Source organism: Rhinolophus hipposideros, assembly GCF_964194185.1.
Source record: "Rhinolophus hipposideros genome assembly, chromosome: 24".
In the NCBI taxonomy this organism is placed as follows: Eukaryota; Metazoa; Chordata; class Mammalia; order Chiroptera; family Rhinolophidae; genus Rhinolophus; species Rhinolophus hipposideros.
The window spans coordinates 8,342,619-8,414,707 of record NC_138070.1 but is presented as its reverse complement, the minus strand read 5'-3'; positions in this window follow the sequence as shown (position 1 = coordinate 8,414,707).

The following is a 72,089-nucleotide window of genomic DNA, read 5'->3' as shown; positions in this document are numbered from 1 at the left end:
ATTAAAACCCCATAATCCTGTGCAAGTTAATGAGGACAGATGGTCTGCACAATGGATAGGAGAATAAATCAGGGCCTTCCCTTACCTGTCAGCTCCATCTTGGGCTCCAGGCTAACCTGAGTCTCTCTGGCGGCTCTCTCCACCCCCTCGCTGCCTCTCCCCCACTTCTGAGAACAGCTGGAGAGGAAATGGAACAGTTCCCAAACTGAAAAGGAAGTTCACCTCCAAGTCCCAGCCCCAGGATAGAGGGAAAAGGTGGCGCAGGAGCAACTTGAAGGGATTCAGCACATTGCAAACAAGGTCTTGCCCTGAGCTTGAAGTTTGCGCCTAAAACCCAAGCGTAGTACTTACGGGTTGAAATAGGTGGCTCCTGAAAGCCCATCTTGTTGGCCATTTGTGGTTTAGATTGCCGTTAGCCTGGAGTTGCCTATCGACAGACATATGCTGGCTTTTGGAGAAGCAGGAAGAAAGGAATGGCCCCACGTTAGCCTCAATGTGTACTTCTCTGGAGCACCTGGGTAGTGTATGTATAGGGTTCCTAACCGGAACAAGGCACAGGAAGTAAATTCACAGGTGTAACCGTTTTCCTGTCTGGAAGACTGGGTCACCCTTTGCTTCTGGCTCTCATCTGATGTGGCATTAATGGGCAAGTGTTTCTTTCAGAGGTTCCTCTACCCACCCTTGCAACAAGGATAGTCTTTTTCCTTCCAGTGAAGGCCCTGGTGTGCCCTGTCTGAAATCACTTCTCAAACTCTCCTTCCTTCCTGTGGTGGGGAAAAGGCCAGCAAGCAAACCCACTGTGCCCTTTAACTGGTATTTCTGAGACTCAATCACCCTCTGAGACGACCACCCTCTGAGACAAAAGGACTCCTGAACTGGAGTTGAGTGTAGGGTGTCCTGCCCACATGGTTGAAGACCTCACGTAATAGAACATTCACTTTCAAGTTGGATCAGGTTGACTTCTGGTTCAGTAGAACATGGGTTTTGATGTGGGAGTGGGGAACTTGTGCTTCAATAGCATCCATCCTCTTTTTCAAAGACAGCAATGTTTATTTCATGGGAATGAAGTGTGGAGATTAAATGAATGCTGCCGCTTGCTGTGATGGAGGAGATGGGGAGCAGTGTTTGTTGGAGTAATCAAGATGAGTTTCTGATACTCTGAACCCCATTTGAAACTTACCCTTCCTCTGCCAAGGCACTAACAAACGGTATACACGGCTAAAACTTGGCTCTCCTGAACTGCGTGAAACAAACCATAGTCCACTGTGGTCAGAAGTGAAGACCTAGTATTAAGCCCATACTACGTGGGTGACGCTGGGCTTGTTATCTAAACCCTATCTCCCTCAACTCAGGTTAGAAAAGGAAAGGGTCTCATTTATCCCAGTGACCTACCAATCTTACCTGTATACATGACTGCCTCTAATTAGGCTGAATTCTGCAGGGATAGGGACTTTGATTGTTCAGTTCGTATTTCATGTGGACCCGTGCCTGGTACAGAGGTGGTGTCAGGCATTGTATAAAGTGAATTTAAGGTGTGTCCCTTCCCAGTTTTCCCTCTGAGGGGGAAATCTTAGATTTGAGTCATGCAAGGTCTTCTCTCTATTTTGAAAGTGCAACTTTGGGGAACGTGCTATTTTGGGGAACCCTCACCTGCAATAACCTCTGTTAGGTTGCTTCGTTTATGAGCACCAACTCAGCCTCATAACTACTCCTGGGGTATGGCCTCACATTTGCAAATGTTGGAGGTCATTGTCAAGAAGGGCATTTGTGGCTTGGGATACAATTTCTAACTACAGTATCATATATACTCATTAAAAAATGCATCTAGCGATTTAAATAGAAGTAAAGATGTACCCTGAAAAATCAAGTAATCAAGACTCGAGTTACAAAAACCACCTTTGAAGAGATGTGTAGAAAAGTTGAATAAATGTCTTAGTGCATAAAGAGGATTTTCTAAATATATTAGGACTTCAAAAGTGATAATAGGTACATATCAAATTCTGCATACCTCCAAGTCTTTTAAAGAGATTTTTATTAAAAACATAACTAACATACAACATTCTATTAGTTTTAGGGGTATACCATAGTTATTCAACTTTTATATACCTAAAGAAGTCATCACCATAAGTCCAGCCCATCTGACACCATATCACGCTATCACAATATTGACTATATTCCCTATGCTGTACATTACACCCCCATGACTTGTTTCATATCTGGAAATTTGGACCTCTTACTCCCCTCACCTTTTCTGCTCTTTAATTTTTCAATTACAGTTGATATTCAATATTTTATGTTAATTTCAGATATTCGATATTTTGTTAAACTTCAGGCATACAGCGTAGTGGCTAGACATTTATATAATTTAAGAAGTGATTGCCCTGGCTGGTTACATCCCTCCAAGTCTTGATAAGACTCTTCTCATTGGGGAAAGGGGGACGGATTCAGCCATCTGGTTGTCTTTGAAGTGTCACATCTCAAATGGCACTGTATTGACTCAGCAGAATAGCCTGCTGCCTGTAAAAAGGTCATTCTTCTAGCCTTAGCCCATCAAAGTCTCACTTTAAAGATGAAGCTGCATTGTTTAAGTCACACACCTTTGAAACCCCACAACTTCTGGGACCCAGAGCATTCTATAAACTGTATTTCAGGGATTTCAAACCCAAGTGCACTCATAAGGACCAGAAAAATAAGGGAAATGAAATGAGTGGGGTGGGGTGGGGCTTGGCCAGGAGTAAAACCTGTCTTATTTAGAGAGCCGAGCTCTAGTCTAACTATGGCCACACAGAAATGCAGACCCTGTGTTGCTGGCCCACCCCATTTTTGTTCAAGAGAAGCTAGAAATCTGAATTTTGTGGACTCCAACCTTAAGTGTTGGTAACTTAATTCAGGTCTCTGAAAAACCTGATGCGGACCTGACATTGTTTAGTTGCTAACACTGGCCAGAGTGTCAGGCAGAAGACTTTATATTCCCACCCGTGAAATGGGAAGTTCTACAATTATAATTATGTACATGAATGTCTGGTCCATACGATGGACTCACAGTGGAGCAATTAATAAAGTGCATGATACTTCCTTTGGACTCAGAATTTAAGATAATCTCAGAATTAGTCTTAACTCATTGTGTGCTGCCCCATGTACTTTCTGACTGCATTGATTCCTTGATTTTCTGGTGTTCTTAAGCCAGTAATCTCTCGACCTATGTGAGTTGGAAGACACATCCATGTCCTACAGACTCTGATCCTTGACTAATATATACTGAAGTTCTTACATGTGGGTCTCCGTCGCGGTCACTGGTGGGCATACTGAGCCAGATAGGATGCCCCTTATGCATGGGGAGCTATATCCTAGCATGGAACTGAGTAAGACAATGTGATCTTATAAATGGCCCCAAGGTTCTGTGGGAACTCATGTCACAAGCACATAAATGTCTTGAGCACTGTTAGGTACTTCATATGAATTCTGCCTCTCATGATAACCCTAGGGTCTGTACTACATGCTCATGTTAAAGATGAAGAACTAAGTCTCAGAAGCTACATAACGTCTCTTATAAATGACCATATACTCATTATAAAGCTAGTAAATGGCAGTGTCTGGATAAGGGAGACACTTAGTTTTGGGAGGTGCTCAAGTTTCTTTCCCATGTGGACTTCCAAATCACTGCAGAAATCCAACTTGTTTGCCCATCAATTACATGTGATCTTCATTTTATATATTGATTCTTTTCTTTACAATGAGCATCATGTTTTGTTCTGTGTCCTGGTCAAAGAGTGGAAGACAGCTGTGTATTCTATGCTCCTACCATGGTGGCTTTCTAGAATATGCTTCAGACCCCAGTCCTTGGTGGTTTCTGTGTAGCTGCTGAAGGAAATAAGTGTCTACTGACCTCAGAAATGGCTAGAGGAAGACTGAGTCCAGCTGTCAACACTAAGTGTATGAGCACAGAAATGTGCTAGTGTGCCCTTCCTGTGTAAAAATCTCTCCCTCAAGGGTTTCCAGGTAGAAGGGATCTTGTGCTGAAAAGGTACAGGTGGGGATTGAACTACGAAATGGAACAGCTTGAAGGTTTGGTTTCTTGGAGCTTTCTAGGCTTCGTTCAAGTCTCTTCTGACCTTAATTCATTATCAAAACCTTTCAGTGACTGTCCTTCTTGATGACTGGCATGTTCTTGATGACTGGCATGTTTCCTCTTATTTTCAGGTATTCCTCCAACTTGGCCCAGCCCCAGGTTCTCAGGAATCAGCCAGCCAATAGGCAATCAGCCAGGGTCAGGGGACTGCTTTGGTCCAATCATCTGGGCCCTAGATAGCAAAATCACATGGTATAAAAGCATGGTCTTCTGGTTGGTAGGGATTAGGGTCTGGATAGTGTCAATTCCCAGGGACTGTGGGTAGGCAGAGTGACTAATATCTAGTATCTTATAGGACAATGTATGTGGTCTAGAAAACTACTTAAGGCTACTTTGTCTTTCTAGTATCTGATTAAAGAGCAAGACTCCAGCCTTGTAACTGCCCCTCATTCCCCTCATTCAGGAGGCAGTGGCGTGGCTTTGTCCCCATCTCTCAGGCCCCTGACTTAGGTCTTTACCTATGGGGAACCCAAAAGTCTTGACACATGAGGAACCCGAAAGTGGAACACCTAACAGGTGTTCTACACGGGCATCCGATCGGATCTCTTCTTGGAGGGCTTTACTAGGAGAAGGTAGGCACTAACTTTTCCACGTCTGTGATCTATGCAACCAAATACACACCTGTGCAAGCATCCATTGGGGCTGGCTTTCCTGGGGCTGGCTTTCCCGGGGCTTAGCATGGGATCTATCTTGGTCAACATTCCATGTGAGCTTGGAGGAATGTGTATTATGCTGTCGTGTGAAGTACTTTATAAATGTTAGATTTACTTGATTGGTGCTGTTTTAGTTCAACTCTCTTTACTGAATTTCCCGCCTGTTTGGTCTGTCAATCCCTGATAGGGGGGTGTTGAAGTCTCCAACTCTAGAGGTGAAACAGACAAATCACTATCCATTTTTGCTGCACATGTGTTTGAAGCTGTCCTATGCCTAAATACGACGGATTGTTACGTTCTTAGGGTCGACCCCTTCATTATGCGCTACTCCTTTTATCCCTGATAACTTGCTCTGAATTTTGCTTTATTTGAAATAGCAACTCCAGCTTTCTTCTAATCAGTGTCTTAGTATGTCTTTTCCCATCCCATTACTTTTAATCTACCTGTCTTTAATTAAAGTAGGTTTCTTATAGACAACATATAGCTGGGTGGTTCTTCAAAATCAGCAAAAATTTGTGAAAAATCTAAGTAAACAGACTGTACCTGAGTCACTTCAGTTGTATATAATAGTGCATAACGAATTCACCCATCCCCCAAACTGGGGAAAATGCCACCTGTTTTTTGGGGCTTGGGCCACTACACAATGCAGAATAAACATTGTTACATGCATGTCTTTTATGAACCGGTGCTTTTATTCCTATGAGACAAGAATCCGAAGAGTGGGATTGCAAGTGTGAAAAGTGTTATAAGCAATTAATTCTTACTAGCTGTTGCCAAATTGCCTTTCAAAAAGGACAGTGTACACCCCCACTGCAACTAATAGCCTTTTCATTGGAGTCAAAGGCAGAATATAACTGGGCAATTGTCCAGGGAATTAGACTCCTCTTGATAAGGTATCTGGAACATTCAAACCCCAATCCTGTCTTCTGGTTGGCAAGCTTTTAAAATTTGTTACTTGTTCCAACACAATCCCTTCTGCCCTGCCTATTGCTGTAGCCTGAGCCAATTACTAAATACTTCCCTAAATACAACGATGCAAATATGCCAAGTCTATTTTCAAGCAGCATTCCTTGCAAGATATGTTGAAATGAGCGTTTTGTGTTAGAAGAAAAACCTGAATACGGTTGACTATTTAGACTCATTATTCTGAACAAGTTCGAGTCTTTAGCCATAACCTGAACTGTAAGAGGTCAGCAAGTGGTTAATCCTTGATTTCTCTCTATCCCATCCTCTTCCCCCTTTCAATAGGTGGACATTTTAACATCAGCAACCTACTAATAGGGAAGCTATTTGGATGGGCTATCACGAGGGTGTTAAACCAAATTGTTTGTGGCTTTGGAATGTGAGGCAGGATTTTGCACAAGGATTTATCTCTATCCCTACTTGCCACTAATAGGTCATTAACTTATCTGGGCTATGAGTGCATCCCCATTGCATATGTCCATCAAACCATAAACCCACAGCCACCCTGGCAGACTGCGTATGCAATGCTGCAGAGGCCTCTGTTTTGGAGCCAAGTGCTTTATATAACTCCACGGTGGTGGCCCCAACCAACTTGCTTTTCAACAGCTCTCGTGGCACCCTTGCCTGTCTCTCAGTGACAAGCCCAGACCTTCTTCAGGCATTTTCTCAGCGGGTTAATCAAATGGCATCAGTGGGAATGTTTACAGCTTGCTGCCACTTAGGGAGCTTTTATCAGAGCCCTTTTAATATCAGCCCCCAACCCAAGGCTGATAACAGAACAGGAAGGGGGAGGGGATGGATTGCTTTGGGAGAGCTGGTAAAGACCAGAATATAAGATGTCAATCTAATCTGAAAGACCTCCCGTAGGGTCTCTTCCTTGGGGTAGCTGTTCGGTCTGGACGTCCTTGAGATCCCTAGTGCCAGGCAGATGCTTGGCATCTAATGCTACTGGGCCATTCAGCACTAGAGCACCTACCACGTACCAGGCTCTGTTTCTATGGTGATAAGATGCTATTCTCTACCTGTTCATAAATGTGTCAGGCTAAGACATAAGCCTCAATCCTAGTCAAGCCTCTGTGTATGACTTTGAAAAACTTCTTTCTCAGCCGGTCTTGACCCCACTTTTGAGGGTATTTTCTGAAAGCCATGTGTGTCTTTATCATCTAATGAGATATAACGGGGTGAAGATCAGCTTTGAGCCTACCATCACTAGGAACTGTGATTGTTAATCCAGACTTAGACTATATCTGAGCTTTACGTAACACCTTTGGGAAGAATGAGATAAAGGCATTAAGGTAAGAAAGCTAAAGACAAACATACCTTGAGGGGCTCTGGTGAAAGATACCAAGAAGGGGCCCTCTTTGAAAGTCCAAATGCACTGCTTTTACTTTTGCTGGAAAATATACCACTGGTGTGACTTATCTTTCAAAGAGTAACAGTTTGAATCCCCTACTAACCTATTATAGATATGAGAGGCATTTTATGCTAAAATAGGCAGCATGCAATTATCTGATTATGGATTAACTACAATTTGAATCCCAGGCAGATTCCTTGCCTTCTTATCCAGACTTCCTCTCAATCAACAATGGTGGGCACCCCAGTGACAAGGGTTGTCTTGGTACCTTAAGCAAAATGAGTATTGTTGCCTTTGGCTCTTTAGAACTGGATTATGCATTGAAAGTCAGTGTCCTGAAATCTTGTTGAATCATCTATCACTGATTCTGGATCTGACACTGACTATAGGCTACATACACATGAGGGTGAAATAAAAATGGATCTTAGTCAGTCCAGTTGACAACTAAGTCACCTCGTGCACCTACGTACTTTTCCTGAAATGATGGTGGTTCGTTGAACTTCTGTGACTGGATCTCCAGGTGCTCACACAGTCAGCCAACCTGCCTCCATCCCAGGAAGTAGGTGGTAGAATATCCATTGCACAAATGAAGTTCGCAAGGTTAACCAGTGAGTTAAGGGGAAGAGCAAGTGAGATTCAAACTCAGGTTTAATGGTGGTTCTATGTGCGAGCTACCTCCAGCTCCCACAGACAGTGCCTGCAGTCAAAATGAAGTGTTGACAATTCGATCAAGGGAGTGGACTAATTAGAGATCAGAGCATGACATGGATTCTGGAGGGTTCGATAGGGAGAGGGATGAGCTCCTTCAGTTGAGGTTTACCTTCTTGTTTCAGCTTCCAGCTCTTCATGGTGTCCAGAGTTCTAGCATCTGGTAGAAACTCCACCTAGAGAATAGACTTGTAATCTTCAATAGATATGGGTCTGTGTTTGGGGTGGGGACTGAGTATATAACTGTTCTACTCAGACTCTGCCATTTTTCTTCACCTCACCACCCCCTTCCCAGGATCTGGGTCTGCATGCCCAAATGGGTGAATCTGTCCATTTTGTATGTGTCTCTTCTTTACAGACATTAATTTTGGCTTTCTCCACTTCTTTAGGCAGATAATGCCATTCCTTCATCTCCTTTGCTTCCAGAAACTTCACTCTCCACTGACTTGTTTGTCCTTATGAACTAATACCTTTTAATTCCTTTGAGTGGGATTTGGGAAAGGAAAAGAGAAGCATGTAATTCGTCTGCCATGTTTACCTGGAAGATCTAATGGCATCTTATTCAGTATTTGAATTTAAAAATGTTGAATGCCATATACAACTACACCAGTACTCTGGATGAGCCCTTATAATCATAGCATTTATATTAAGTGCTGTTCTTTGTTAGTTCATGAGGACCTTGCAAAGAGTGTATATACTCAAATTATCTAGTAAAAGTTTTTCTACAGTTTTATTAATCAAAAGTGGTTTAGGTAACCTATAAAAGGATTAAAACCTTAAGATGTTAAAAATATATATATATATTTTTCCATGTAAATGCTAGGAAAACTTTTTGTAGTTTAAGATTTGGTCTGTCTGTCAACCGACGGTTGTTGGTGCTAAGCCAACGCCCAGGGGAATGAATCCCCAATCCAGGGTGCAGTGGAGACCAGCACAGCTGTGGCACTCTCAAGAGTGTTACAGCTCAATGATGAAACAGCATGGCTGAGGTGGCCCTGGGGCCAGGCCTCTCTGGCTAGACAGCTCTGCTCTGTGCCGTTCGGCTTCATTCTTCTCTACTCTTGTCCGACGAGATGGCTCTCTGGCGTTTCGTCTTTGGAGTTTCAGCTCCCAGGGAAAGTCTTCAGTCTTTGGTGGAAAGGGAAAGTGAGCTCTCTGAGTCAAAGGGGAGCTGACTTATATGGACAGAAGTCCAGGCCCCTGTTTCCTGATTGTTCTGTCCTCGTGCAAATGAGGACTCCAAATCCTCAGTTTGATCCAAAAGGCACTGTCCTGATTGGTCAGAATGGAGCCTCTCTGTTTGGTTGGTGAAGATGCTGATGGAGATATAGCTGTGGAGCTCCAATTGGATGGGGAAAGCTTCAGTCCGATTGGTTGAAATACATTTCCAGGAACTCCTTTATGAGGGCTGGCTCAGATGGCAGGAATACAGTGCAGGTAGACAGTGTAATGCAGACTTCTCTCTGAAGTACTGTTTGCATGAGAGAAATGGTTTAGAAATGGCTGCTAGGCTCTGCTTTTAAATTGAGCCCACTTAGCCACCAGGAGCCCTTCTCAGTGGACAACTTTTTTCTGAGTCCACATATCCTTAAGTTACTCTTGGTGAAACTGTACGACTAACAGGCTAGAACGAGACTACAGTTGTCAATAAGTATTCTCAGCTTTAACTATACCATTATCAATTAGACCTAAGTCTACATGAGTCCTTGATAAAATATTGAACAGGGTATGTCAGTTCTGGTGTGCTCTACTAAAATTCTCTCCCAGTGGGTATGAATCCATTAGTCTATGCTCCGGTACTCACCTCATCCAAATATATTTTAACAACTTACTTCATCTGCAAAGATCCTTTTTTTGGGTGCATGTTTCCAGGAGGTAGTATGGCTGCATAGTGTTCTGCCTCAGGGTTTATTCTAGAATCTTGCTAGGACATTATGAAATGGATAACTTTAGTCTTCCACAAATCTATTTTTCCCCTTTCTAGCCTTGAAGGAACCCTAGAGAAGGTCTGAAGATGACACTGCAGGGTTGTAAGCCATTAATACCTGGAGGCTTAAATCATTAAAGCAAAATCGTTTCACAACCTTCTCTTTATCTTTGTCCACACTGGGACGTAATCAGTGTTGGATAACAAAATCCAAAGAACATAATCTTGTAGCTTAACATTGTACTGAGGTTAACATAGTTTTGAAGTATGGTTATGTTTGATGTTAAGGGAACACTTGGGTCAAGTGTATGCAGGAAGTTGGTACCATTCTTCTAACTCTTCCGTTGCTGCTAACATTCCCCTTTAGCTTCGAGCTAATTTAAGGACTCTGTGGAACAAAGAATTACCCTAACTTGAGTCACTGTGCTCAGAAGAACACTGTGCCTGTCCCAGAAACCTGGCTGGGTGTCCCCTCTGTCACACAGATCATAAGTGAGCAAAAATGTAAGCAGAAACAGAATATTTGATAGTACCAAAGTATCTCCCCCAAATATGTAGTACTAATTACAAAGGGGAAGTTTACAATAGAGTCCAGGAGCACAGCACTCTAACCAAGCACTGGTGGTGAACATCACGTGGTTAGCATACCTGCTGATGTCACGTGCGGCCTCATATGCACTGAGAAGGGTACATCACTTCTGTACCGTCTTTCCCCAATATGCATAACTTCAATCATGAGAACTCCAGACAAGCCCCTCTTTAGTGGCATTCTACAAAATAACTGACCAGAACTCTTTCAGAGAAGCAAGGTCACAAGACAAGTAAAGACTGAGAAACTATCAGATGAGCAGAGATGGAGGCTATGATGAGGAAATGCAACATGGCATCCAGAATTGTATGCCTGGAACCACAAGAACAAAAAGGGTCACGGAAGCATCATGACTGGAGATCATGAGCCAGAGAGTTAGCTTTGAAGATGAGAAATAAGATGTGCTTGAGCTAAAATGTGAAGGGCTTTCCATTGGTGAGGAAAAGTATGTGAGAATGTTTCCATTCTGATGGAAGCAACTTCTATAGAGTCCAAGCGAGGATGGCTCCAAACAACCTTCTCATTAAACACTCGGAATCCTATAACCGGGAAAAACTAGAATAGGAATCAAATGCTTGTCCAGGTCAGATGAACCCCCTCCTGAAGTCTTCCTTCTACAGATATGACCCCTTTTCTTCCTCTGTCAATTGTTACCCCTTGGTCGCCAGAATGATTCCACTGTTGGAAGATGTACCTTTTGAAATGTTAGTCTTCCTCAGGGCAAGCTTGCTCTCAGTTCTTTACTCAGCTCTCAGTCTCCTTCACAGATGTTCGTCTCATTCCCCCCAGTCCATCCACTTCTGGGGTATCAGACCTCCCTCCCTGGTAGACAGAAGCTGTGTGGGGATATTAAACCTCCCTGGCAAGATCTTAGGTTCCCTCTTTCCCACTGCAAGGACTTTGTATTAGCTCATTCTAGCTCTCAAAATTGAGATAACACCACAGACAGACTCTGAATATTAGTAACTATTATGGTCTGAAGCTAGTTTAAGGAAAATGCCATTCAGTGCACCAACTCAGTATTGGATTTATGTACTGAAGTTTTGACTAATGGCTCTTCTTTTATTGCTTTGCCACATGTCACCTGTTTGGGGCACCTAACTGAGCCCTTGTGGGAGGAGTGGGTCGGACATATGGCAATATTTGGTTATTCCTAAATTCTCTCTTGGTCTAATACATGAAATTATATGCTGACTTCTCATCAGACTTTTTATAAGATATCAAAGCCTAGCCATCAGAAACCTACCTGGAACCACACAGTTTTGTGTGTGTGTGTATTTATATGAATGAAGACACTCAATGCTATGATCCTGCAGGGGCTTGAATGGTTTAAAACAAACTTGTTAGTGACAGAGTTGAAACTAGAATGTGAGTCCTCTGACTTTTCTGTGATAATCACTTGCTCAATTTGTGTTCAGCTCAATGGGCACAGGTATTTGCCTTCTTGACACACACATACAGTGGGAAATATATGTCCCGGACAAATCCCAATCTATAACTTTGAAAACTACAAAAGACTAAGGACCTTAGGAGCAGGAGATCTGACCTACGTGAAAATTCATAAAATAATTATGGGGACCTACACACGAGCTGAAAAGGGAAGGACTGAGGTAGTGCTTAACTAGCAAATGACGGGGAGAGGGAGTGTTTTATGTCATTTGCAAATGAGTTTTACTACTTCCTTTCCAATCTGGATGCCTTCTATTTCTTGCCTAATTCTAGGGCTTCCCAAACTACATTGAATAAAAAATCATAACAGTGGGCATCCTTGCCTTGTTCCTGATCTTAGAGGAAAAACATTTTCACCGTGGAGTATATTAGCTGTGGGTTTGTCCCATATGGCCTTTAGTACCTTGAGGTACAATCCCTCTATACCCACTTTGAGATTTTCATATCATATGTCTTCATATCGCTTTACGTAATTCACAAGACAAGACGTGAGGCAAGTCTTGTATCTTCATTTTACAGTTGAGGAAACTAGCTCAAGCTTAAGTGCTCCTGAGAGCTCTCTGTGAGGAAGTGCCCAAATGACACTCAATTCCGGGTTTTGCTGGAGTCCAAGCCCATATTTGTTCAATGCTTCCTCCCTTGTGTTTGCTATGAGTTGTGTTCCCATAAGTGACAGATTTTCTTAATACAAGTCAAGACCAAGACTTTTAGAAAGAATGTCCTCCTGGGAACAGAAACCCACTGGTCTAGAGTGAGCAAGTTATAAAATTTCTCGAGCCACAGGTCTTGTGTCACAAGGCAAAATTTAAAGTTGTGAACCCAGGATTGAGCCCTGAGTTCATGGCTGAGACCTTAAAAGGGTGGGGTTATGCATGAGTCCCTTTTTAAAAAAATCATTTTCCTATTTATAACTAGTTCACTTGAGCTCAAGAAGTTACTTTGTCATGTTGGACTTCACCTATTCATGTAATGCATATAAATTCCAAACAGTTCAGCAATTTATAACATGAAAAGTTGGTCTCAGGGAATCCATTCTTTAGACATCCATGGCACAAATGAAGGTGCATAATGGTTTTCTACTCAGTGTTCTTAGGGTAAAGTAAAACATGAGATTCTACTTCATAGCGACTTGTGTTGCTGAATTTTTTTGTAATTTTGATACAGGTCAATCTTATAGAAAAGCTCTAAGAATATTACAAAGAATTCTCACGTACCCTTTACCCTGATTCATAAATAGCTTACATTCTGCCCTACTTCCTTCGTATTCTCTATAATGTTGTCTTTTCCTGAGCCATTAGAGTATGTTGGAACCTTTGTATCTATTTACTATTTACTCTAAATACCCTAGTGTGTATTTCCTAAGAATAGGTACAGTCTCTTATGCCACAATTTAATGACTACTATGTACTATCTTGTCATTCCATGTCCTAGAGGTCTAATTTGTTCTCAAATGCCATAGCCACGGGTGTACCATAATTGAAGGCTATTTAAAAAGGTGCTGACTTTATCCAAAGTATACTTCATTTATTAAACAGCCCCCTGCCCCCAATCATTGGGCTCATTCATGGCCATATATGGTGTTTATCTGAGATCCTGGGCTTCTTACTGGTGACTGAAAGAGGCTCTGACTCAAGAGTGACGCGAAGAACCTCGGTCATGTAGGTGTGTTATAGAGTCTATACATTCGAGCTTGCTTTCCTTTGTAGGTTACCTATCTTCTGACCTATGAAGTGTAAGTCTAATAATGGAACAGGCTATCAGAAAACGTCTACACTGAAAGTATCCTTTCCTCCATCTTTTTGCGGACCCCCTTTTCCCTTCTCTCCAATAGGGGGACGAGTCATCTCTGTCGGGACTTGCCAGTTTTCACATTGACAGTCTATGTCTTGGGCAAACAGAGATGGTTGGTCACCCTCATCACACTGTTGCTTCATCATGGGCTATAATTGCTGACAGCTTTTGTCACAAAAGCCATTTCTCCTTTCCTAAACTATCTACAGAGCACCAACAACCTACAAAATTAAAAACCAGCGTTGCTGTTCTTGCACAGCAACTGACCACTAGTATTCATGCCTAAAATGCCTAAAATGGCACAACAGATCAATGGATGCCAAAAGCTCAAACAAGAAGTCACCTGATGCAAGAATGCGTGAAACTTATGTCCCATCAGTTAATTATGAAGGGTCCAGTTAAGAGTGCGCAGTGGCTAGAGTGGCTAGGGAGGCAGTGGCTAGGGTAATTGCTGAAAGCATGGGCTACAGTTGACCCAGAGTTTAAATCTTAGCTCTGCTTTTACCAGCTGTATGATGTGGAGTGAACGTCATGTCCTTTGAGCCATGCCACAGTTCCCTTTTATCTCACGTTGAAAAGTAGGACTAATATACTCCCACAGAGCTATAAGGAATAAACAAGTCTGAATGCAAAGAAGCGAGTGTGTTGCCTGGACAAGTGGTAGCTATTGGAATAAAAATAGATGAGCCCTCCCAAGGACTTTTGGGAGTTTGAGAAGCACAAGCTTGTATGTTGCTAGGAAACAGTTCTCCATCTCAAGGAGCTTAGTTGCCAAGGAGCTTAGCTGGACCAATCTGACGCCTTGCTGATGGAGGGCAGAAGTAGCTGATTGAGGAAGGGGCTGGGAGGAAATGGGGGTGGGAGGCCCAGTGCCTGGTGCTGCAGCTGCGTGCCATTACCCACAGCAGTCCTGGGTAAGAACAGCCCTAACGCTAGCCATTTGTCCATAGTTTTATTGCTTTAATCCCTCCATACAGGCCAAGGGCAGGCCATGATAATATATTTAAGTAATGAGACATGACAGCCGGGGCCTGCCATGGTGATTAGAACACACCTAGCAGGGTGTGAGAAGGTCTAAAGGTGAGGGTCCTAATCCCTTAAACGCCTGCAATTGTGAGATGGCAAATGAACACAATGTTTAGACCCAGAGCAGCGCCAATGGCCAGTTGGAAACCCCCATCGGGCCCAGGTAAACACGTGCATCCAAAAGCATGAGTGAAGGGCTCTTCTAGGGTTAGGTGGCGGCGGTGGTGTTTGGTAGACTCTGGCCAGTTTTAGACACTCAGCAACCACGTGCTAGAAAATACTTGGAGGTTCAACTGCCCAAATACCTCCTAGTATTTATTAGAGAAGGATTAAATATAATTCCTTAATTCTGTCATAACGAATACACATGCCTAGTAAAAATTCCAAAAGCATTGTTACATAATGAAATTCTCCTCTTAGCCTGGACCACTGAAGTAGAAATATCCTGAACTCCTCCTGGTACAGAAAGTTCCCTCCCTGCGTGTAAATAGGAGCAAGCTACAAATTCCAGCTGCCCCTTGGTTTATTGACTTAGTCACTTCTGGCGATCATTCCACTTCAGTGCATGTAGCTATACCTGGCTTTCTTCTAATTGAAATCTTGTTTGGACTTTCCATCACTAAGGGGTTGGTTAAATGATGGGGATCCAGTCTGTGATTCTCGATAGGCAATAAGACATGTGATGCTTTTTTTTTTTGGCTATCTCATTCTTTCCAGCACACAAAGGGGGGAACCACTCAAGGGCTTTGAGCTAGAAAGATCTAGTATGGAGGGTCCAAGTTCAGGGTCACAACCTGACTTCAAAAGATCCACAGTTGCAGCCATGACCACATATGGAGGCAGAAGGCTGGGCTGCGCATTTTCTTTATGCACAAACTTGAGTCTATGCTAATGAAGGCCACGAAGCAGATTCTTAACAACAAAGAAGCATAGGCCTCATTGGGCAGGCTGGTTTATCACAACACACCTGAGAACCCAGAGGTCGGAAGGGTGACCTTTGCAGGAGATCCTTTGGATTTTCTCCCTTGGCCAACAAAGAATGGGAAAGCCTTAATTTCTAGCAGTTGACTGGCCAGCTTCCCCTTGCCCAGAAGATGGAGCAATCTTGACAGTTTTGGCAAGGAATTTTGCCTGGACATCATGGTTTGGGGACAAATTGGAATTGCTTTGTCTAGAGCAATTAAAACCACAGATTCTAGAGTCTGGAACTCGAGGTTTAACTATGTTTCCCCGGAAAAGAAGACCGGGTCTTATATTAAGGGTTGCTCCAAAAGGCTCATTAGGGCTTATGTTCAGGGGATGTCCTCCTGAAAAATCTTGCTAGGGCTTATTTTCCGGGTAGGTCTCATTTTCTGGGAAACACAGTATTGCATTTCTGTGTGACCTTGGGTAAGTGCCTAACCTCCCTGAGCCTTTTTCTCTACCTCTAAAATGGAGATAGATTCTTCGGTTGATCCAGCTCCTCTGAGAAGTGAGCTACAGCAAGATTAGATTTGCAAGACACTTGTTAAGAGAGATACATGTGAGGGAAAATGGGGAAGCAGCTGGGGGAGCCTCAGACCTCAATGCATGTCTGAACCCCGAGTGAAGAAGAGAGAAAGGAAGTGGAAGTCAAACTCGTGGGTACCCTAAGAAAGTTCAGCAAAGCTGTGGGGAGTCTTTGAGCAATAGTCACCTGTCAGAGGTATCCCAGAAAGGGCTTGCTTAGGAATCCCTGCATCGCTGGGAAAGAAAAGCCAAGGTGCAGCATGGCCTCGACGTGAATGCAGCGATCGCTCTGAGCTCAGAAGCTGGTGCCACCCGTCAGTTACGTTTCCCGTGGATGCAGATTTGAGAATCCTGGTGTCAAAGCTGTGACAATCTATTTTATATATATAATGTGATGTTTCGGTGTGGGGTCGGAGGGATGGTGGATGGGGGGAGGGGGGTTCACAGTGTGAGGGATATGGATGATGAACGTCTAAGTATTACCTTGTTTTGTACACCTGAAACTAATAAATAAATAAATTTATGAAAAAAAAAAAAAGCTGTGACAATCTTATGCGAGATGTGAAGATGGCACATAACTGCGGTCCAATACTCTTAAGGTTCAAAAGCTAGATTTCATTTACACTGCCTGTGTGAACTTCGGCCTCTCTGTGCCTGTTTTCCCATCATAAAATGGGGCTACCCGTTTAAGTGAAGTGACCTTGGAGTACGTGTAAGACACTCAGTGTCGTCTAGTGCAGACCAAATGTAGACCAAGAGCTCATGTCTTGGGTTGCTGTCACGTATTACTACCAAAGTCTTCATCTCCAGTGAATTTTGGAAACCTTTCTTTGGTTGTGGGAACACAGTAGGATCTGCATTTCCAATCCCTCTTGAGTGAGGAGAGCTGACTACCGGTCTTCTGTATACTTGGTGTCATAGTTGGGCAAGGACCAGCTTATGGTTGTCTCCCGTCTTAGGCCCGGAAGCACAATTGAATGTCTAGTTGATGATTTCTGCCAGAAAGCCATAGTGGAGCCCTTACCTGACCCTCTCAGGTAGCCCTGTGTAGCCTTGACCTGGTAGGAAAAGACCCCCGTGTTCACACGAGGACCAGCTTCATGCGTGTGTGACCTGAGGACCCCCAAAGGGCCGAATTCTCAGAACCCTGTGCTTGTTCTCATGCTTTGATGTTGGCAGGCTTGAAATTAAATTTTGAACGAGGGGACCCACGTTTTCCCTTTGTACCAGGCGTGGCAAAGTGAAGCCTGTGGCTGATCTCGAGTTGGGTGTATTCAGGATCGTGACAGAAGCAACTGGTACATCCAAAGGGTGTAACTGAAGATAACTTAATGACGGGACCACATGTGGAGGTGTGAGCGGAGTTAAGAAAACTCATAGGGAAGGGCCAAGCATGTGCAGACTACTGCAGGAGCCATTACCACCACTGGGTGTTACCTCCAGCAACAGTGGTTAAGTGTAGGAGAAGAGCTGACAGACAGGAGCAGGGAACTCGGGTAACAGATTTGGCGACTCTTAAAACAGGCCTAGAGAAAGGAATTGGGAGAATACGTGCCAGATTTAGTTGTCTTCTTCTGCTCATCTCCTTCTAATGCCTTTGAGTTGCTGCTAACACATACGGAAGACAAGGACCTCAAGTGACAGTCCGTGAAGGTTGTCATCCGTGGGGCACAGCATCGGAGGGTGGTCACTGTGTTTGCAGAAGGGTGTCGCGTCCAGCGCAACACGGGCAGTGAGGAGCAAGAAGGGGCGGCTTGGGTTAAGTTTTTAAGAAGGAAACAGAGACTTAATGTAGTTAAATCTCTCCGAAGGCCAGGGGTCTCTCAGTCTGAGGATTAAAGGACAGAGTAAGGCCGACTGGAGGTTTTTATTGATAGGTATACAAATACAAGAAAGTAACGTTGTTTCTTACACGGTCTGTGAGACTCATACATCATAGCAGAAAAACGTTTATTCCAATCACCCTTTGTCTGTCAACAGAAGCACAAGGTCCCATGATGTCTCACCTAAGGTATGTACCTTCTCAGGGTCAAGTCTCTCATATTGTAACAGCTCTGTTGAGATAAGTAGAGAGAACTGATCTTTATTGTCTTCATGACTTCTCTCACACACAGGTGCAAGGGAAAAGCCAGAGCCAGCAATGGATTTTCCCAGGCAGGGGAAAGCGGAGTCAAGGCTCTTTCCCATATTTTTCTAAGGCAGCTCATTGGAGGTCGCCACTCGGCTCTGCCTGGCTTAGGTTGTATCTCCCGTGAGATATCTTACCCGTCTTTGGCTGCAAACCATCTTTTGGGGACCAGACAGAGACATAAGGTGCAAACACAAGGATGGAACAGAGTCTCAGAAAGGCACAGTCTCACAGACTCTTCTTTCCCTAAGAAAAGACACGGGGGGCAGTTGGCTAGGCTGTTGTGCGACTACAGAAGGGAGGGAAACCAGGCAGGACAATGGGACAGTTCCTATTGTCTGTTTATGGGTCACTCATTTAAAGAAATTCAAGGCTTCAGTGCCCAAGAATCTAACCCCGCACTGAATCACCCCCAAATCTATAGTTCCCATGAGCAAGGTCAGCAGAGCCCTGAGAATTTCAGATTTGCTTTCCTGAAGCAGAGGAAAAGGCTTGTTTATTACATAAACGTTTGCGAGCTAAAAATACATACATATATATATATATAAAAAGAGGTAAAGCTGTCTTAAGTCTATGACGTGCCTGAATTTTCCAGACCAGTTTTATCTAAGCTTCATGCTTTAACATCCAATACAACTTTGCTGGAAAAACAAGAGAAGGGGGTAGGTAACATTATGAAAACAGATACATAAGTGCACTTTGATTCAACCCTGACTGTGTTCCTGAAAATATGACTATAGATGATATTTTTGTAAGGCTTCTTGTCAATGCCCTCGTGAAACCTGTTTTCAGGATGGCTCCTTTAGGACTTTAGGGATGGTGTCTTCACTACAAATGTGACTCATTTATCAATGGGAGTAAGTCTTGAAGGTAGTGCTTTTGTTGGAAAACTCCATGCAGCATTCCTAACATTGGAGGGACATTGTCTTGGAACAGCCTTCTAGCAGTTAGCTCCATGAAAAATCATTTAACGGTGAGGAATCTCAGTTCCTCCTAAACAAAACACGGTTGATGTCTGGAGCTGACCATCATCTCATGATCTAGGACTATATCTAATTCCATTCTGCCTTTTAGTATTTCTTTGCTTTGTGTGACTTGTTAACTTCTGGGCCTGTTTCATCTGTAAATGGAGAGAATAACCTATGTCTTAAGTTTGCCAGGATGAAATAAGAGTACGGGGAAGGAACAAACTTGACTCTCAAGATTCTTCTGGCTGGTCCAATAAAAAAGACAAGAGACATATAAGCAAGAGAAAATAATCAAATTTAATACATATGTATAGGAACCCCACATGCATAAGAGATTCAGAGACAGAAAGGGAACATAGGTATATAAGACATTGAGCTTGGAATGAGGTAAGGTGCCTTGGGAGCTTCAAAGGGTCATTGCAGGATGATCAGAAGAGCAGATGTTGAGTAAGGAGAAGTTTGTCCTGCCTTATAGATTTGTCCAAAGAGGTTTTCTCCAATAAACTCCCGTTATAAGCAAGGCCCCTAATTCAAGTTTTTCCAGGTAGCAAGGGAGGGGCAGAAGTTTCTCCTGAGCCAGAGCTAAAGTTGCCCTTAGCTCAAAACAATCCATATACCATAGAAGCATATCTTGGGGTGACTAGCTCTGAACCCCCACAAGGGCCTTCACCCAGTTCCTGGTATACCAGGACTCATGTAAGTGACTGACTAAGCAGCCACGAGGCTCTCAACACCACAAAGTTCAGTCTATTGGGGAGTCAGATCAACGTATTATAGTCTGATGAATGCTTTGGGGGTCAAGAACAGAATGTCATGGGAGCTCTGAGAAGAGATCCTTGAAACTACATGGCAGAATGTCAGCAATGTCTTCCTGGAACAAATAATGTCTAAGCAAGACTTGCAGAGTATAGGATTTGGACCAGGGGGATGAAAGAAGCATTGGAGAGGAGAGACATTGTCTGGGCCCATTGGAAGTTGACTAGGTCACTCCACTTGGAATTGCTTAAGCCTTTGGAAGTACCACTGTACAGGAATAAACTTGGGGATGAATGGTCTTGTACTCCCTCTACCCTGCAATACCCAACCCATGCAGGGTTCGAAGGAGGAGTAAAGGGAAGAAGCACATTTAGACAGGGTAGAAAGTCACAGCCAAGAGGTGTGCCATTATTTCAGCCCTTCGCACACTTTCAGGGCAAAGGGATAACTGAATCAGGTGGTCCTATCCCCTCCCCACCAGTGCACATGTCCAGGGTCCCAGCCCTTCCTGCCCTGGCTTATGAAGCAGCAGGGCTCAGCAGAGGTCAACCAGACTTCCATTTTCCATCCCCCCATTTCCCCTTTCATTGTCATCAGAAACCCTAGACAAGCCGATGGCAGACAATGTCTAGTGTCAGCCTGGTGACTACGGGCGCCCTGTGAAACAACAGGTGCCTGAGTGCAGGGAGAGCACACCTGTATCCTCCTTGAGAGCCATCCACAGGAAATGTATTCATTTCCAACCTGTTGGCAATGCACTGACAGTGAGAGGAGCCACAGCTGTGGGTGTGGAAAGGCTGCGGGGGAGAAACAATTTCCCAGCCCCAAGCTGCTGTGGAAGGAGAAATTGAACACTTACTTGTAATTTCTCCCCCGAGGTCTGTGCAGGACTAATCTAAGGAGGCACTTGGGCTAAAGGGCGAGAACACTGGAAGCCTTTTTCCAGTGGCCACCTTCAGTCCCAGCCCCCATGTCAGCACCACCATCACCCTATTTCTGAGGCTTCTAAAGGCTTGTTAATACCCCCTCAGAGTTGATCCCTCTTTTCCGTTAAAGAAAAAAAGCCACAGGCCCAAAATGGCATCACTCATGCTCAAAGCCCATGATACTAAACCTAAATCTAATACCTGATCTAATGGCAGTTTCAGCCTCTCCCAGAAAGATAATCAACCAGTCTAGAATCTTCTGGTCAAGGACCAGTAAGGTAATCTATCAAATGGCTCCCCTCAATCCCCCATAGAAAAGAGGCAATCAACATAATAAAACTCTTCCTTTTCTCTTCCCCCAAGAAAAATGTCCAGGCCCCAAAATAATCCCTTTCTTTCTCTTGCCCCCCCCCCCACTCTTCCTATAAAAATATTCCATTTTGTACAACTCCTTGGAGCATATTTCTAGGTACTAGATGGGATGCTGCCTGATTCGTGAATCTCTTAATAAAGTCAATTAGATCTTCAAATTTATTCGGGTGAATTTTGTTTCACGCTTCTATGGAGTGTTTTTTCTTTTTCCTTAAAAGAAAAAAAAAAAAAAAAAGCTTAACTGTGTTTGATCCTTGCTCTCTGACCCCGGACAAGGTCTTAACTGCTTTAAACTTCAGTCTCCTGTAAAACAAGACTATTGCAAAAATGAAATCAGGACGCGCATGTAAGCTACGGACCAAGTCTGGCATAGGTCATCTAATCACGTGTGTAGCTGCCTCTGCCTTTGTCATTTGGGGCTCACAATACCCCTTCCTCCTCCTGGGCAACCCCTAGAGATGGAATTAGAAGTAGGGTCTATGAGAGCTGGTCACTCAAATGCCTGACCCACAACAGCAGGGCATGCATGTGTTGTGGGGAGAGAAGTTGGGTGTTAGTAACCAACACCCAACAAAGATGTAAGTTGCCCTAAGTTTTGATAGAGGGCTGATGGTCGCAGGATGACTACGGAGAAAGCAGACTCGATGACAACATATTTGAGAGCACTCAGTGTGGTACCTGACATACCCGTGACCTTCTGAGCTTTTAGGACCTTTTTAGTTTTTCCTCGAGGTTCAGACCCCAGAGACTCGGAACCAGACACTCCAGGAGCTTACTCCTAATTTGACTTTGCTCCTTATAGCGCAGCTCTGTGCTCTACCTTGTTCCCCTAAGTGAAATCGTCCAGCCAGGAAACCTTCTGAGGCTGTTCCAACACTCTCTTCCCACAACCTTGTCCTCCTTGACAAAAGGTCTTCAGAAACAGTACCCCCCCCCACTGTTGTCCCCACATAGGACTCAGATGCTAGAAGGAAAAAACTTATCCACTGGAGACAAGAGGACTTTGTTTGGTAGCTGGGTGGGCGGGACGTAGCTCAAAGCATGGCTGAGAAGTCCAGGGTCATTGAAACCCCGACTCTACCATGAGCTGGGTGGTCTGAGGCAAGGGGGCAGCTCTCTGAGCCTCAAGTTTATCTGGTAAGAACATCTACCTCACAGGGCTTCTGTGAGTTTATAGAGAAGATAATATGTGTAACAGGTGGTGTGCTCCTTTGTATTAGCTTTGCCTAGTAACAATTGCTAAACCTAACAGACTAGTAGCTTAAGCAAATCATTTTTCTTCTGTTAAAATCTGGAGGCAGCTCCTCTAGGGCTGGCATGATGTTCCAAGATGCAGGGACCCAAGCTCCTTTCGTGTCGTTTCTCTGGTGTGCGAGGCACACGTTCCCAGAGTCGCCTCATGTTTCAGGATCGTTGCTGAAGCTTCAGCCATTGTCTGGATTCCAGCCCAGGAGGAAGGTGAAAGGGTGAGTTAGTGCCTCCTTAATTCGAAGAAGACTGCCGGGAACCTAAACTCACCGATTCTGCCTACATCTATTTGCAAGAACTTTTAGTGGCATAGCCAAACCCAGTTGGTCCACTTCTCGGCAATCATGGTTACTCAACTGCAAATGGGGAGTTCTATTACTGAGAAAAGGCAAGAACTGATATCTGGGGCTAACTAGATGGCTTTGGAGTTCTAAAACCAGTACTGTCATCTGCTGTGTGTCCTTTGGCAAATTATTTTGTAGTTAACTTTCATATCTCTATAATGGGCGTGCTATCAACTTCGTAGGCTTGTGAGAATCATGGGAGTGTTTTGTTCTAGTGCGAGCACCCAGCTGCTATTCAGATCCTTCCTTTCAGAGCTGTGCACGCTGGCTTGCACATCCGACTGCACATACCTTAGTGAAAAACCTACTTCTCCAGAAAGAGTCTTCACGGAGAAATGCGAGTTGAATGTAGACATCTGGGCCTGATTTAAGAAGCCTTTGAGAGATGGATGCCTTGCAAAGAACAATGCCTTTGTCAGAGGCTGCCAGCATCGCAGGGACACTTAACTGCTAAGTACAAACAGCTGTCCCACATCTGCAGGATCCATTTTCAACAACTGTATACAGTAGATACTGCTGCTAATGAACTTGGGTCCAGCAAGGCGCAATTTCATGCAGTATAGACTGGAGCGTGCTGCCAGGGTTGCAAGGTGCAAATGATACTTGCAGAGAGTGAGGAAGCTCTGGGAGGCTCTTCTGCCTTCAGACTCGGTTTCTGAGCTGAGAAAAGGGAGACCTGGGCTGCCTCCTCTAGGACTCTTGGTTTGTAAAGCAGAGCATAAGTACCTTATGGCTGGTCGGTGGGTTAGAACGCTGCCCCCTCCCTCACGCTAAAGAATTTGGACACAACAAAGACGAGTATCGTGAAACATTAGAGCAAAGAGAATCTATTAAAAACCACCAGATCTGCGTCCCTGGCTGGGTGGGAAGATGTACTTTAGAAGTCTGAGCAATACGCATCCATTTCGTGGAGGATGCTCCCATTTTATTTGGGTATCGGTTCTTGTCCTATTTATGACCCCAATAATAGAAAGTGCCTCTTACGTCTCAGACTATGAGGTCTCAGGTGACCGGAAAGATATTGGTTTGCTTCAAGGTTGAATTTGGGAGGGTTACTGGGAGCCCCCCACACATGGGCAGCCCTGCCCACCACAGCCATCTGTGCATAGATTATTAGCTCTACTTCTCCTTTAAAGCAAAGGCATGGAAACTACCCCCCCACACACACTCACACCACCACTGCAAATAAGGAGGCTTTCGAGTTCATCAAGAACTTAAATCGTTTCCTCAAATAAGTAAATCAGTACCTTTGGTTTTAAGAAAGGTTTAAATACGCCTTAACATAAAAGGAATAACCAGATATTGGTATAATGGCTTCCCAATTATTCAGCAGTGCATGCTTCCCTTTGTCTATGAACGTTTTTCTATTTTATACACATCAGCATTTATAAATTGGGTGGCTTCACGTGAATGATAGAGGCAGGTGATCTAGTGTTGCCATTAGCCTGGGACCAGACTGAGAAGCCTGTCTGACCACTGATTTGTTGTGACTTTGAACCATGGATGTGTTAAGTAACGAGGCCAGTCTCTCCAGAGGTATATGCCATAAAAATAGCACAATTACCTTATTCCTCAAAACACTTAAGACAGATAAAGGCTTAGAACCATGCCCAACATGCAGGGAACAGTGAACGGAGTATTAAATTTTTGTTGATAAAACCTGGCGGTGCTCTGCCAGGAGAGGTGCCCCACCTGGCCCCATAAGTCGTTGCCACGAGGAGTGGTTTGAAACCCACCTGTGCAGGTGATGTGAACCGTGAGAATGTAGGCACTTGGCTTATTTGTAGTTACTCTCCTGTCTGTCTTGCAACTTAGTAGAGCTTGCAACATGACTTTTTGTTTTTCAGGAGGACTCAATCCTCTACATCTCACTGCAGAATCCTTAAACCCTCCATCCTAAAAGTTTCCATGTAAAAGAATAGAATTCATTTTTACCTTAGGACAGCAGGGAAATCAATTGCAAGGCGCTTCCATGATGGAAGGGGGGGCCAAAGGTGGGAACAGCATGTGTCGGTTTTCTGGAAAAATTTGGAGTTAAGAATCCAGAGGAAGGAATCTGTACCTCTAAGATGCCTGTGCAGTGTGTGTGTGTGTGTGTGTGTGTGTGTCTGCAGGCATGCGGATGGACCGGAGGACTTCAGGTGCACTTTCCTCAGACCCCTTTTCTCTCCTTCCCTTCCTTAGCTTTGTCTCACTGGACCACCCAGAAGGCAAGGGAACATTGACAGAATTCCCAGCAAACAGTCCTGAATGTCACCCTGGTTGGGAAATGCCACGTGCTGATTACTGATGATTTTAGGATGGTATGGATTTTGTGATTTTAGGATGATATGGATTTTGTGAACTAGTCAGTGTGGCTAAGGGAATGGGACCCCTGACTGGTCTAAGGCCATAGAGACCCATCTGTTAGAGGGAGCTGCTCATGGCACTCAGAGCAAGTCAGCGCAAGCTGAAGGCCACTGCAGGTTAAGGAGTGGTCCAACCCTATGGCTCTGATCATCTGGTCTTGCCCTTGGAATCCACCCAGGTGTGGGGAGGGAAAGTGTCCGCAGGTAAGAGCTATTGTCTACTCACTGTGTTTGGTTATTCAAGCTCGTCCAAAGTGCATCTTTATACACATAGCCCCGCCGTCTGCAGGGAGATGGCCCTTATGTACCCCACACTATGTGATGCCAGAGGCTCCTGGGTCAAGAAACTGACGGAAAGGAACATAAACCTCCTTGCTGCTGTAAAACTCCTCTCAAGGCTCTTCTGACCTGGCCCTGGGGCTAGAATAATCCTGCCATCCATACTAGCCTCTTGGGGTACACTGACCCCTTCAGCTTGCCTCCTTTTGGTTTCTGGAGAAAACTGTCATCTTGAACCTTCCTTTCTTGGATTCTCCCGTGGCTGAACTTACTTGAGTGGGAAATAACCATTTGTAGCGACTTTGGGGACCAGATGTTATCCCATCAGAAGGTTCTGTGGAGCTTGTGCCTCCTCCCCTCCTCCGCCCCCCACCACCACCAGACAAGCTAGAAATCAGCGTCTAGCATGATGTGGACACGGGATGGAAGAGGCATCGGTGCTTTCTTAGATATTGGAATTGTTTATCATGAACTTGTGATTGGCGTATACCGTATTTCTCCACGAATAAGACCGTCTCTTATACCATATTTCCCCGAAAATAAGACTAGGTCTTATATTCATTTTTGCTCCAAAAGATGCATTAGGGTGTATTTTCAGGGGATGTCTTATTTTTTCATGTACAACAATCTACATTTATTCAAATAAAGTCATGTCATCTTCTGGAACATCGTCATAACGTACTAAATGTGTCCGTCTGGCTAACGATCTTAACTGGGACTTATGTTCGGGGTAGGTCTTATTTTTGGGGAAACACAGTAGCTGCACAGCAGGTGGGGCTGGTGCAGTTGCTTCATGGTGAACCTCTCTTCTGGAATCTTCTCTGGAAAAATGTTTATTGGCTTCTCTGCCTGCCTTCTCTGGACCCCTCTCCTGGCTACGGTGCTACTGGAACCATGCCCTTTAAACTCTAGCTTCCTCTCAGCTCTCCTTACTTGTCTTACTTAACATCTGTGGTCTTGAATGAATGTCTTCTCTAAATGACCAAATTAGTTTGATGCTCAGACTTTTCCAAACCTGTTGCAATTGGGTGCATGAAGTCCTACCTGAATGGAGTAATGCCCAAAATGATGTATTTTAGGAAAAACCACTTTGGGAAACTCCAAGACTTATTTAGTTTTGTCTTCTGTGCCACTTATCTTTAATTCCTATGGTGGCTTTGCATTCACCAAGCAGAACCTCCAGGCTTTGGAGGGTCAATTAGTTTCTAAGCCACGACGGGGTAGCCGAACAAAGCTCGTCATAATTGCTCAGCGCAGGGGGACAAATGGCACCTCCTGGATCTGGTCTTAATGAGCCTGAATACTTAGTCCAGAGTGCCCACCCCCACACCGACTCCCTGGGGAGGTGATTACCCCATCTCTGCCATTTTAAGAATGGAAGCAAGGATCATCAGCTTCTCTAATGAGAGCTGACAGTGGCTCCAGTCTCTGGCTTCAGGAATAAGGGGAGGGTGGGGCCTCGGGAACAGATTATCTTTTGAGTGTCTCTTCCCTGACCTAGGAGAGCAAAAGTCTATTTCCCTGCTGCTAGGGGGTACAGATGAGATCTCTCTCTCTCTAAAGAAGAAAGGGAGCAATGGTGTTTGTTTTGTATCAGCTCAGAAAGGAGGGATTACACTCAAATGCCAAAATGATCAGACACAGAGGTGGTACAGAGATGGGGGGGCCGGGGGGTGCCCTCTGAGACTGATCTGAGTGGACAGGTTGTCTGACTCCAAACCTGCTCCCTGCTCTCAGGAGACTGGACACTTGAGAAGATGCTGATGGGGGAAGGGGGGGCCGTAGGATCCTTGCCTGGAGCTCCTCTCCCTTTCCTGTTACCGTCCTTCCTCACCAGGTGTCTCCAGGACCATTGAAACGTCAGGTGTTCCCTAATGAGCAGCACCTGGCCTTCTCATCATTTCTTCTCATCTTTTGTCATTCTCCCAATGTAAGTGTTTGGGGTAGAGGGAGCTCAAACTAATTCTCTCCTTGCTTTCTGATGCTTTCTTCTTAGATATTGGAGAAGTTAAAGTTTATTGTAAACTTGCTTTTGTGTGTGTGTTTATTTCTGTTTTGGGTGCTTGTTTGTTTTGTTCTTTAGGTTCCACATACACGTGAAATCATGTAGTATGTGTCTTTGTCTATTCTGACTTCACTTAACATAATAGCCTCTAGGTCCCTTCATATTGTCACAAATAGTAAGATTGCGTTCTTTTTTGTGGCCGAGTAATATTCCACTGTAGATAATGTACCACCTCTTCTTGATCCATTCATCTATTGATGGGCACTTTTGACTTGACTATAGCTGCCCAGTTAGCTGGTGGAGTTAGTGCATTTGCTTGACTGTGAACCTTCTCTCTGGAATCTTCTGCTCTTGGAAAATGAGTGTATTGGTTTCCTTTCTATTCATATTGACCTCTAGATTTCTGTTTCTGAAGCTTGCTTTCTAGATCGGTCTCTGGACTTATTTTTCTCCCAGATACAGAAGCGCTTGTGGTTTACATATTGATGTATCTTAACACAATAGAAATGTATTTCTTGTCTCCTTTCAGTTCCGTGCATCCATTCCTGGTCAGCAGGAGGCATGAGCAGACCTCACTTAGGAATCCACCTGGTCCGTTCTGTGGCTCCCAATACAGGATAAAATGTGTTTAAGAAAAACGTGCCCTGGCGTAAAGAAGAACCCACAACAGTGTCATGCTCCTCACCTCACTCCAGGACCAAGTCTTGGAGGCCAGAGTCCTTTGTCACCGTAGAGACACAGACTCCACAAAGCAGTGTGCAGGAGGGTCTCCATCCAGGTGGCCCTGCTGGGTTTTATTCTCCATTCTGGCCTGTTCTGGGCCTCGTTACCAAAGGGGTGATTCGGCTTCCTTGCTCAGTAACTTCTAGGCTGTTTTGGCTCCCAGTGGAATGTTTGGCCACTGTCACCTGCAGTTCAGAAGAAGAGGATTAGGGAATTCCTCCTCATATGGAGGCACACCGCTCCTATCAGTCGGCCTCTCCTACAGCCAGGGTGCTAGTGGGGTGCTAGCAGCAGTGGCCTCTCTCAAAGTCTCCCCAAAAGTAAGCTCAGTTCTAGAGCCCCTCTCAAGTTCAAACACACTGAGCCCTCCTACTCTAAGGGCCCAAGTAGATTAAAAGGTACCCATCCCAAGCTGACAAGTTTTCCTTCAAAAAAGAAAAAGGCTTTTCATAACTTACTCATGCTGATCTTGGCTCAAGCTAGCAGTGGTTTCTTCCCTCCCTGAGTTCTGTCTCCCCCGCACCCTCCCACAAATCTATACCACAAATATGGAGAGTCGGTTCCGTATGCCAGGGACCTTGAGGTCTGTACTGGTGTTTTTGGTTGCAGACTGTATAAAGCATCAGTGGAATAGTCCCTGAGTTTGGGGACAGGTTGGTGATAGCACTGAAGAGAATTCTTACTGTCAGTGTAAGAAATGTCCAAACCTGTAGAGAATTTTTATAAGTTTATTTGAGCCACACTGACAGCATATGCCGGGGAGCAAGATCTCAAATGCTCCCGAGAATAACAGCTTTGCAGCTTCTTTTATGCATTTGAAATTCAGGAGGGAACATAAAGAAGATTGGAAAAAGCAAGGAGGGGATTGGATTACAGGATATTTAACGAGATTGTGTGCTCCCTTGAGGGGGTTATTTCAAAGGTGTGTTAACTTAGATGCACAAAAACAATGGACAGGGCTGGCTTAAGGCAAAGATAAACCTTCTACTAAAAAGTTATAGGCCTGCGGCGGGACTGCCCATGACCTGCCTGGTTAGGAATTTATGATCAGATCACCCTGCAAGGTTACTTTCCATAGAACCCTTTTTTTTCATCCATATTACTTAGAGAAACTTTTTTCTGTTCTGCAGAGCAATTACACAGCACTTGGGGAAAAAAATAAAACTATTGCTAGTTCCAGGAGTTTTGATTGTTGAAAGGGGCAACTTGTGGGTATGTTGCTCCATTTGGGGCAGGAAGTCTCTAAAATCAACTGCATTTTCCCTGCTGTCAATGGCCAAAACCCACTGTCTCCTCTAAAGACTCTCCTGATAACCACCCAATATCCTGAGCTGCTCACTAGTGGAGGGGTACAGAATCGATGGAGTGCCCTTGACCTATCCTGGTGCCAACAGGGAATGAAAGTGAATGAGGACCTCAGGTCACTGAGGCCAGGAGGCAGGAGCGGGTTGTGTGCCATGGGGTCCTCAGAAGAGATTCCCACGGTGGCTCTAAAGCAGGGTAACTGGGGCCAATAGCATGTGATAAATGGGGAATCGCACCAGGAAATGCTTTGGGAAAAAGGCGTCTAGACTGGGGACCTCTGCTTTTCTGCGTTTCATTCTTTTAGGGAAAACTGAGAAGGTGAAGGCCAAGGGCACCAATTTGCCCTGGAGCTTCCTTGTAGCTAAGCTGTACCGAGTCCAAGCTGAAGATTTTTCTGTTTTGCAGTCTCATGGAAATTCCTGGGAGGAGAATTCCCTTCCCAGAGGGACTCAGAAACTTGCTATCATGAATGCCAACTACGAAACTATTTAGATTTGGACCACTTGACTTTCCCCCATGCGGCCTCTAGATGGCCGAGCTTCCTTCCCTTATTTTTGGGGGAGGTGAGGCCCCACAAGAGGGGGCTCCTAATTGCATCAATCATGGATCGTTTTCTGGATGAAATAACTCATAAGGACCTCAAGAATTGATGCAATTTACTTCGTTCATTTTTATTTTTCAATTACAATTGGCATAGAATATTATTAGTTTCAGGTGTGCAACATAGTGATTAGACATTTTCATAATTTACAAAGTGATCACCCCAATAAGTCTAGTACCCACCTGACACCATACATAGTTATTGCAATATTATTGACTATATTCCCTATGCTGTACTTTACATCCCTGTGACTATTTTGTAACTAATTCATACTTCTGAATCCCTTTCCCATTTTTATCCCCCCAACACCCCTTCCATCTGGCAACCATCAAAATGTTCTTTATGTCTACGACTTTGTGTGTTTTGTTCATTTATTTTGTTTTTTAGATTTCACACATAAGTGAGGTCATATGGTATTTGACTTATTTCACCTAATGTAATACCCTCTATGTCCATCCATGTTGTTGCAGATGGCAAGATTTCATTCTTTTTTATGGCTGAGAAATATTTCATTGTATATATGTGCCATTTCTTCTTTATCCATTCATCTGTTATGGGCACTTAAGTTGCTTTCATATCTTGGCTGTTGTAAATAATGCTGCAATGAACATATGAATGCACGTGTCTTTTCAGATTAATGTTTTGGATTTCTTTGAATAAATATCCATAAATGAAATTACTGGGTCCTCCTTTGTCTCTTGTTGTAGGCTTCGTTTTAAAGTCTATTTTATCTGGCATAACTATTGATACTCAGTCTTTTTCTTTTTCCATTTTCATGAAATATCTTTTCCCCTTCTTTTACTTTTCACTTCTGTGTGTCTTTCGATCTGAAGTGAGTCTCTTGTAGACAGCATATGTAAGGGTCTTGTTTTCTTATCCATTCAGCGATCCTATGTCTTTTGATTAAGGAATTTAATCCATTTACATTTAAAGTAATTGTTGATAGATTTGTAGCTATTGCCATATTATTCATATTTTTTATCTTTTTAAAAGACGTCTCTTTAACATGGTTTAGTGCTGAACTTCTTTAGCTTTTTCTTGTCTGGGAGAATTGAGGCAATTTATAGTCAGCCACCTGCTCTCATGGGTGAAAAGACTTGTCTATTCACATATTTATAAAAAGCATCTGTATAGCGAAGACTCTCTTCAGACAGAACTATGATGGCTTCAAGGTCTACCTCTGTTTTACCCTCCAGCAATTGTTCAGAAAACAGGATTCATTTTCCAGGAAGTCAGTTAAGCCCGGGAGCTTATACCCACTGGTCAGGAATGGGTAGTACTTCCAACGTTGCTTTGGTTCAGGTAAAAGTGTTGATCGGGAGGGCATTTAGAATCTTACAACTGGTCCTTTGTGCTATAATATGATAGTAGTTCTATCTCTGCTACTTACTGACTTCCCAGTAAAGAGTTTGCTAACCCACATTGAGAGGATGAATGTGACTTGAAATCCTGCTAGCATCTCCTGAACTAAGCCAGTGTGACAGAATGTTATGTTCACGATGGTGTTGATTTAGCCAACCTAACTTGCCCAAAGTTGGGTTAATATTTCCTGTGGTCTATATTGACAATGAAGCTTACAGGGAAGTAGGCCTTCTGAATTGACTAATTTGGTGAAGAGAGAGCATGCTGAAGATTGTGGTAAGTAAAAAACAAAGTGTAGATATACAACCAGAGGACATGGTTATTTTCAGATCCAGAGGTTGTATATTAGAGATGAAACCACCTTCTTATTACAGTTTAGAAGGAGGGAAATATGTGCTGAAGGGCATGGATGAAACTGTGTACTATGGTATGTGTGCCAGAGAATCCTACCTGTGAATAGGCAAACTCCTTCAGTGATACCAGGCTTGTTCTACAAACAGTGGTGGTGGGTCCTTCTCTACAAGAATGCCTTAGAGGATTCCTTGGACTCCCGGCAAGGTTATGGTGTACCATCTTTATTCATCTTCCAAAGCATAGCCAAAGTCCCTCTTGATTTGCAAACACATCTAGAGATGTACCTGGAGGGGAGACTAGTCAAAGCAACTTCTCCCTCAGCCTTGGTGTCCTACTTCAGCTCCTGGGATAAAATCATTGTTGGATATTAAGTAAGACCCTGAGAGTCTTGGTTCCTCTGGGAATAGCACCTGTCGCCTTGGGTCCCAGCACTGGAAAGTAAGGTCTGCTCCCTCCTTCAGCATCTGATCCTGCTCAGGAAGAAGGGGCACCTGCTTTTCCATGGTCTGCATCAAGCCTTGGCTCCTGGTCTTCATGACTACAAGTGGTAACTTCAGCTGATATCTGAAGAACCACAAGAAACCAGCCACTTGAACTTCTGGATAAAACAAGGTTAGACCTGGAATGAGGAAGCTGGAAAGGAAGAGACTGAACGAGGTGGTGGTGGGTATCCAAGACCCGCTAGCTATAGGCCCTGGCTGGTTCTTTGGGGGAAACTATTGGACCATCAAACATTAAAGTTGGGACCACAGAAAGCACTGGTATAGTGGTGCCTTGGTGCTTGATCGGTATAACTCCCAAGGGAGAAACATTCCAAATTTTGGTGACTTCTCCCTCTCCCTCCCCCCACAAAAATTAAGGAGCTAGGACAGTCCTACTCAGTACATTTGCATGTTTGCCCAATGTGGAGATGATCTCAGAAGGCAAGGAGCCTGAGGTGGAGACAGCAGTGAAGGCTGAGAAACAAGCAGTATGAGGTAGACATCTTTCAACCTGTAGACTTTTGGGTCTATGGTACCTGGCACCTCGTCAAGCAGAACTTCTAAGGCCCCTCGAGCCATTTGGCAAGGTTGTTGCTGTTCCTTCTCTCAATTCCTTGGTGGTGGTAGAAAGGGGGCTCAAATGCTCTGGGACAAGTAGGTGAGAGTCCTATTAGCACCCCTGTGGAATGCTGGTATCACCAGTATCTCGGCAGGCTGCTCACCAGCTTGGGTAGCTGCCTTTGAGATAGCAGGACACAAGATTTCTGGAAGTAGCTCAGCTTATAGAAGAGGGAGAAGAATTCACACGAATCGATGGGGGACAGGTTGCATTTTGACCCTGCCCAGGTTGCTTTCTTGCTATATATTAGAGATGTGTGAAGATCTGATCTGCTTTGAAACAGAAATACACACCTCCTGGACACATCACAGCTCTGGTTTTCCAAAGTGTCCCGAGGCTGCTGCCTGGTACTTCCCGAGACATGTCTCACTGCAGAGGCACCAAGACCCTCGGTCCAGGTGCCCTGGGTCCCACTCTTGTTTAGCGTCTTACACATGGCTTTTCCTTCTTGACGAGGCTTTCTTCAATGGAGGCCCTGAGGCTTTCCTCCCTCTGACCTGCTGTCCTGCAGTCCAGAATGTTCTCAGTTTCTACTAAGAAGGAAGCAGGATTGGACAGGTGGAGAACTCTTGATGGAAGCCTTGGTCAACTGAATGCACCAGGAGGTCTAAAGGTGGATGACTCTTCAAAGCTCTCCTGAGGAGGGGCAAGAGCATTGCCTCTGTGTCCTACGCTGATTAGTCACTGGCTGGGTCAATGTCAGGAAAGGGGCTTAACCTGGGACAAGGTAGCTCTTCAGCTAAACTCCCGCCTCCCCAGGGAGCTGACGGCTGAGGTCTGTCTGCTACCAAGTGCGGTTATCAGAATGAAAGGAATGAGGGGGGATCTGAGTGGTACCTCCCAGCATCTTGGCAAGCACGAATTTCCCAGAGTTGGAATCTCTTCCTCATTAAGTTGGCTTTATCCTAGACTCTCCCACCTTGCAAGTGATTGGATCAAACCACTTTTTCTACTTCCCATCTCCTTCCACAAATGAGCCAAATTTGTGTAGACCTGGAGATTGCAGTGAGTTATAGTTGATTCTTATACTGAACCTTAAAAGGATGTGTGTTTGAGGTGGACGCCAAAGTCTTTCCCTGAATACCCCTGAAGGATAAGCAGATTATACTTCCCAAAAGGTGTCTCTGACTCAGTTTCCTGGCCAAATGACACTGTCAGGTGCCATTATGAACACTCCACCAGGACGAGTATTACATCAGGTGGATGTTGAATAATGTGCTTTTCTCTAAGTTGTAAGAAATTGTGTTGTCTTGGGCGCCTCTCTCTGGTTCTGGACCAAGAAAGGACTGGCATTTGGGAACAAAGAGGAAAAACTGAGGATTGTTAGATGGCCGGGGGGGGGGGGGGTAAAGGAGAAGGTGAAGGGATTAGGAAACAGTCGGTAACCACAAAATGGCTTCCGGGTTTTTAAAAATTAATTTGGGGAACGTAATTAATAACGTTGTAAAGATTTTGTAGGGTATCCGATGGACACGTGTCCCATTTGGGAGACCACCTCAGGGATGCTGTAGATGCCTGATCACGGCACTGTACACCTGAAGCTGAACAATAATGAATGCCAACAATAATTTTATATATATATATACATAAAGAAAGGACTGGCAGGAAGACTCCCAGTTTCCCCCTTTCTGGTTTTCTCATCTGAGAGGCAGTTGGATGGTAAAGTCATGCCCCATCTGCCCTGTGGAGTCCCCATATCCAAACACTTCCCAGAGTCCATTGCTAGAGGGACTATGTCACCTGTGTGTTTGCCTTTCTCCATCTGCTCTAAGCATCAGAGCCACGTGGAGGTGATATGGACAGGCGACAGAATTCTATTAGCATCAAGTGTGGTCTTTACCTTGGTCACCTCCCAGCATTTTACCATGTGTCTGCAAGGTAGGATCTTTGAAGATTTATGTCAGCTCCACATACCATGCTTTTTTCAAATTCTCATGATAGACGTCAGAATGTATAACTTGCACGACAAGCGATCTGGACTCATCAAACATCATTGGCTCCTCCTCCTCAGGTTCAGGTTAAATACTACTTAGCAAGAATTTCATGTAGAGGGTGGGTCGTTCTTGATGGCATCTTATCTAGAGGTAAATGCCAGGGGGTTACTATTGATGAGGCAGTGTTTGATCGCTTGGTTGAGATGAACATTTATCCATTGTAAGGGAACTTCTTCCCTTTTGTAACGAATTTGTGGGGTGAGACTTTGAAACTCTTCAATAGTTGACATAATGTTTCATCCAATTTCTTAAAATGTGTTTGATTCTTCCGGCATCACTGATTTTATTGGAGGGTAGCATTCCTAATTCTATCACTTCGGTACACACTTATTTATTTTTTCCTTTCTTCCGCCTCCCGCCCCAACTCCGGTTCAAGCCGTTGTTTCTCAGTCTATTTGTGTAGGATACAGCTCCCATGCTGGTATGAGCCTTGCGCTCCCCCCGGCTGAGGTAGTCGGTCACCGGTTGGCTGCTCACAGCAGCTCAGGGCAGCTCTCTCTGGCTGCCGGCCACTCACATGGGCCACTGGTCGCTTACGGCAGCACACGGTAGCCCACAGCAGCACACAGCAGCCTGTGTGTGGCAGCCCACGCCAACCTCTGGCTGCTGACCGCAGCCCAGCTCCAGGGAGAGCCGTTGTTCACAATCTTAGCTGTAGAGGGCACAGCTCACTGGCCCATGTGGGAATCGAACCAATGACCTCGTCGTTGTGAGCACAGCGCTCCAACCAACTGAGCCACCAGGCCAGCCTGGTACACACTTATTAATGAGCAATTCTTCATAAAGTTTTCTCTCCCTCTTTTTATTGTCACTGTAAGACTTATTGATTATTTTAATCACTTTGGTAATCCATTTTTATTTCTGTACAGACTATGCTCTTTGTCCAACTCTTTGTTAAGCTGGCTTGAATATTTTTTCCCCTTCATATTCTTTGCGTGCTTCCTTGCTTTAAACACGATGTTTTCCATGCTCATCTTGAACTTGCCTTGCTCCAGACCTATAATTGGCCTTTTGTCTAAATGCCTTTGGTTCCTTTTAGTGGGGAATGATGTTTAGAAATAATTGAATGGGTGCTGGGTACGTTCGTTGCCCCAGGATCTGCTCTTTTTCAAAAAACCACAAAGTACGTGGAACTTGTGATGACAAGAGCAACACCTGTCTGGTTAAATCAGAAATAATGATTCTTAATGAGCAGTAACTCAACCCAGAAGAAGTTTTTCCTGCCCCTTCCCTACCTAAGCATCTGTTTCTGTCATTTCCTGGAGAAACTTAAGTACTGTTGGCCAGTGATGAAGAGTCTGGCTGTCATTTTACTCCAGTTTTTTTGCCATGATAAATTCAGTTCCTGGCCAACAGACAGCCTCCCTTAAATGTCTTATGGAGACCAAAATGGAAGATATCTAGTAACAAGATCCATTACTCTCCCTGCTACCTCATATAAGCCAGAGATTTGATCATCAGCTGGATTTCCCCAAGTCAGCCACTCTTAACCCAAGGACTCTTGGCATCGTTTGGTCATCAATTCCAAGCTCTCGTGTTACCTGGAACAGGTACGCTGCTGGCCACTCTGAAGAGTTGCAATGAGTGTTCATCTTGAAAAGCACACACACTGAAAGACTGATTCTCAGATCCGGCCCTGGCTACAGAAGAGAAAGACACTGGAGACTTGAGCTAGAATATCACTCGTGCCTGCTTGTCCCCAGTGTGAAACTAGAGGGTCCTTCTCAGACCAGGCACTGGGTCAGCACCAAGCTTCGAAAGGGCAAAAACATTTCAGTGATATGCAGTCTCCTCAGTAAAGTGTGTGGAAACTCTCCAAAACTATTTACGATTCCCTGTGGTAAGAAGCCAGATGAGGAAATAACCAAATGCAAATCAAAATTTCCTTGACTAACCAAAGCTCAGGGCTATTTAGACATGTAGCTACTCCTGTTACACTTCAGCATTCTGTGTGTTCTGATCTTAAAGCTTCATTGGCCAGTGTGAGCTCACACCAACCCCTGGGCTAACACAGACCTCTCCTTGAATCCGTCTCTGGGTTTACAGAGATTTCAGACAAGTGCCTGTTTTTTACAGGTATGGTGACTTTCTCTGGGTCTTCTGGTTTTCCTAGGCAATTGGGCTTCCTCCCCCAAACACTAGGAGAACCTGCTCCTCAGGGGGCTAGGGATTGAGCTAAGAAGACCCCTAGGGCTTTGCTCCTGTGTGGCTGGCACAGATCTTTTTTCCCTGGGCTTGAACTGCCCTCTTTCACTGTTCTTAATGGTCATGCTTGGAGACATCAACTTCCTGTGGGTTCAATTCCCAACAGGCACCCAAACAACCAAGATTGTGTTCCCAGGCTAGCAATTGAAGAGGCAGTTTCTGGGATCATTAGGAATTCATGGAGTAGGTTAAGGTTAACTTTAAACGGGTCGGGGGGGTGGAGGAGAAGACAAGGTACATTCTAAAGCTCCACACATGAAGTTTCCTAACCCATTGATAGAGAACTCTGGCACCCTTTTCTCTTCTGCGTCTGCCAGGTCAGCTCTCCAAGGTTGAAAGCAACCCTGTGGCTTTGTCCGTGGAGTTGGAGCTTCTGGAAGGGCAGGTACATGACTTTTTGATGCACTGAGGGCAGTCTCTCATCACTAACGTCTTAGACATTTATCTTCAGCTACACCAGAACAGCCTGGCGCTTCATAGACAGGGGTGCTCTAGTCTATGCTCTTGCTTTTTTCTTGGATAAAAAGCCTTTGCCTATTCTATGCTTTTCTGGCCTTTGCCTCTTTTAGTTCCCTTGCCTCAATGGAGAAGCCTGGAAGACCTCATGGAAAGGGCAATAAGCAGCTTTTTCAGGCTGATTCAAAGCCGTACTACAGGAGTAGGAATCGTGATCTGTATGACTTGGCCCAAATCTCTGAAATGTGAGAACTGATAAAGGTCATATCTCTTGTTTTACCCCTTTAATTCCCTTCAATCCATTTCCCCCTGTTTAACTCTTGACCATCTTGTTAGAGAAAAATGAAACACTGTCTTGAATGTAGAATGTAGAGCATTGGCAACTCAACTTCAAACTTCACAGCCCAGTGGGAGGAAGAGCGCAGGCTAAGCTGCCCAGTCCCTCAAGGTCCCCATCCATTCCTTTTCTGAAAAATCCAGTCCGGTCCTTAGGTGTGGAATAACAGGCAACTGGGACATGAATATGGAATTCCATCTTGGAGGACAGGGCTTCCCCCCGTGTTTCCTGGGTGTCACTATGAGTGCCATTGTTCCTTGATGAGTTCTTCTCACCTTGACTCTGGAATCGAGCTAGAGTATGTGGACTTGGTATGGGCCTCCTGGCCAGGCGGGGCAGCACCTTGCTGCTGTCAGTACCATGCTGGGTTGCAGATTCTCTTTCCTGTTGAATAGGGAACACCTCGTGACTACCACTGAGTCACGTGCATCAGAGATGGACCTGATGCTGAAGGTGCATGAAGTGGCTGTCCTTTGTTTCAGCCTCCTTGATACAAATGCAGACTTGTTGTCAAGAGCGTGAATCTCCAATGGACTCGATGGACACTTCCTGTTAGCAAAAATAAAACAAAGCAAAAAGCATTCCAAGTTCTAAAGTTAACGTGTGTGTGTGTGTGTGTGTGTGTGTGTGTGTGTGTGTGTGTGTGTGAGATACCCAAGAGATTCTCCTTTCCTTGAATTAAGTGGTATACCATTATATCCAGGACCACAGGAAAAGTAAAAATATTTCTGGGGGCTTTTGCCAAACTATGTGAGAGACAACATGCATTGGTCTTTGGTATCACCTGGAAAATGTCCTAGCTTTTACTTTTTTTTTTTTTAACATTAATGTTAGTATTTATTACTATGCATGTTAAGATACACATTCAAGTCTTTCCCCATTCGTGAATATTTTGATAAAAGTAATAGCAGAAAAGAATTTCAGAAGGTTGAAGCATTTGCAAGAAGAAAACGTTGATAGTAGTTGGGATACATTCTAGCAAAAACAAAAATACTTACTAGAAATGAATATCACATTTGGTTCTACACATGCTAGATTTTTTTCTACCGTCATCAAAGATGAGGGTAAAGGGGATCCAATATATGGTGACGGGAAAAGAACTGACTCTGGGTGGTGAGCACACAATGCTGTATAGATGATGTATTACAGAATTGTACACCTGAAATGTATGCAACTTTACTAACAATTGTCACCCCAGTAAACTTTAAAAAGCATATATTATGAGAATCTATGGGTTCTTACAACCGTTGGTCATACACAAGAAATGAGGTTGAAATAAAAAATAAAAAAATTCACAGATAGTCACTAAATTACCACTTCTATTATTGTGGTTAGCTCCATCAACAAAAGTCAAATTGTCATTATTTGTTTGCTCTTGTAGAGGACTTTCAATAATATCCATACCATTTTCTTTTTTTCCAACTGCTGCCTTTTTTGCTTCTTCTCGACTTCTCATTTCCTCTGATGTCTTCTTCAGATCCTGTGTCTCAGCTTCTAACCTCGCGTGATAACGTGATGTCATCTCCAGTGAAGCCTCTGACAGACGTTGGTTTTTTAGGGTATCAGCTTGCTTTTGTCGAAGTTGTCTCACAACCAGTTCTCTTTCTGCTTTAACGTTTTCATGCTGATACTGTCTTTCTTTTAAGTAATTAAATTCATTGATTGACTCCATATTTCTGTCCTCAAGCATACAATCTAGTTTCTCACTTTGAGCTTGAAGTATTTTTATGATGTGCTGAAGCTGGTCTTGGATATTAATTTCTCTTTTCATTATTGTGACATTTCCTGCAAGCATCATCCAGTTGCTGTCCAAGCAACGTATTTTCATTTGTAGGTGAGAACACCTCTCCTCTAGGGATTCCAGCTTTCCAATGTCTGTATTCACTTCTCCTCATTCACTTGGATACATGTGTTCCGTTTCCTCCTTTTAATGCTGGGTCTGGCTTAGGTCTCCGTGAACACGTTCTAAAACCAAAGTCCTTTCTCTGAGAGCATCTTGGTGTGATGGAACTCAGTTTCTACACTACTGAATTGACGTTTTTCAGCTTTAGAAAGTTGTTGAGAAAGAATCACATTGCTATCTTTTAGGTTACACATATCAAAATTCATTTTGTCCCGTAAACCAAACCATTCGTCTCTTACTCCCTGGAAAGCAAGCTGTAGGTCTCTTTCAGATTTCTGACTTTGCTCAAGACCGTGGATAGCAGTAGCCAGTCTAGAACGGTAGGATTCAACTTCTGTTTCCAGTCTTTGTTTTGTTTTCCACTCCTCAGTTCAGGGGTTAGTCTTTTATTCTCAGCTGTCTGAACATTCAGCTGTCCATTATATTGAAATGTTATTCTTCTTAGTGTTTCCTCATTCAGTTGTATTGTCTTTTGAAGATGGTCGTTCTTTTCTTTTATAATTGCAATGTCCTCAAAATACTTTTTTTCCATTTTCTGATTCTTATTTTTAACTGTCCATTTGCGCTTTTAGTTTGGCAATTTCATGCAACAGATCTTTTTCTTTTTTCATGACTCTCAGAAACCTCATTAAAGAATTCGTTTCTTTAAGATCTATTTCTTTCTCCTTTGGTTTGCAAAGGTCATCGGTCAGAATTGCATCTTGTAATATTGGGTCATTTTGTTCTTCAGAACGTGGCCTCTGAGTGTCATTTTGCTCCAGTACAACAAGTGGGTGGTTATTTTCACTTCCATCAAGCCTCGCTTGCTCTTCCATCGATGTCATACTTAAGCGTAGTTCTCCAAAATGAGTCTTTTTTATCTACTAAGGTCATCTGTCCAAACTCGGTGGATGCTGCCAGTTTTTGCATCATTGGGTGTGATGCAAATGGACATTGATCATCAATTTTCCAACCCCTGGATCTTTCACAAGTGTCATGACCGAAGGTCAAAGTAGTAGGATCCCATTCTGAAGAATCTTCTCCTTCTCTAGTAAGAATATATCTTCCTCTTTAATCTGCAGTGCAGGAGAAATGGTCAACGTACTTCTGTGGACGTCTTGCAGAAAAACTCATTTTCTTTTTTTTCCAGTTGCCAGCTTTGTTTCTTCTTCCTTACGATGACATCCAAATTGTGGTTTTGCTTTTTAAAACCAGAGAACACTTCAGAAATAAGCAGAACGATAATAGACAGAACAATAGCGCTAACCCTCAAGTAAGCAGGACCCAGTTCTGACAGTGATCACTCAGGGGTAAGTCTTGTTTCACCTATGGCTCCACCCACTTCCATCCCTGCATCATTTGGGAACAAACATCAAACCTTGATTTTCTTCCTACATAAATGTCGTGTCACATGGGCACATCTTTTAAAATAAACTACACATAATTGCAACAACTTTAGCACACCAAAAAATAACTGAAGTCCTTCACATCAAATAACCTGTAAATGGTCAAACTTCAAATTCTTGTGTCTATTTTCTTACAGATTAATCAAGTCAGGATCCAACGAGACATTATGACTGGTTGATACAAATGTTGAAAAAGTAACCTACATTAGTGCTATATTGTCTTTTCTCCTTATATATGTGTATATATACAGAGGGTGCCAGAGAATGCCCTTTCAGCTATTTGTCCCATTTTTCCTCCCTAGTTCCTCTTTGAGCACATTGATCTGAATTTCAAATACTGAGAGCACAACATACTGGCCTTTTAGTTTTAGGGGAAAGAATCTTGCATTTGAGAAACCGGAAGAGAAGGATCAGTCTTCTTGAAAAACTGGTCAGGTAGCTTATGATCTAGTGTCAGGTGTGTCCCCTCCCCCGGCTATGACTCCTGGGGGGCCTCTACCATATAATACACACTACCTTGATGCCGAGATTTCTTGAATCAAAAACCCAGAAGGGGGTGGGTAGTAAGATCAGCTGAGGCCACCGCTAGCGGGCTTCTGATCTTGCTGGTTTGCCTGAAGGCACTGCCTAAATGGTCCTTGTCGACTCAGAATAAGGAGGCAACCATGAGAGTCTCCACTGCTCTTAAGCTTTGCCAGAGATGTTGCTGAACGTGTCGCCATTAAGTCTCTTATTTAATGATTGCTTCGTGACCTGTCTGTTGATACGGGGAGTTGCTTTTTTGGAGGGCAGGGGCACATGCCCCATTACCACCAAATCCGTCCATTGTGGTGTTCAAGTTGTAGACTCAAGGGCATCTCCGTTACAAAGCCTGTGTGGCTCGTCGTCAGGACTGGTTAGGACGGGATCTCTTGGGATTAGGATACTGGACACGGGCAGAGCTACTTTGTTTCTGCAGTCTGCCATGACTCGTCATTCATAGCTTCACGGGTGGTGAAGGGAGACTAAAAACTTTGTCCTATAAGCTTGAATCTCATAAGCTGAAAATCCCTAAGGTACCAACTATGGATTCTTGGAGACCAACTGGGGACAACCCTTTGGAAGAGACAGGCAAGGAAGCACTGAACAGAAAGACTGTCATATCCTGTCCTCTTAGCGTGAGGGCGGGGACTTGAATGGGGGTGACCTCTTCTAGAGCAACCTATCCCCCTTCATGCTGGATTGGTCCACTGACCTGATCATCGAGCTTTAGGTGAACTCAACCATCTATGTCTCTAGGTAGGGCTCTACCATGTAACACGTCACCTTGATCCCGATGTGAGTTAAACTCAGAAGGGCTGATATAATTCACTGAGGCCACTGCTGTAGAGTTTTGTTTTTTTTCAATCTTCTTTTCTTGAAGGCCGTGTTTTGAAGGCCTTTGGAGTGAAGGGTTCACCTCAACTCTAGAAGCCTGGGGGAAGGAAGGAGTACAATACGAGCCTTTGTCCCTGTTCTAAGCCCTTCCAGATGCATTGCCGAACCGCTCATCATTAAGGTTCTCTCTGAAGGGGACTGTTTCTTGACCATTTCCTTTATGTGGAGGAATCGCTGTGGGGGAGATATGAGTGTCTGCACAGTCGCCACTTAATTGTTTCTACCAGCCCTGGAAACTTCTCAGGAGTTTACAGTGTGAACTTTTGAGGCAAAGTAACCAGTAACTTTTGGCCAAAGTTGAGATGTAAGATGCCTCCTGGAGCAACTTGATTTGCTCTGTGCCATTATGTTTAGATTTTTGCCTTCTATGCTTTTCTTTCTAAGTATTTCATACTATACTTAAGAAAGCAAAGAATAACATAAAATGATATACCCACCGGCCACTCCTTATTATAGTCCTGGAAACTATTCCTGAATCATGGGAGACAGTACTCAAAAGGAAATAAGTTTCCGGCCAAGCAGACAGGAAGTCTGTTGGTTGTGTGGGGCTTTGAATCCATTCTCATCAGGATGTTGTCTGAGGGTCTTTTGGAAGCTGCCGGGACCAGGGACTTGTCTGCTATTGGAAGTCTCAGACTTGTGAAATTTTATCCAACAGTTCAGTTCTCCAGATGAGAACACTTGTGGGTTTATCCAAAGACCATACACTAGAGACATCTTCCCTTAACAATCTGTCATAGATGAGATTTGGCGAGCAACTGGGATCTCAGGCTGGTTTCAGAAGAAGGTTTGTCAAATGGTTGGGTTCCAAAATATACAGATTTTCTTGAGGGTAGCAGGTAAGTTCTGCTTTCAGGGAAAGCCCTTCTTTCCTCTGGATGACTTTCTGATACCTAAAGCCAGGAAATATATGGTGGAATATTAACAGGCAGAGTCAATCTGACCCCCCATGCAGTTCCCGATTGAGGCAGGAATTTGACAAGGTCACACACCTCAGAATTAGGTGTGTTATCAAGTTGGAAGCCATGCGCATCAACTTAAGGAAAAGATATTGGCATGTGTTGTAATCTTGTCTTTGCAATATTGATGCTATCTTCTAGCTAAGAACTGAACTTACTAAAACTTTTTATAGCAACCTTACAAAAAGTGTCTGGCTAGTTATGTAGCTTCTCCCTTTTACAGAAGTTAAGAGATCATTCAAGGAGATAGGAATGTTATTTTGTGAATGTCTCTAGTTCCTCCTGAACCAATAGAATGGAATGTAGTCCAATATGGTGGCTTTCAGAACCAACCTAGGGATTTCTGAAGGTAATCAGCCATCCAAGCATTGTTTTCAGCGCCACGTTCAGTGCTGGCTAAAATGATGGGCTTGATCGATGCCTTACCTAAAGAGATCTTCGGTGTGTGTAATTTATAACATGGACTCAGAGGGAATGACAGTTTACTGGGGTTAGAAAAATCTTACGGTTAGTGTCTCTAACCCAAGTCTGGAATTGAAGAGGTCTTTTCCTCTCAAGGAGCAAGGTAATAGGATCCTGATATTGGGGACTTGTGTGAACAGGGCCCGGGCTGTAGATGGATAAGCCTCCTTATGGAAATCCAACTCTGTTCTCTAGCACAAAATGACATCTTCCCAAGAAAATTCTTTGAGTTCAAAACATGTTTCATTCTGAATGGAGGCATGTGAGATAGGGTGCTGTCACTTCCTCGTGCCCAAATGTCACTGTAGCTCCCTCAGCACAAGGTCTCTTCTTGAGCTTTGTTTGGGAGTAGACCTCTATACTACTACTGCCTGAATCTAGTAGAGAGTGTCATCCCTACTCTCTACGAGAAATTCAGGCTGTCCCCTTTTGAGGGTCACAGTAACAAAACAATATTTTGAACGAGTTCTTAATGAACAGAAATGACAGCAGTGTTAATGACAAGCTGAGAGATTCAAAGGCAGCTCTCTGCATGTTATTTGGAGGTGAGCCACTGGGACTCCTCTCTTGGATTCAGCTCTGTTTCCTCAGATCTAGAACCTTCCCTAAATTGCCCCTGGCTTCCTTCTATATTGTAATAAAAACACTGCAGTAAACAATGTTACAGGAAATGCAAATAATGCGAACATATTTCAAAGTAAAACTATGGGCTTCATAGGAGTCTATCGTTATTATTGCTATTCAGGTGGGTGAAGGAGAATTAGTTAACTACTGAAGGAACAAATGGAACAATCCATGACCAAGATTGGGTCCCAACCCGAATCCTAACACTGGCCCAACCGTGCCCAAAGTCTAGGAACTGGAGGACAGTCGTGTGACTCAGAAGTAGATAAATGTGACCCACCTCTAAAGCTGTAGATATAGCCATAGAATGAAAAATTCAGAGGATATCTGTTTTGTCCTCCCTTTTCTTGTATTTGTGTGATTTAGACACTTTGTGTGCCTTGGCAAGTGAGTGATAATGACAAGAGCAGAAACATAGCATTCAAGCTGTCATCACTCTGCAGTTTTAAAGATCTTTTAAGGATTTGGCATTGAGTATCTGGCCTCTTGAGCTAATGATGAGTGTCAAGTTGAATGTGTTCCTCCATTGGCAAATTCTTGGCTCTTGCTGAGGAGACTGGATTTAGTTGACAGTAAAAATGTTGAGTGGCCATCATTTGGAATTCTGCAGTCTCAGGAATTCTTGTAAGGATGGTAGAATTCTCCTAAAGTGGAGGGAGAGAAAGACCTCACTTGAAGAATGATAGACTTTGATTTCTGTGTCCTAATGGGATGAGACAGAAGGAACAGAACTAAGATAACCTTAGAAGGACTTCAGATTTCTGGCCAACCCTATATGAGAGCAATGAAGCAAGAGCTCCTAGAATATTATTCCTGAGGTCATAGAACCGAGTTCTCAACTGGAGAACCAAGTTGCTAGAGATACCCTTGACCTCAGAAGTGAGGTCAGGCTCCTCTGTCAAACGTAAGGAATCTCTGCCTGTCTTGTGGGGTCCGGGAATGGTCCTAAGTGGGCCTGGGAAGGAAACCGTACTATAAGAGAAATGTTCCTCTGGCTCTCTGTCCACAGGCCTTTCCAGGAGGGGTCACTGGGATCAAGACACACCTGCCTTTACAAATAGATCTGGACAGGAACTCCTCACCAGAGAGTTAGCTCTTCCCTGAGACCACCCTCCCTAAAGAGGGTAAGTCCCTTCTTAAAGGGACTTCTGCACATCTTTAATGGATGGAATTGTCTTTCTCTCCTTGGGTAATCTCCTATTTCTGAACGACGTTTCTGTGTACCAAAACTTGCCTCTGGTTAATCTGAAAGAAGGGCTCTGTGACTCCCAGTTACTTATGCAGTCATGTCCTGTCCTCTGTCAGGAAGTCTGCTGGCCTGTGAGCTGACCTAGTCGTGATAAGAGTTGGCTTAGCTTGTGCCCTTCTCTAACCAGGCTGCACACCATATTCATCAAATCCTGAGAACGAATTACCCTTTCTCTCCATTAGGGTCCTAACTGGAGATGGAATCCATGTCAGGTGATGACTCCCAGGCATGGGCGGGCTTGAGGGAACCAATCAGAGGTGCGTGCATCCCTCTGCTAGAGTCTTAAGACTTCGTTACAACCACACCCCTCCCAGAATAAAAAGGACAGGGGAAATAACCAGGGCTCATGGGGACTGATGGTGAGCTGTCACCATGGAAGCTGAGGTCCTAAAGGGATCAGCCACCAGCTGGAGGAAGGGGACTAAATACCCCAACTTCTCTCCTCTTATCTTTCTGTCACCTGTTGGGACCCCTCATCAATAGCATCATGTTGTTCTTTTGCCCTCTACCTTCCAAATATAAACAGGTATTCCTCTCAGAGCACAGGGTAGGGTGGAGAATGATAGAAAGAGTGGATCTTTGGAGGCAAACCCAATAGTCAGCACATCCACTCAGGTACCCTGCTGTCAATCATTTCTTGGCCTCTGCTCAGCTACCATGAGGATTGGTAGTTTCTGGTACCAGGAAGTATGTGGTCCCCTGCATATCTGGAGACTTTCCGTTTTTACTGTGGTCTTCCTGGCTGACATAGTCATAAGGAAGTTGTCACCATGCTGTTCTTAACACAGCTGTCCTTTCTGATGTTGTTATCCTTGCTGCAACTATAGCTATCCATCCTCCTCTCAGGTTCTCGTGGGCACTGCTCTTGCTGCTGCTGCCATCATCGGTTCCGTACCCGTTATCCTGGCCAACCGCGGAGATTACAAAAATTACTATGCGATTACAAATTTTAGTGAGATATTCCTCATTCTTAATGTTCATGGGAAAACAGATCTTTGGCTGTGATTCTCTGTACAATGAAAGCCACGTGGAAGAGGGTAAAACTAATCTATGGCTCAGAAGGCTGGTTAGGGTACAGGGATCAGGGCCCTCAACCCTGAAGTGGCCTCTTCATGAGCCGCAACAGGAATTGTCTAGCATCTCAGAAACATTCTCATTCCCTGCAGCATATTCGAGTGTGGGTGAGACAGGCGCTCAGTGCAGTCTATGTCCTGGGGTTGTTTTGTCCTTTTCCTGCCCGCTGGCTCCTGAAGCACTTGCACGCCTTACAGCCAACACCTGAGTTGTCATTGGCAGACAGACCTCAGGCTGCTTTGGGTGCACACGTGGAGAACTAGACGCCTTTACCAACGATCGCTGCAGGGGTATAAATAGTGCAGCTCCCTCACTGCCAGGAAGCCAACTTGAGAGCTGAGTTCTACAGTCTCATTAATTACGTCAGCTCTCATTAATTACATCAGCTCTTATTAATTATGTCAGCTGGCCTGTAGAATGGGGCAAGGTATCCTGGCACACGGCTCGATCAGAAGGCCTCGCGTGATTTTTTGCCTTCCCTCTCTCACATTGCTGCACCCCCGTTTGTTGCACCCCAACTATGGATCCTGAGACCACATCCTAATACGTTTCCCCTGAATCTCAGAGGGGGAACATAAGGCAGGAGGCGCTACCCAGGTTGCCCACGTGATCTTGTTGTTTGGTGTCCAGCACTGTGGAAATGAACTTGAGGGTAGATGTAACTGTTCAACTCAGTGTCTTGAACTTTAAAATGGGCCTCACATGTTTAAGATAGAGGCAGAGATGAGACGCAAACCTGGCTTTATCTGGGTCCCCAGTTAAGACCAAACTCGGGCATCAAACAGCACGTGCGAGGGGGTTGAAATGAAAACGGAAGTGAGGACAGCGAGAGGGCATGGCAGAATCGCTACGAAGATTGCCAAATAATCCTAATTCCAAATGGCCCTGGGCTGTAACAGGCTCCGTATGTTGACATCATCCCCAATCAGGTAGTTAAAAACCTACCAAATGAGCCAGCTGAGACTTTCTGCATGGAGGAAGGAAGCCTATGGGACGTCCTTCTGGAAAGCACATCTTTAAAACGAATGACACTCATCTCAACATGGAAGCATGACTTACATAATTATGTCTCTCCACGACTACACTCACCTTGTGAAAATTCATCCAGCTCTACATCTATGATTTGTGCACTTTCCTATATGTATGCAATAAAAATTTACAGCAAAGCAAAAGAATGGCTATAGTGATACTTTGCCTTGGGAGTTCCGCCCACCGTGCTGTAATTAAAGTCGGATCCAGGACTCATCATCACCATGGGAAGATGTGTAAGGGCGAAGGGAATAAGAACTCGCATACCTCCTTCTCATGCCACTGATCCAAGCTTGCAATTGTCTCGCCCTCTCTTCCTAGATCAGCTGACTTAGAAATTCTTTTCTGCACCCTCCTCATTTCTCACCTCAGTTTCTGCCCTAAGGACAGACAGCTTGGCCTCTGTCCTTTCCCATTCGCTCAGCAAAGCCCCCAACTTCTTAAATGTCTTCCTTGCAGAAGGCTGTAGCTCCCCAGCTGAGGAGGGGAGGCTGACATTTCTCGGAACCACCTTCCTCCCTGGTACCCAGATGCCCAGCTCCATTCTCAGCTGCTGCGTCTGTTAGTAAGGCCATAAATCAGGAGACCTCCTAGGGTCAAGCCTGCTCAGATTGCGGATGGCATTAGGGTAACGAACAGGGAGTGGGTGTTTACATTAGTTCTGGCTCTCGAGTTGAAGGAAAAAAATGCCAACGTTTAGCTTTGTGATAAACTCAACACCAATACATCCTGGGTCAGCAGTTATGTTTTAAAGATCCCTTGGGAGTTGCTGGGGTGGAACCTCCCTGGGAAAGTGTGGCCACCTGAGCAGGCCTGTCCTGACCGGAGAAGTGGATGATGCAGGACACCGATGGAGGGAGGCTGGGCTAAGGCGAGGCTGAGAACAGGGAACCAGAGCTCAGACTGGGCACAAGGCTATCACTAGTATTGTACCGGAAATGCCCAAACTGGAGTTACAGATCCCTTTTGTACTGCACCCCCACTGTCCTGCTTTCTCCTTGGGGAGTGGAGCAGTTGGTGCTACCAACTCCTGCCTGGAAGAGCCAGAAGTTAGGTACACAGCGGTTTATAAGGAGGGTGGGTGATAGCTCTGTGAGATAGATGAAGGAGAGTGAGCAGAGGCAGGCAGGAAGAGCTTCAGGCTGCGACGCAGATCAGATAAGGTCTTCGACCCAATGGCAGCTCCAGAGCAAAGACTGCCCCTGAGAGAAGAGCTCCTCGCCAGCCCTACCTGGGCCCTAGGACCCCCAGCCTACTTGATCAATGGCTGAGGTTGCCTGGGAAAGCTATGGTGACAGCATGAACGGAGTGACAAATCCCAAAGGTGCTGCTGCAGCTCCATGCTTTCCTACGACCCACCAGCAACTTCTTTCTTAGAGGGGATCCAAGCAGTGTGCCCCCAAGTACCACATGGAGATTTTCCTACCCACACTCCCCCTTCCAAGAACACAATTCCTTGGAGAATCTGGCTGATGCCTCCAGATAATGTGCCCATGTCAGCTGGAGCCTTATAGAATGTCATTGCGTGTATCTCTTTGACAACTCTATGATCCCAATGGCGGATGTAACTGGAGAGGTACCTTAATTGCCTAGTCCATCACCCCTTTATAGCTTTTCTAAAAGCCAAAATTCAGAAAGGGTCTGGAACTGTGCATTTAGCAAACTCCTACCATCTCCCAGTGTGTGCTTTGTTGAAGAGCGAAAAAGCATAAGAGGGAAGATGGGAAAGCACCTCTAAGGGTGCCCGATGGTTGAGGTTGGCCTCAGGAGTGTCCTTCCCCCAAAACACAGAAGTCAGCCAATGCCACGTTCAGCCACAAAGTGGGCACTAGGCCTTTGGAGGAGGATTCCGACGACGTTCAAGGTGTGAGAAGTATCCTCCCTCCACGCAGAGTTCACCGCAGCAGGGAGGCACTACGTTTTACAGTTGCTCAGTCTCCGTTACAGATGGACACGAAGTTGCTGAGAAAAACACGTGCAGTTGCTAAAAGCTGTAAATCAGAGGCACTTTTCATGACCGCTGAGAGATGGGCAGGATTTGCTTAGCTTTAAGACTTGGCTTTCTGGGCTGTAAAATGGGGATACGGAGCTTGCCCAATCAGTGCGTCCTGGAAGGTCTAGTGATTCAATCCCACTCCCTGGCCTATTGCTCTCCCCCCCACACCAGAGCTGCCCCCATCACCAAGGGATAGGGACATGCAGATGAGGTAACATTTACTCTCCCCTGCGTCCCACGTGCTCTCAGCCGTAGTGCTTGCTGGCAAAGCCTGAGGGTCCTTGTGCTGGCTCAGATCCCAGAGCAGGTCCCCTTCTATCATGCATGAAAGTCTCTGCAAGCACAGGCACCTGACTGTCACCCAGGGAGGAGCTCGCCCATCCCAACGCTGCGTGACTGTGAACAAACCACACCCCCTCTCTAGGATTTGTGGTCTCATCTGAAGTGTGCACTGGTTCATCAAGCAGCTGGTCCTTCGGTTGGTCACAGTAGGTGGTGGTCAGTGGTTCTGCACTGAGAAGCACAGGAAGGAACTATATCCACAGTCCAGGAAACTCACACTCGCGGGAAATGACATGACACAGACGGAAAGAACTAGGGCACGGCCGAGGAGGGACTGGTGGTGTCCATCCCAGGTCCACAGGTACATTTGAGAGATGCAGACATGACTCTTGGGTCCAGGGTCGTGGGGGCCAGGACAATGACCCATCCTGGGAGCAGGAATGAGATGGAGATAGGCAAGCCAAGAAATTGGCGCTGTGCTGGTTCAAACCTACGGGCGTAGGCTTCACGTCAGGTCCTAGCGGTGCCTCTGATCTGCTAGGAAACCTCGGGCAACCTACCTCCCTCGGAGCCCTTGACCCGGATCTACAAAATGGGGATGAGGATACTCAACTTCAGGAGAGAAAACGTGATCACACCAAATCCTGGCATGCTGGGCTCTCTGAGCCAGGTGTCTCAACAGGACTACACCGTTTGTGGCTGCTACTACAACGGACTGGGATAAGCGCCACGGGCATGGTCACAGGCTGTGTCCTGGGAAACAGGCTGAGGTGACGTTTAATAAGAGGGTGCCCTTGGGATCAACCCTTGTGGAAGCGGGGAGAAATTGAACGGCAGTGTGAGCCTAACGGCAGCTTTGGCCAACCCCATGGGGAGCCCTGGAGCTAGAGTGACCTTCAGAGGTGTCCTGGGGTGGTCTGACCAGGCATTTATACCCCTGCACAGGTGTGTCACTGGCTGTGAGCGACACAGGGAAGGGAAGGAGCTTGGGCGAGGCAGCTGCCCGTAGCTGAGGTGATCTCTGAGGGCGAATCTGTCTGGTACATCCCAAGGAAATCCATGGAGCTGGGGGTGGCGTAGGGAGGGCTTTTGGAGGAGGTGGCATCTGAGCTGAGTTGTAAAGGTCCTGAAAGTAAGACGTGGCTAGGTGAACAATATCATGGGAGAGAGGGAATGTCTAGGCAAAGGAAACGTCACAGGTGAAGCGTGGGGAGGGTTGGGGAAGACAGCAGGCCATCATCCATTGCTGTCCTCAGCCATACTAAGCATGTACCTGTTTCACGCCTCTGCCCTGGGAACACCTTACATACCTGCATGGCTCACTTCCTTTGTACCTTCAGGTTCTGGGAAGCCTTCCTTAGTCGATGATCCTCTAAAACAGCAGTCCTGCTGTGCCTCCCCCATCCCTTAGCCTGCTTAGCTAGCCCTGCCCCTCTCACTCCCTGATAGAACTGTTAGGTTGGTGAAAAAATAATTGCGGTTTTTGCCATTATTTTTAACTGTTTCACCTGCAGTTACCTTTGCACCAATCTGATACCTTCTCATCTGTCTTCTAGTGGGCACTCTTTGCCCCAGAATAGGATGCTGCCCAAGGGTGTGACTTTCAGTACCTCCTGTGTTCTCAGCATCCCCCAGTCGTCAGAGCAGCACACACATCTGGCTGCTCTGAAGGTCTTTTCCCCCATGAGTGAAGAGATTGGAGAGAAGCAAGGGCTAGGTGGTAAAATGGAAGGTGATGTCCCGTACTAGGAGGACCAAAGGGTTTTGGTGGAGAAGCTGTTGAGAAAACATGGTACAACCTGATGATGGCTAGGGATATTGACACCTGGAGTAGATGTCCTGGGGAGGACAGCATGGCCTTCCTCTCGGAGCCCTGGCGAGACAAGGACCTGCGCTGCGGCTGACAGGGCCACCCAGCCATCGCCAGGCCAGATGGCACCTTAAGCCATCCCAGGTGGACCCTACAAGACCCCCCAGGGAAGGCCCTTGCAGAAGGGTCCCATCAGCTTGCCTTGAAGTCTCACACCTTCCTGGGCAGGATGTTCCTTTATTGCAAAATCCCCAACTGATTGTTCTCAGGACCAAGTCCTTTGATGGTTTTATTGTTCCTAAATTCACACCAGGCCCCAATAACTTCAGAGCAGGTAGAGAATGCAGAGTGGGGCGGCTGCAGGCTGAATCAATGGCCCAGGATCAAGGCAGGAGATTGCAATCCCTAAATCTGCTGGACCAGGCTCCCTCTGAAGACTTCCACGTGGGGGGTGGGGGCGGGCCCTGCAATCTTTGGCCCAGAATGCCAGGGCTAAGTGGATCAAGGTGGTGCTCTACCTTCCAGAGCTCCTGAGCATACCTGCGTTTGCCGTGGGTGACATGCTTGATCCAGGCAGCCGACTACTGTTCTTGCCCAGCGGTGGCCAATTCTAGGACCAAGTATCATTGGCGACTTGAATTGATGCTTCATATTGGGTTCCACACATACAGACTGCTACTGGGACCAGCTTAGCTGATTCGCTGGCATTGGGTCTGTTTGAGGGATCCCAAACTGGGATAAGAATTGGGGTCCAATTAAGTTCATTAGTCTTCCTCCTGCCTCTTTCCATTTCCCCATTCCATTATGCTTTCTGGGATGACCTCCCCCAAAAAGGGGCTGTGATGAGGCTGACCACCCTGAGCATCTTGGGTTTATGCTATTGGGAGCCTCTTGAGAGATTGCTTAGAATAAATCTCAAGATTGTTCTCTGAGGAGTGAGAAAGCTGGGAGTATTGAACCACCAACCCCAGTCTGTCACCAGCTCGGAGGGTCACTGTGGGTGTTAACATCTCAGCACTTCTGGAGTGTTGTGTGTTCTAGCACGCTCCTGTGACCAGAGAAAACACTCAGGCAGAGAAGCAGGTGCTTTTGAGTTGGGAGGCCTCGGGACAGGAACTGTCTGCTAAAGTTGCAGGTGAAGTTCAGGGTGGGCCAAGAAGATGTGGGCCACATGTGCTACATTTGGAAGTTTGCATTGATGACGGCTTGCATGGGGTTCCAGCTATACACACATATTCCAGCTTCTGGTGGGACAAGGTTAGCCTTCCATTATTCAGCTAATAAATACTGAAGCAACTACTCTGTTCCAGCCCTCTTCTAGGTACTGACAATATAGATGTCAAGAATATTGATGAGGGGCCAGCCCAGTGGCTCAGGCGGTTAGAGCTCCGTGCTCCTAACTCCAAAGGCTGCCGGTTGGATTCCCACATGGGCCAGTGGGCTCTCAACCACAAGGCTGCCAGTTCAATTCCTCGAGTCCCCTGCAACTAAGATTGAACACGGCACCTTGAGCTGAGCTGCCACTGAGCTCCCACATGGCTCAGTTGGTTGGAGCGTGTCCTCTCAACCACAAGGTTGCCGGTTCGACTCCCACAAGGGATGGTGGGGCTGCCCCCCCTGCAACTAGAAAATGGCAACTGGACCTGGAGCTGAGCTGCACCCTCCACAACTAAGACTGAAAGGACAACAACTTGACTTGGAAAAAAGGCCTAGAAGTACATACTCTTCCCCCAATAAAGTCCTGTTCCCCTTCCCCAATAAAATCTTAAAAAAAACAAACAACAAAAAAAGAATATCGATGAGATCTCTTGTCTTTGAGAAAGAGCCATCGTTTTCCTAACCCGGTCGTAGTATGTAGTCATTCTTCATCACACAACCCTACCGAGCATCCCCAGATACTCAGATAAGAATCAAAGGTGGCCTCCTACAACTGATGACTGGTATCACGAACAGGAAGCCAGATAGGTCAACAGCAGGGATGAAGAGCATTTCAGATCAAGGAACCAAGAAAGAGGGGGTTTCTGGCAACTGAGTGGTGCCAAACTGCACAAAGGCCACACATGGGACTGGAGGAGAATGGTAGGAGAGGCCTTGGGGAAGGACAAAAGGGGCTGGATTATGTAGAACTTTGTAGGTCAGAGGAGTTTAGCTTTTATTTGTAGGCCAACGGGAAGCTAGTAGAAGTGTTAAGAAGATAGGAGATTTTAAAACATTACCCTGTCACCGTGGATTGAAGCCAATTGTTCTCTTTTCGTCCATTCTCTAGAACAACCAGAACAGAAAGGAAGTCAGCCATTTCAGTATACGTTTGAGAGAGAGTTTAGGTGACATGCTAATGGATGGGACGTGCTTTGTAAACTAGAATTCTCAGATGGGTAGGCTGAAACTGGGTATTTACACCACAGAAATCGGCAGATGCTATAAATCGGAAAGGCAATTGTTAACCATTTTCCAGCACACCACTGATAATGTCTCTGAAAGATAAGAGGGTTGGAAGAAGCAGAATTGGGGCAGGGAGAGCCTCAGCCTACAAAGCAGACCTGAGAAAGTATCACTTAACACAATAGGGAGCTCAAAAGTAAATACTACATGGCTTCTAGAAGAGTCCTGCCCTGCACAGAAATGACCTGTCCCTAATACCCTTGGCATGCTCAGTCATTGCCAGGGAGCTGCCTGGAAAGAGCATGATGTCAGCTTGAAAGCTGAGGCTGACCCTGAATCTGTCAGCTAACCACGTTTCTGCAGCTGAATGGAAAGCTCTTGTTTGTAGAGAGACTTTGACTGCTCTTAGCTGCACTTGTGGGAGGGGAAACCAGTTGGTCCAAGAGAGGCATACAGGCATACTCACTTACTAGGTCTGGCTCCATGACAAATGAGTATTGAGCCCCACCTCTGCATCTCCACATCCTACCTGGACCAGACTACTTTACTTTCTGTCTGTGTCAGCTCTTCTCCATTTTTACTTTCAGGCATCCAGGTGGGTCCAGCCAATGGTGGCAAAAGCAAGAAGTCAGAATGGAAGAAGCAAAGTGTTCCGTTATTTATTGATTCCAACAGCAGGACCTCATACCTGCTGTTCCCTCTACAGAGCTGTTCGCCCTAGATAGTAGCGTGGTTTACTGCTTATCTCCTTCAGGTCTTTACTCATGCTCCCTTCTTCATGAGACCTTTTCTAGCATATTTAAAATTGCCACCTTACCCTCTGTCCACCCACGTTTCTGCTTTAGTTTTCTTCATAGCGCTTGTCACCACCTGAAATTGTGTTTGTTTAGCTTACCTGTCTCCCCCAATGGGGGTAGCATGAGCTTGAAATATGAGCTCCGTAGAGACCAGGATTTCAATATTTGTGTTCACTGCTATATCCCCCACACTTAGGAGGATACATGGTATGGAATTGTTGTGCTGTATAGTTCAAAGGGGACACTATGTGAAATGTGCCCTAGATTTGTGCAGCGTACATCTGTATGGCCAGACATGGTGGCTCCATCAGTAGAGTCTCATGCAGAAGGAAAATGCCAGGAAATTCAATCAAGGGAATTTAATATAGAAAATCCATTTCAAAGCCTTGAAAGCATTACTAGATCAAACAGGGTAAGGTGAGATGACCCAGAGATTAGCAGCAGCTGGGAGCCACTGCAGCAGAGGGTGGAGAACAAAACCAAGAAGTGGCCTTACCTCCTCCTTTGGTTGGAGCCATCAAGTTGAATCTGGAAAGACTTTGAGTTTTCCCAATGGTAGTTGGTGACTAGGGAGGAATGGGGCTGGCAACAAGACCTGGAAGTAAGGATGAAGCAACACGTGAAGAGAGGAAAAGGGAGAAATAGCCTGGTTCTTTTCTCCTCTCTTCAAAACAAAGTCAACTGGCCAGGAGCCTGGGAAACAGTCCACAGGAGTCTTTATATGCAGAGCTGAGCACAGGGAAGGGCAAGAAATTGATGCAAAGATGAAGAGCTCATGACTAGCAAAGCAGTCCTGGCCTTGCACACAGTAGGTATTCAAATATTTGAAGACTGGACCTTCTGCTCTCTCACCCAAGGAGAAACAATGGAACAGGCCTTCAGGGAGGTAGAACAGAGGCCACGTGGACTCAGGGGGATGGAAAGTAGCCTCTGTTACTGAGTCTTCTGACTCCTAGCGAGCCCAGACATCTTCTTTCCTATCCATAGATTTTTGTGAGATCCGCACCTTTAAAACAACCATTCTCCCCTTTACTTTCTTAAATCGTGAGCTGGCCTGCATGGATCTTTGTCTAGTGGCCAAAAGACTCTTGATCACAACGGTCTCTGATTCCAGAAAGCAGAGCTTAGGGCGGGATACTCTTGCTCACTAATCTTCTGAGGCTCATCATTACTTTCAGAATCAAGTCTGTTCTTTTTGCTAACGGGCCCCAAACACAGGCCAGAGAGATCCAACTAGACATTCACATCCTTTTGTTTCACTTCTCCTCAGTGTGGCTCTAGCCAGCATAATCTCAGGCCTTGGATCAGTTAGCTATTGCTGTGTAAAACTTACTCCTGTCCTCAAAGGCTTAAAAAGATAAGCATGCATTATTGCTACTGAGTCTGGGACTCAGCTCGGTGGGTATTCTGGTCTCAGCTGGGCTCATTCATGTATGTTCGGGCAGCTGGGGTTGGGTAGGTAGCTTTGGGCTTTCTTACGTATTTGGGGATCAACTGGATGTCGGATGGTCTAGAGTGGCCTGAGCTGGGACCACTGGACTGCACGCATGGTCTGTCATTCTCTAGCAGGCGAGCTTGGGTAACTCACAGTGGTCACATGCTTTGTGTACTCTTTATACTCTGCATTAGACTCTAGCTGGAGGAAAGTAGTAGATGCCATAGTGTGCCACCCAGATCTCACTCTGTCCCCAAACTTCAGTCCCCCAGTTGCTGTGAGTTTGGGATGCTGATGGCTCCCAGATCACGAGAGCTGCTTTACTCAACATCATGCTTCCTTCTCAGGGCAACCTACGTTCAATGGTTAGTCTATGAGGAGTGTGAAATCCATCTCTCCTTACCGCACTATGGAGCTGTGACGGCCTTGAAGAGTTGTCCCAAGGCTCTCCATAGGGTCAGCTGAGGCCTCTGTTGGCAGCTGCATTGCAGTTCAATTTCTCCCAGAAGCCCAATCCTCCTTCCTCAGTTCCCACAGGTGCTGTTTCTGAGGATACTCCCTCGCAAACCCACCGGCATGCAAACCCTAGGAAACGCACCTACATCAGGTGACTTTCTTACCATGGGTTGCAGAAGAGCTTGGGCCACAGCCTTAATGTTCACCAGTATACCACTAGTGACCTGTCAACAACCAGCTCTCCAGAGGGAGAAGTTTTCATTTGTATGTTTGCCAATTTCCATGGTGTAAATACTCCCACCAACGACCAAATTCAAACTATCACTTTGAAGTCATTGAGTGTGGGAGAGGGAAGAGATGTCAAAAATGGGCTCACAGGTTAGTCAGAGCCAGCTCAGGACATCCACACGTGTGCATAAGTAACTGAAACAAAAATATCTTGAAGCAAACGTGCCCTTACTGTAGATAGCGAACTCTGGTTTTCTCTTTTTTTTTTAAAGCCTAGCTCAGTCACTGAATTTAAGACCTCTAGGTTGTGACCTGCCATTTAGAATGTGTGCATTCGGAGTGAATTCTGCATAACAGAGCAAGTGGTGGCTGAATTCAGGACAGAAGGAGTGTTTGGGGCAGAACTCATCCTGTCAGGGTGATCCAAGATTTTTAAATTCAGGGCGTGGGGAGAAAAGGGAGCATGGAAGGTATTTTTTGTTGGTGTAGTTAATATTGGAAAGCTTGCAAAGCCTCTTTGCAGATTTGGTTCCCCAAAACTATTCTGTGTAAGTCTTCTTACAATGCCCTGGGAAGTGTGTTTTCACCTGGGAGAACTAAGTGGTCCAACAGGAGCCAGCTTTCCGCTGGGGCTTATACCAAGGAAAGCAAAGTCCCTCCCTAACTCAATAACCGCTCCCACTGCCACCCCTCCCAACCAAAGAAAACTCATGGGTTCTTCTGACACCATGGGTCATACAATCAAGCCAGGCATTCATCGGATAAATAAATCCATATTCAGCCTTTAATACCCTGGCATTCATTAATGTCACTTCTTTTAAGATGGTCTAAAGCTTTCAGTAACTCCACCATTTGGCCAACTGGCTACAGTAATACAACAGGGCTTAATTCAGCTGCAGGCATGTCATTGGGTTTGTGAAAACAAGAAAAATGAACATAGAAACTTGGAGTTCGGGCTTCTTGTGTCCAAAGTCTGGCAACACTGGACCTGCTTTCTCGCGTGGCCATGAATCTGATGAAGTTAAACTGGAACTGTGCTCTGAAGACGCAGGGTCCTCACAGGCAGCAAGAGTTTGAGACCGCAAAAGGAGAGTGGCATCATGGGCCATGGGGTAGGTTTGGAAACCAGCGCCCTTTCCACTGCATGTGGTTTGATCTGAGGGGCACCTAAGGGGCAAGAGCTGACCCCAGAGAGGCAGGAACAGAACTCGTTCCCCACCCAACATGTTCCCCCAATAACTGTAGCCCTCGCCTTGACTGTCTGCAATTGGTTGGAAGGGGTGGTCTCTTGGTGCAGTTTCTTTCTTCCCAGGCAGGCAAGCCTCCTCTATCTCTTTGAAGATTACAGGGCTTTAGCATGCCTTTAAAGTGAATTTTTCCCCCAGCGTTTTATTATAATTAATGACCAGAAAACTCTTCTCTTTTTTTCCCCCCTTTATCTCTTAAATATGTTTCTTTCCTCTTTAAAAATGCAATATTTCTTTTAACCCAGGATATGGATGAGCCTGTCCCCAGCAGGGCAGGCCCAGCTTCATCTGTCAACTTGATTATGCAAAGCCTCTGTTTTCAGCTGGCATCTGAGGTGGATTTGAAAGCCATGACTCATGTGTGCTTCTAGGCTTAGGACCCAGAGAGCAACCTTCTACCATGAGCTCTCAGCACAAGTCTGGCTTCTGGAGAGAAAGTTCTCCAAGGGCCCGGTGGCTCAGTGATACACAAGGCTCTTTGTGAGTATACACGGGTGCCTGGGCATAACCACAGAGTATACTTCTGCCAACCTCAGCTGGCAACCTGTTATTGCTGTTCCAGAGCCATCTCTCAAAACAAGACACACATCTGCAATAGCTCAGGTGACTTGAACTGAGAACTCATCTGACAAGTGTACAAAGATGTAGGGAATAAGCCTAGATTGTTACCAGTTTTGTTGTTGTTGTTTTTACATAATGCTCTATGGTACATGCACACCACAGAGCAATACACAGACGTCTTCCATCTTAAGTGCAAAGTAGAAAAAGTCAGAGCAGTTATAATACGCCCATGGATATATGTACACGGAATATGTCTAAATCTAAGACAAGGTTTCTCAATCTCAACCCTAGTGACAGTTGGGGCTGGCTAAGTCTTTGTGGTGGGGCCTGTCCTGTGCATTGCAGAAATTTCGGCAGCATCCCTGGCCTTTACCCACTGAACGTCAGGCGCACCTTCCAGGTGTATCTCCAGGTATCACCAAATGTCTTCCTTAGGACAGCAAAACTGGGAAGTAGGACTACATAGGGGATTTTACTAGTTTTCTAAAAACTAACTTGTATTGCTTTGGGGCAGGGCAGTGCTCCAGTGTGAGACAACATTTAGGTATCCTGATTTAGTAACCAAATACCCTTTATAAACTAAAGGTCAGGTATTCAAGTACATGGATTTTCTGAATTGTAGTTTCTTGATGACACAAATGTTATACATTCATTGTCTTCATTTGGGCCCATGGTTTCCATTCTGGGAACCTGGCATACCGCCCTGGAACTGTCTGTTCAGGGCATAAGAGTTCTGAACGTGAGGCAAGGTGTGTACTTCTCTCTCTAACGAGTCATACTGCACACTTGACAAAAGCTTAACTTCAGTGGGGCAGCTTTGGCAAAGCCTCATCATTTAATCATCATTGACTGTTCGATAGATGGGATGCAGGAAAGTGAGTACTTGCTTTGCTTCCAGTAGTAACGCCCTCAGTGGGAGGAAAGGAGAGGGACTTGTCTCAGATGGTACAGGAATAACGATTTAGGCAGAGGCCCAATTTGCCGGTCACATCCAGGGTATCTTTCAGGACACCTCTCTCCACAAACCACCTGAAAAGATGCCTGTAAAGTAACTTTGAGCAACACATTCACGAGCATGGCTCAAACTGGCGTTGATCCAATCATCCAGGAGATTGCGTAGCTCTAGAAGCCAAAGCCCCCATTCCCGGGACTATGATTTCAGGAGGTCTAGAGTGGGGCCCATGCCTCTGGATGCTTTGAAAGCAACCCTGGGGCATGCTAATGCAACCTTACCCCATTTCTTGGGGGCTATTTTCTGCAAAGTCCATTGTTAGGGGTCCTCCGTGATAAATGAGAGGTAGAATTGAAACCACAATAAAATACTCTTCCGCTATGACAAACCACCTTGGGGATGCCTGGGCTGGGAGTTTTACAGGTGGGCCCGTGGCCTTTGGCTATCTCGGAAGATCGATCTAGGTTTAGATACCCTGTATGCTGCACGTGGAGGGGCCCTCCCACGCGTGCCGTGCAGCCAGCAACAGCGTTTCCGGAGGTTTTGCAGACGCAGTATCTGAACCATGTGGCTGAATTGCCAGCTGAATTTGATCAGAAGCCCTGAGATCCGGGGGTCTTAAGCGTCCAGGCCTGGGATTTCTCAGCGATGAAGTACTAAGTTTCTGTGTGCCTACCACAGTGTTGCCGAGGATGGGGGGAAGGGCTTGACACATGGTCACAAGTGAGGTCTCTGCACCCCACCCTCCAAATTCCGCCCATTCCTTAAGGCCCCATTCTCATCTCACTCCGCTGAGAAGCCTTACCTAATTCCTACAACTCTGATTATGAGCAACATAATTACATGAGCAAATGAGAGTATAAACTAAAGTGCGTCCTGCCTGAGTAAACTGACCCATCTAAGGTCAGGTCACAGTCTGGCTTTGGACAGATCTGAGTTGGAGAACACAGCTCCATTTTACAAAGGAGGGTTTGGAGGCTCAGGGAACTCGTGCCTACAGAAGAGAGCTGGCCTTCTGTGGTGGGCAACGATGAGGACAGGATAAGCGGGAAACACTGCTGAAATCCAAATAAGGTCTGGAGTTTAGTTGATAGTAATATACCCATGCTAATTTCTTAGTTTTGATACATGTGTCATGGTGACATCAGATGTCGACCTTAGGGCAAGCTGGGTGCAGAACACATGGGGAACTTTTTGTGCTATCTCTGTGTGCCTGCCCACACAGGTGATGTAGGCTGCTGGCATGTGTTTGGACCAGGGGCTCTGTGTTGGGTTCATGTCCCAGTTCTGCCACTTACCAGCTGGAATTTTTCACAGAAGAAGAGTGGGAAAGTTTCCTAACCCTTCACCTCAATTTCCCCATCTGTAAAATGGGGATAACAGAACCTACCTAAGGGAGTTGTTCTGGATTAAATGCATTAAAATGTTTGTACACTGCTGCCATACAATAACTTTCTCAGACCCAGCCACTGATAGTCCTTCCTGTGCAATTGGTATCTGCCAAGCAAACCAAATAATTCAGACCTTCAAACCCTGGTTGGATGTAATTTTTTTAGTGTGGCTATCACATGGCTTTTTTTCTGTGATTGGCCAGTGAGGGTCTCTGGCTCATGCCTCTCAACAGTGGCCTAAAACACATCTGACCATCAGACAAACAGACCCTGGCATCCTGCCCACACCCTAGCTGAGTGTCTCCCCTGCGTCCAGTCTCCTACTGGACTAAAACTCTGCCCTGAATTAGGGCACACTCAGAAGGAAGAAAGATGTTTCTTGTAGCCTTCATTGTCATTGGAGAAAATTGGGAACAACCTAAGTGCCCTTCAAGAGGGGATGACATTAATGGTCCACGTGACGGGACACTCTGCAGCAGCCAACATGAATGAGGCAGGTCAATATGCGCCAATGTGGTGTGATCTCCGACACAAATGAAATAAAAATGCTATACAGTATGCAGTAGTCTCCAATCCTCATGTAGACATTTAGAGGCATGTATTTAAGTATATATTTGTAGGTAAACACACAGAAAAAGATCCAGAACAGTGCTGTTCAGTAGAACTTTATGTCACAAGAGAAATGTACTGTGTACCTCTGCTGCCCAGTGCTAGGGAGACGAGCCACATTTCAAGTGCTCAGTAGTGCGTGTTGCTAGTGTGACTGAGGAACTGAATGTTAATTCTACATTGAAATTGAAGTTGCTCATTGGCTAGCAAGTACCCTATTGGATGGCACAGGCCTGGAAGGCTACAGACCAAACTTAAAATGGCATTGGGGCAGGAAGACAGACATCAATGGGAGAGCTTGATCTCTTTTTGTATGAGTTGGCTTATTTAGGAAATATGTGATAGTCCTCTATTACATGAAAAACAAACAACAGCTAATACCCTTCTCAATGCAGTGTGGTTGGACTAGACCCTGGGACAGAAAAGGGACAGCCAGTGGAAACACAGCTGAAATTCGAATAAAGCCTGGAGTGTGTTAAAATAATGTACCAGTGTTTGTTTTAGTTCTGGCCAATTCTTTACATTTGCGTGGACTGCAAAGGTAAAGAATTAGGGAAAGCTCGGTAAGAGCATACGGGGTTTCTCTGTACAGTATGACGTTTCTGTGAACCTAAAATGATTCGAAAATAGAGCTTATTTTAAAAATTAATACTGATAAGGTTGCTAGTCTTGTTCTACATTTAAAAAAGCCAGACACTCACAACTTCTCTGATAAAGAACAAGAGCAGACACTGGAACCCTCGTTGGTTCTGGGCTGGGCGTGTTTGGGAGCCTTAGCTGAGAGGAGGAAGGCTGTCAAGAGGCTCAGCGGAGTGAGGGCTAGCGGTGGCACCTGCCTCTCCTAATGGTTGGTCATATGGCCCTAGTGCCTTCAGAGACCTACCTGGTGGATACTCAGAGATGAGGCTGAAAACCCGCGACATCTGTCCTGATGGCCACACCTCCATGAAAAGATGTCACCAAAACAGGTGCTTCTTTGAGGTCCCTTTCAGCTCATTCTGAATGTACCTCGAATTACACAAAAGCCCTGGCGATAGGACCCCCCATTTCATCCACTATATTCTTCATAGCGCCACCTAGTGGTACATAGTGGCGATGTTCCACTAATTCGATGTATTTTAATGACGACAAAATTGGGAACGATCGTCACCCCTCTGGGTGATCACAGCCTGAGATCCCAGACTAAGTTCTTCTGGGCCGGGTACCGTTACACTCTGTGGAAGACGGGCGAGGCCCCTGCCCTCATAGAGTTGCACCTTTGTGGAGCACTTCAGAGCGTGCACCCTGGGGTCCAACAGACCTCGATTCTGTAATTCATTTCTACCACATCGTAGCTGTAAGGATTTGGGGGCAAACCTGCATCATGAGCTGCTGTGAACCTCTGTTTTCCCATCTGTAAAATGGGGGTGACAATTCTCACAGCATCAGGATAAGAATTCAGTTCTTGAAATGACCGCATCAATTCTTAAGGCCTGATACGTCATGACAGTTACCCTTTCTTCACCCCCACCATTATTCCCCCAAGCAGAAAAGAGGCTTGAACCACATACCCTTCAAGAAGGTTCCCCAGTCGAGCTAGGAAAAGGGGTGGGAAAAGGCTGTAACTCTTTGATGACTTTATTTTGAAGCTCAAGCCAGAAATTACGTGGCGATAGTAAACTCAGACCTGGGAAAAGTCTGGAATCTTCTGTTTCCCAGGTGAAAGTTTCATAAGTCTTCTGAGCAGCCTGCCCAGCCTGAAAGGCTAGAGATCAGTATTTTCCTGAGGCGTAAGGAAATCTTGTGACAAATAGATATGTCTGTTTCAGTAGAGCCATCATGGGAATTGAATGAGGTCTTGCAGCCGTGTCACAACCATCACACAAAGTAGAGGCAACATAAATGCATGGTGACTCTCAGGGTTGGCAGGGCTGACGGCTCCCACACCAGCCCATGGTCATGTGACCACATCTGCCTTCCTGAGCATTGTTCGTGACGTGAGTAAATAATGGCTGTTTAATCAAAACCAGACGGTGGCTCTCTCGCCCAGCGAGCACCTCGCCAGCACCCGCCTTCCCCCTCTGTCCACAAGCTTTTGTGTCGGGGGTCCAGGGGGTCTTTGTCTACACATTCTACAAGCAGCTCCTTCAGAGAAGGGTCTCTCTCTAGTTTCCTTCTCAGCATAAGCCAGCCAGTGTCAGGGCGAGAGTGGGAAGGCAAGTCGCTAAGGATCACCTATCTGTCCCCACTTCACAAGGAGTATTCCAAGGCTCAGATTAAATGAAAGGTGTACGGAGAGAAGGTTGAGAGGCATTTGCTTCCATGCTTTCTGAAATACCCTTGATGGCAGAGGAGAGTGAAGAGACATACTTGTGTTAGAAAATAATAATACAATTGACTGAACAAAGGTTCAATCCAGCTGGGTGAATGCCACCTGCTCCTTTTGTCCTGGTCTTGGTGGCCAGGTTTGTAGGCGCAGCCAGTATGGCATGAACCAGGCTCCCCTTCCAGTCACTAGTACTAGAAATTCTAGCAACCTTTCATTCCAACCTCTGGAGAGTCTGCAGAGTGCCTGGGGGGCCTGCTGGACCACTTTCTCTGCTGCTTCCAACAGACAAGAAGCCAGCATGAGATCTCCGTCTCCCCCAAGGAGCAGCCTGGCCTCACCTATGCATTTGCAGGAGAGCCCCACTTTCTCCTGGCTCCTGGCTGTTGGTACCTGAGGTCCAACAGCCAGGATTTGATTGGCCTGCAGGGCCCAAACCCCACCCCACCGCAGCAGGACTTTGGCTTCTGCAGGAAAAGCTAGAGAACAGGCTGGGTCACCTCCTTTCACTGAGAATCAAGAGATCCCAACCCCCACCTCCTTATCTCCAGTCCACGGCTCGAGCACCTTTGAATTCTATCACTTCCAGAAGAGTCGTAACCTCCCACCTGCGTGTTTGTGCCTCTGGAGTGCCCTGCCCCAGCGGTTATAGAGCACAGCAGCCCACATCTTGCAATTATGAACTGTTTCGACGACATGAACATGAGCTAAAATGTGTGTGCCCCTCTTGTGTGCCCCTGGCCATGTTATTCTGTGGAACCTTATTCACGTCTCCGTTTCCTCATCTGTAAAGTAGGGGTGACTGTGCCCATTTCACAGGCTTTCTCTGAGGATTAAAGTAGCAAATAGGTTATCAAGCACTGACAATAACGCCTGGCGTATCGTGTTATAAGAATGTCACTTCATATATACAACTGCATGGCATCTTCCCAAAAGCCTCACAGAGGAAGGAGCTACCGTGTTTCCCTGAAAATAAGACCAGGTCTTCTATTAAGGTTTGCTCCAAAAGACGCATTAGGGCTTCCGTTCAGGGGATGTCTTCCTGAAAATCATGCTAGGGCTTATTTTCCGGTTAGGGCTTATTTTTCGGGGAACACAGTAATGTGTGTATCCTTCTCACTAATGAGGAAAGAAGCAAGCTGGGGGCTCAGTGCTCAGCTCACACAGCCAGCAAGAGGCAGGCTCCGAGTTCTAAGGCTTGGCTGTCGGATTCTTGTCTCTGCCCACATACCCGGTTTAATATTGTACTTCACGGATTTGGTGACTTGTTCACAGACAAAAACCATCTTGCTCTGTTGATCATTTTGCCTTTGGCAGAAACACTATCCATCAGCCTGAACACTGTTATTCAGCCTACTGGATTTTTCAGCCCAGAGCTTCTCAACCAGTCTACTCTCCTATAAAACAGCTTAAACATTTTAGAATCTTCCAGTTAACTAAAACACGGGCGTGGAAAGAGCCGATCTTTAAGGAAGAGGAACCATGTGAATCCCACGAAGCTCTCAGCCACTGCCAGTCTTCGAATAACACTTATTCTGGACTTCCTATGCAGTGAGCCTAAGTTCTCTGTCTATGTTAACTTCTCTGAGCCTCAGTTTCCCCATCTGCAATAGAAGAAAAGGGAGTTGTTTTGAGGATTCAGTGGGTTTTCTTGTCTGAGAGTGTCACATAGTAAGAGACAAGTAGAATTTGAAGCCCGGCATCTGGCTCCTGAGTCTGTGCTCCTGGCCAGTTCTCTTGGGACCGGCCAAGCATGCTCTTGGTCATTCATTTCCAAGTCTGCTGTGAAAGCCAAGTGCAGCCCTGGGCCTCGGCAAGATGGGCACATCTGGCAGTGGGTAGTATGTTTGTTATTCCTGCCCCACCTTCTGGAATGAGGGTGGATTGGTCTGTAGAGGACATTGAGTAATAACTGGAGAAAGGGCCACTCTGGTTCCCAAATAAACAGGCTCTGAGTGATGAGGGCACCCCCTTCCCTCCTACCCCCATCCCCACCCAGGGCAGCTGCTGCCGCCAGCACCATGCACGCGTTTCTTACACGAGGGTGAGTAAACACCACCCGGACCCACTTCAAAAGGCTCCATGGGCAGCCGCCGAGGGGGCAGCTGCTGCTGATGGAACCGACGTGCCTTTGGGGGGCTGGGCCCAAGCAGAGGGGATGGGGTGGCCTCCAGTAACAGACGGCCCCAAGATGTCCAAATACATCAGTGTGGAGGCCTCAAAGGCCCAGAGAATGAGAGCAGGAAAAATAAATAATTCCGTTATCTCTGATGAATTTTTGCCTTTGATCTCATCGCCCCCCCATTCTCCTTCCATCGCTCTTTCTCCCTACCCCCTTCCCTGATTTTTCTTTCCCCACTACCTCTTTTTTTTCAAACCTTTCCTCATACTTTGATTTATGCCTCAAACCGTTCTGCAAGGCTGACGTCCCCTGATGAATTAGCGGGGTTGTTCTGTTTCGAGACCCCGACCAGGCGGCTGGGAAGGGGGCAGGGGAAGGTTGGATGGTTCCTTCCAAACAGGGAAAGACCCGGCTCTGGTGAGGGAATGCTGTATGGACACGTTGGGCACATGTGTAGACGCCTGTTCCCATTGGTACTCCCAGCCACCTAGAGCTGGGCCAGTCTCTGCTTCCACCTGTCTATTCTTGAGTTTGAGCCGACTTAGAATTAGGGATAGGACAGCCTTCTGCTGTTGCCTCTGTATTTGTGGGTTATTCATTCAAAAACCAGGGAGTGCTCACTGCGTGCCAGGCTCTAGGAATTGAGGGCTGAGTGCAGTCATGAGCTAGAGGCAGCACACTTGAGATGCTCCTGTTCGCAATCAGGGCAAGATCGTGCCCAGATCGCAGGCTCTGGGGCCAGACTGCCCAGGTTCAAGTTCAAGGTCTGCACCTCACTAGGTGTGTGACGTTAATTTAAGAAAACTACTCGACCTCTCTGTGCCCCAGTTTCCTCACATATAAAATAGGGTAACAGGGTCCACATCATAGAATTAAATGAGTTAATACGGACAGCATTTAACAGTGGCTAGGAGGGGACAAGCACCTTTCCATCACCTATTAGTGGGGGAGACAGCATAAAAAGTAAGGCACCCTAGGAGTACTAACAGACGCTTTAGAGAAGACTGTTGGGGGTAAAAGGAGCATGGAACAGCATGTGCAAAGGTCCTGAAGCGGTCAGGGAATTAAAAGCGAGTACTGTTAGAGCCTGGAAATGTAATGGGGCTGGAAGAGTGCTGAGATGAGAGTAGCTGGTGGCAGAGGATCAGGAGTGTGGTTTTTCTCCAGATGGCAACAGGAAGCGCGTGAGGGCTTACAGGAAGCTGGACTGGTGAGATGTGCATTTAAAAGACTCCTGAGGCTAGTGCCTGGGAATGGGGACTCAAGGGGAGGCCAGGAAGGCAGATAACTTATTGGAGTCATCCAGACAGAGAAGTGAGGGGGATACGGTGACTTGGATGACGACGGCTGCTTCTCTCACTCTGCTTGAGAGACAGCAAGGAGGCATTGTCGAAGGAACTCGGTCGGACTTGACTGAATAGAGCTGATGGAAAGGTCAAGGCAGCCTCCCAAGTTTGGGAGCAACTGGGCGTTGATGGTATCACCGACTGCAGGGGGGGAAGGCTGATGATGTGTTTTCGGTGTGAATTGCCAAGTGGCAAAGAAGACCACGGGAGCAGCTGAGTTCATCTTGTACACCCACGCTGGCGAGATTTGGAGGCAGGGCGAATGGAAAGATTAGGATTTGATGCCAGCGGGTAGCTGCTCTCCCGAGTCGGGAAACTCGAGGCAGTTGAAACCTGACTCCAGGAACCTGCAATGATAATAATCAATGGTTCCCGACTTGACTGCACGTTGGGTTTTTTAAAAGTCCTAATGCTTGGCTCCCACTCCCAGACAATGATTTGATTTGTATGAGATGTGATTTCGCCTCTGAGATTTTTTTTTTTTTTAAGCTCCCAGGTGGTTCTAACGTGCAGCAAAATCTGGGAATCACTGTAATGAAAACTCACATATTAGGTCCGGGCCAAGTGCTGTGTGATTAAAGTGCTGACTTTAATCTCCGTGACAATCTCTGGAAAGGTGTTTTTTCATCTGTACAGAGGAGATGGGAGTAACTGCAAAGTAACAAAGCAGTTACTTTGTAAGGTTAAATAACTTGCCCAAACTGACACAGCTAATATGCAGCTCATGTTAGAACTTGAGTCATCTGACTCCAGATAATGGGCTTATCACCAGTATGTGACACTGCCTTCCCACTTTGGGATAGAACAAGGATGGGCAGCGATGGTGAAAGTTCATCACATATTTGAAGAATGCCATCTTGGAAATTCCTCTGGGAAAAATCCAGAGGAATTCCTCTCATGTGGTTCCAGGGAAGCAGAACCAAGAGTGGGAGTGGGTGGGAGGTACCCGGAGAGGGTCTTCCCCATCAAAACTGATGAAAAAGTCTAAGTCTCTCCTTGTTCAATCTCACGTGGGCTGCCTGGGTTGGTGGCATCCAAGGAGACAGCATGGGTTCAGGTACCACTTGTTGGGGACACCGTCAGAGGAAGCCATAGCCCTTGGTGTGGATTTTACCTCGATGACCTCTACATCCTCAACACTTCAGTTCCATGGCTTGGCGTTAGGGAGGTCACAGACCAGACTTTGTGTTACCAAGGACTCCCTGTCTGTCTTAGTCACCATACTCTTGCTAGGCTGGCCTTTGAATTTTGGCAATGTTGAGGCTCTTTCCTGCTTCAAAATCTGCCATCACTATGTGATATGATCCTTCCAATTGGATTTTTATGATATATGAACAAGTCACACTGTATCCATTTTGCTGTGGACATTTGCTGGTGTCCAGTCTGGGGCAAGAATGAGAAATGTTAACATGGATGTCCTTGGACATGTCTCCTGGTGCTAGGAATGGAATTGCTGGACCACAGAGCATAGAGATCTTGACCTTGATTTAGTGAATACCAACCTGGTTTTCCAGAGAGGTCTGGACCCTCGCAGCAACAGTTCATGAGAACTGCTAACCCACACCTCTGCTAGTGCTTTTCTACCAGGAAGTGACCAGCTGCCGCATGTCAGTACGTCCTATGGTTCTACCCCTGTTCCTCTCATGGTCTTCATTTTATCCTCAAGCCGATTCTCTGAGGGAGGAGGTGGTAGAATCCCCATTTCACAGATAAGCAAACTGAGCCTCACCCTAAGTCACACTGATGGGAAAGGGCAGACACAGACCTCAGTTCCACCTTGCACTCAGTAACAGTCGTTCCTTCAAGGACCACAGTCCCCCAACTATGTAAGTGTCCTCTGTATCCCCTAGAGTATGTAGCAGTGGCTTCTGCCCCAGAGGGGGAGCAACTTCCCTTACAGGCGTTTGACTCAATTCTAAAAATTGGAGATGGGTTGGTTTTGTGACTTCGCTAATTCCAGACTATTATTACAAGGCTAGTCCTCTGCTGAGGGCTATTGGGTGGCCATACAGGGGCTGTGAAGAGCTTACGCTTTAGAAGCAGACTGCAGGATTCAAGGGCTGCCTTCATTTGTAGGGAGCCCTGTGACCTTGGGCAAGTTTCCCCACCTCGCCGAGCCTCAGTTTCCTCCATCTGAAAAGGGAAATAAGAGTGCCTTGCTGCTTTCGGCATGGTGGAGATTAGGTAAGGTCATGGGTGTTTCTATCAGGACTTGTGGCACACGGAGTACACCACCACCACTTCAAAAACTAGAGAGAAAAAAAGGGAGAGAATGTTTGAGAAAGTAATCTAGTTCCAGCAGTTATGGTGTAAATGTCAGCGATCCCACAGCCAGAATGTGGAAGGGAGAAAGTGTGTGTGTGTGTGTGTGTGTGTGTGTGTGTGTGTGTGTGTGTGTATTTGGGGGTGTTGCTAAGAGTTGCTGGACGGGGCAGCTGAAGAGCCACCTTGATTACAGTGTGGACCTGTCCTTGCAGCGGTCACCCTATGTCTATATTTCCCGCCTGCTAGTCCATCAACTAAGAATAAAATTCTAAATGGATCATATTCCAAACAAAGGATAAAATAAACCCAATTAAAGAGATGGATAAAAGTAGCAAAGGTTAAAATAACAGAATTGGTGTAAAACAACTCCCTTGGCTAGGTTAGGACCCTAGCGCTCTGCTCTCAAAGCACCCTGCATTCCCCGGCTAGACCTCTCACAGTCGTAACTGACGTTTATTTGCTAACCTCCCTGGGTGCATGGGAGAGGCAGTGTCTGCCTTCTTCTGGGTGGTATCCTGGCACATAGTATGTGCTCACTAAGCATTTTCTCCTGCTTGCAATTTTATTCAGGGAGACCCCTAAAACCCAAATTATCCAGTAAAAGGAGGAGAAGACAAAGCGTAGAAATTGACATAAGGCATAAGGTAAGATGCTAAATGATATGATCATGGTAGGAAATAAGGAGAACACGTGGTGGCACGATTATAAAGTCAAGCTGGGAAACTGAAAACTTGATCAGCTAAAGTGAAATGTGCCAATCTTGGTCTCTTTTCCCCTTGTGTTTTTAAGCTCTCATCTTCTAGGTTCAGAGTGCTAGACATCGTCAGACTAAGGTAGCTTGACTCCAGAAGAAAGAAACTTGCTCATCTGTCTTCCGGAGGTTCGTGTTCTCAGCACGAGGCCACTTGGAAGAGCCTTGTTGTGAACTTCCAACTGAGCAGGACCTTATAACATTGTCCCCTCATGCCCCTGAGGGCACTTAGGTACCAAGCTCTCAGGCTCAGCTTCTCTTGGCAAATCTCCCTCCATCAAAAAAATAAAAATAAAAACAGGCGTGTGCCCATAATTCCCAAGGATAGTTTCCTTATTGCAGCTTCTCTGCTAGAAAACCTCTGCCTTCCTGGCTGAGGTGCCATGGCCCGCTACAGTGCTTCCCTATTTCGGGGATGTTTTCCACCCAAACCAGTTTGCACCAGCCTCAAAATGCCCCTGAGGTTTCTAGGGGAACACGTGGGGTGTCTGGACTGGTCACGGAACAAAAGGAAGGCAGGCAGGTTGGAATGCAGTTGCATAGAGCCTGCTGCATATAAGAGTCTAGAATCATTCATCTGTAAGCACCAGGTGACCCCACTGGAGAAAGACCTCACTGTTGGCGTCCAGCTGACCATGGTCTACATAGCAAGGGGGGGTAATATGGTCAAGAATGCAGTAGGCTGCAGGGGCAGATGGCTAGGATTTCAGCCTGTTCCTGCCACTCACCAGCAGTTTGAGCTGGACTTCCTTTATCTCCCTGAGACGGCTTTTTCTCTCCTGTGAAATGGAAAGCATAGGACCATGAAATAGTATTTCATGTGGCTGTTGGGATTAAATAAAGTCATAGATGGTAAAGGGCTTTGACCCCCCCACATGGGGGCCAGACACTGCGTAGTATTTGTTATTATATGATTCCTCTGGTGCGCATTTGCTGGCTGTGGGACTTGAAAAGTAAAATGAATCAAATCAAACGGGGAGTATGCATTTCTCCCCGAGGCTATTGTGAGGACCCGATGAGATTTATTCAGACTTCAGTATTGCCGTCTGCCGGGACTTCGGAGTCCATGGAGCTGGGTTTCACCCTGGACCCTCCACACATTGTGTAGCATTGGGCCATGACTTCCCTGGTTAGGCCTCAGGTTTCTCACCTGTAAAATGGAGA